This window comes from Pyrus communis, chromosome 17 (assembly GCF_963583255.1).
Source record: "Pyrus communis chromosome 17, drPyrComm1.1, whole genome shotgun sequence".
NCBI classification, from domain to species: Eukaryota; Viridiplantae; Streptophyta; class Magnoliopsida; order Rosales; family Rosaceae; genus Pyrus; species Pyrus communis.
The window spans coordinates 12,968,815-13,038,558 of record NC_084819.1 but is presented as its reverse complement, the minus strand read 5'-3'; the positions used below and the strand labels follow the sequence as shown (position 1 = coordinate 13,038,558).

The following is a 69,744-nucleotide window of genomic DNA, read 5'->3' as shown; positions in this document are numbered from 1 at the left end:
TTTGACCTTGTCAGTTAATCTAGTATTGTCTCTTCCCTTTAATAAAATATCTGCGCATGAAACTTCCCAACACTCAATTATGTTACTGAAATGGAAACACAATGAAGAGGCCCATTTCCCTTTAAATTTGAAATTCTATTACAGTGACATTTTAATGCAAAGAAGTTATTGTTTAGAACATATTATCATGTATTGGCATGAAAAAGGCAATGAAGAATATATATGTATCTAATATCCAACGTACTTTCATACTACATATACTTCATATCAAATATTATATGAGCAAAAGTGCTCTTATTCTATCATTCAAATTGAAAAACCTCTCTCTTGCATAATCATGTATTAATATTTTGCTTATCACTTTGCCATTTTCCACTACTACACTGAAATTTTTGTAACATTAGAATTGTAATACATCATCATTTGAAATTATCCCTATTATCATATTGGGTATAAGCCATATTATAATAAAATTTTCTGAGTTGATTTTCGGGTTGCCCCCACTAGAAGAAATTTCTAGCTCCGTCCTTGTGTATTTGTGTTCGAGTTTTGGTCTTTCATGTAAATCGTGATCTGATTTTAGTGATTTTCTTTATGGAATGGTTTCAGCCAACTGAATCTTTCTTCCATGACAAGGGCATCACACTGGGGAGCCTCATCGGCGTTTCCGGCATCCTAGATCTCTCCGGAAGATCTACACGGAGAAGGGCAACAGAAACCTCCAAAAACAAAAAGAACCGTAAAACCAAACCTTGGTTATTTTCCTTCTGCTCCAAGCTAACCAATGACTCTGTGAACGTGAGCAATGATACTCCATCACTAGGTCACTTTCTTGAGGCAGAAAGGAGAGCAAGTACCCACAACACCAACAGAAGAAATCACGTCGCTCCAATCGAATATGGCCCCGAAGATTTCTCACCGGCAGTGCCGGTTTCCGGCCCCAACGGGCTGTTTGTGGACGGTGCAGTTGCCGCTGCTCAGCCAAGTCCTTCAGAGAGTGGAGATGGTGGATCAAGATCCAACAGAGAGTTACTAGAATATGGCAATGGACTTGGAACTCCATTACTGCTTTCATGTTTGCGTGGAAAACTCATTAAATGATCACTTAAATTAAAATTTCAGATTCCATGTTGTTTAAAAGACAGGACTTTCATTAATGGAGGGATCTTTTATTATTAATACAGGTCTTTTGAGATTTAATTATAATTAAACTCTGAAATTGCTCTCTAATTAAAAGGGTGTCAACCAAATGATTCTTGATTACTAAATGCTAAACAATTCCACTGCTTAGTTTCACACTTCCACATGATTTTTTTTACAAGCCAATATTCTAAATTAATCTAATCTACGAAAAGAGGCAAAGAACTCAAGTGAGAGAGGACGGACACACTCCCCTGACCTAACTCATATATGCTTGCTCAAATGATCTTATTTTGCATGGTTATTGCAGCCTAAACCCATGGAAACGTCGTGTAATAAGAACTCTTTGTAGATGCTAAAGGGGCTTTGGTGATCCGTCGCCATAGACGGCTCATACCAAAAATTAATTAGCTTTTGTGTTTCGTGACAATTGTAAGTTGAGAAATTTTATTTGAACTCATTTAACCTTCCTTTCTCCACACTAAACTTAAACTTTAAATGTGAATTGTCCTTCTTACCTTATTGCATAATTATCATCAAGTATAATATGAAATTAACACTAAAACTAAAATTTACCATTAAACCCATACCAATAATCAAACCCTACCATCACAAAATCTTTATCCTATGTTCATTCTAACTATAACTTTAAGACGCACCCATAGAGAAAAACAAGCTTTTGTTTACTAATAGATATTTGAAGTTTTCAATCCTCCAACTGAGGTCATGCAAGTTTTTTTCATTTGGTTTCAATTTTTCAAGGGTTTAGGAACAAAACCAACGCCTTGTCCAAAACATAATTACTAGCAGAAACATATGGGATTTAAAATTTTTATTTATTTTAATCATCCAGTAAGCAAAATCAACAAAAGAAGGACCAAGCACACGACAAAATGTTAGACATACTACTGCTCTTTTTACGCTTTGAATGAGTTAAAGAACAATGATTTTGAGTTTTATTTTCTAAATAGGTGCAACAATAAATTTCTATATTGAATTGGGTTTATGATGGTAGCGTAGTAGCAAATTTAGGTTTAAAGAGATTGATAGTTTACTTAAAATTAATATGAATGTAAAAAGTAAGTTGAGCGTAGAAATAAATTATACAGGTTCAAATAAAATTTCCCTTTCATATTAAGTTTCTAGATATCGTAGGAGCCGGACTTAGAACAAACATAGTTTGATTGAATGAGTCAAAAAGTACTAGGTTTCTACCTCTGTTTCCTTCCATGAAAAGGGCAAGGTAATTGAACTTTTATTTATTTAATGAAGAATTATATATTTATAATTGGGTGAGAAACCCTTCAAAGTTTTGCTGCTTCTTTAATTTAAAGAAAAACAGACAAAAATGCTCAAAGAAACAAGGCTTGGAGATCCAGCTTACTGAAGGACATCTATATTCTCATTTTCTCTTAGCATTTAAGACCCTCCAAACAAATTGGAAAACATACCGCTGAGGAAGATCCCTCTCCGTCTTCCCGAGCAAAACCGAGACAACTTATCTCAAAGAGAACAAGTCCACAACTTCACTTGTCAAGGCTTATGGATCTCCTCATTGCATTCAGCAGCTACCTTTCCTGAACTGCGATTGCCCATCCTTCCAAACGAGCTCATAGGCGACAACACCTTGAAGCTACTGCTGCCTTCGCTGACATTAGACTTTCTTGATCTCCTTGGCTTTGCGGGACTCATTTCCGGCTCCATGTCATCGCTGGCCTTAATGTTGGCAACAACTAGTTGGGTAATGGTGGTTCGGCAAAAGGGGCAAACTGGGACTGTAGGACAAGTAGATGAGGGATCGGGCTTCTTGTGGCAGCATAGGGCTAGGGTGCAATGAGCACACATTTGATGACCACATGGTACGACCTCAATTGTGCATAACTGGTCAAAGCATATGCAGCATAGGTCCACATCACTAGCCTGTATAAATGATTTGACCGGTGAATAACTAAAGGCACATGCATTGTCCATTTCTATAAATTCATTGCATCGGTGCACAATAACACGTTTACAAGGTTTACTCATTCAAAAATGATATTTCAACTCTAGAAAAATTCTAAATCCTTTCTACTGAGCCAATCATATAGATAAAAAAAATATATATATATATACTAAATGCAAGGAAGAAGAGAAGGCGCATCTACCTCAGAGGCATTATCATCAGCCTCAGTATCTGAATGCAGAGGAGATGGGAGTGAGGCTACTGTCTCCTTCAAGATTGCTTTCTCCCTCTCCATGTTTGCTTCCGTTAATGCCTTTTCTAACAAAGCTTTAGCCTCTGGATTGAGCTCACTGATGAACTTCAAAGGTGATGGCCAGACCAGAGGCTCTGCTGATGAAGGGTTCAGTACGGCAGCACATGCTTGATGCTTGTGCTTCAGAGCAACTGTATATGGTATTCTCCTGTAGAGATCAGGTTTCAGATGTCATGGCAACATATTTACAGAACTTTTACCTAAAGTAGAAAACTCACTACTTGAAGATGGAACACTTGTGGGATTAGAAGCTCCAATGATGCCAATGATTTTGCAGTACATATACAAAAACTACCGTGAGGGGATGTGGTTTTATGCGTTGTACACATGGAATTTATAAAGCCACATCCCCGTGCAGTAATTTTTGCTGATGTGCTCATATGGACAATGCTCAGAAAGAATTCCAATGTAGAAAAATGTGGAGTAAAAGAGGCTTTTCTGAGGTTTACTTTATTATATTAATACAAAAATTAAGATTTTCCAAGATACAATTCAAAAATAGGTAAGCAACTAGCTGGCAGCGATAAGGAATTCAGGAATAGAATAAAGATGTAAATTCCTAATTGGGAATCTATTTGTTCTTTGGAATGTAATGGTCCGTAAAGGTTCATGACAAGCAAACAATCCACTTAATTGACTAATAGATCTACGTAGTGTTTCTAATATGGAAAGACACATAATTTAGTACAGATGCAGATATTTACACCACCCAATAAAATGAAATTTACCCAGAAGAGTCTAAGTGAAGCCGATCCGCTCCCCAAGCAAGCAACTCTCGGACACAATCTAAAGATCCACCACGAGCAGCTAAATGAAGTGGTGTGCTTCCAGGGTAGCTGCATGCATATGGTACTTCTATCAATCCAATTGGCAAACTATTACAGTGCAGCTATAACATGAGTAAGACAATATATAAATAATTACCCATATCCACCAGTTGAAGCACAAACAAGAGCTCCATTGTTTAAAAGAACATGAACGCACTCTGGCCGTCTTTGGCGGGCTGCTAAATGCAATGGGGTTGCACCACCTGCATCTCTTATGTTCACAAATCTCGCAAATCCCCTGCAATGCCATTTTATGTAAGATTAAACTTCAATCATCATAGAGAGAGGCATAGAGAGACAGGGTGAAGAAAGACCAACCAAGAATTTGCAACAGGGGTGGAATGTGCAGCGGAAAGAATGGCTTGAAGGCAGTCTGAATGGCCATAGTATGCAGCGTAATGCAGACAAGTTCTTCCATTCAGGGAATCAAACATCAAAATCTAACAATTACAACAAAAAAAACCAAATATCAGGATCTGATCAGTATAACTTAAGTACAAAAACTGTATACAAAAAAGAAAAAAGTAATCTGAACATACATTCGCTCCTGCTTGGATAAGCTTTTGGACACAGGTGATATTCCCATTCATCGCAGCCAACATTAACGGAGTCTACACCACATAAGAAAATGGGAAGAACAAATTCAAAACAAAGCAATCCAATCCAAAGCATGCAGAAAGAAGTAATCTTTGTTCACAAAAACCATCAATAACAAAATCCCATTACCTGTTTGTATCGATTCACCACATCCGGATTGATAACAGACCGATCCAACAGCATAGACAGAACCTAAACTTAATCCCATCAAAAACATTAATGAACAGAAATTAAAATTAAAATCCATTGAAAACCCATCAATGAAATCCAAAACCCACCTCGATCCGGCCATTTGCGGCGGCGACATGCAGAGCAGACAGCCGGCGGCGGCCTTTGCTCAGCTCCAAAACACTTGGGTCAGCTTCCACCATGGCTCCGACAAGCCCCAAGTCCCCATTCTCCACAGCTCCAAAGACTCCATTCTCACGAGGCTCTCCGCAGCTCAGGCCCTGACCCATCTCCCCCAACTCTCTTATCGTTATCGCATTTGAAAGGTGGCCTGAGAGCTAAGTTTCTCACGCGCCACCTTCCAAGGGCGACGTGCTGCCACCGGATGGGTGGTGGTGGGGCAGCTCTGGCGTTAGCAGTGCTGCAGTGGCTTAGGCTTCAACGAATGTTGATGTGAATGGGCAATCTAAGTAGTAGGCGACGAGTACATGTGGCACTAATTGGCCTCGGCATTCGGACCTGACCGCCGATATTTCGGGCAGCTTGACCGCGCGGTCCTTTCTTCTTTCTAATGAACAATTTTATTGTCAGAGCTCGGGCAGCTGTCAGATATTTTTATCGGGCAATTTTTTAGATTTTATATTCCTTATCTTCGATGGGAAGCCTTTGACATAAGTCTTTGTTTCACACATGGATTAGTGAAAAATTACATTAATCTAATTTTAATTCTACTTGAATTTTGATTTTCATATTCTTGCTTTTTATCTATCTATTTTACTAGAAAAAATTAGGATCAAATCACTTAATTAGTGGGCTGATAAGACCATTTAGGTTTGATTACTACATCTACGTAATCAAATATTAACATTTACATTATGGATTTATCAATGCTTCGATTATATAGATGTCAATATGACCCATATCGATTAGTAAGGAACAATAACAAATGAGGTTTATAATTGATGATCGGACCATTTAGGCAATCATGTGGCTGTGAATGTAATTTTTTGGAACATATTTCAAAAATTGCATCTGGCAATTACTGAACCAAATACAAGAGTGACTATAATTGTAATCTAAAGTCATTTGCCATCGTATAAACTTGTCGAAAAACATGATTAAACATATATGATTAAGCCATATGCCACTTCTTTCTTATTAATTAATTTATTTTTGGTTATATGGTCCTCTTCCTCGGCCTACGCGTTCTGGAAAAGCAAGTTTGGTACAAAATCGACAGCAGGAAAATATAAGTAACAATATTGGTGAAGATCCGAAAGCAACCACAAATATAAAACAAATATAAGAACTACTTGGGAAAATAATACATTATTTTTTAAGAGAATTTGAATGATGAAGGTACTTTTTTTTGTAATTTAGTTTTTGTAATTTAGGAGGACAATTGCTTTTCCCACTTTTCGACCTCCTCACCCTACTTCTTGTTCCCATTCTGGTTGCCAACCCTAGCTAAAGTTATTGTCTGCTTTTCTCCTTTTTATTTTTTTTTACAGCTTTTGGTCAATTATATACTGCTCTGAAAACACCAACCATGAAATACGACGACATCTTTGAACATTTACACACAAACAAAACAAAAAAGAGGGAGGGAAAATGGAAACTATTTCTCTGAAAATGTTTTCATATTATCATGTATTTTAGCCGAAAGCTAGAAAGTTGCTTAGGTCTTCCTCAATTGCAAGGGTTAAACATAACTCCAATCTATAGTCTTGAAATTATTTTTAAATGAACATTGTCAAACCATACTCATATACTATTTCCAACCGAAATAGTTAAATAGCCCTCAATAATTTATTAATTTTAAGTTTATATTTTAAATTTATTAGTTAATGTAGCTAAACTATCGTTGAATGTTTTCAAATCTAGCAGTGAAATTTGAATCAATTATTACAATGAGGAATCGGCTTCCAAAAAAAGGTTAAGAGAAAGATTACATTTGATCAGTCTGACGCCTATTCAGCCATTAATTAGAGATAGCTTTTTGAACAAATCAAACATTTTTTTTTTTAAAGTTTTTTGAACATTTAGCTCTCCCCTCGTAAATGGGACAAGAGATGTTGGTCCACCGCGTTTGTTCGTTTGGTTGAAGAGAAAGTAAAAGGCATTTTTGTTGATTTTGGGGATTGAGGAGGCGGACGATTGTATTGGAAGGTGAGAAATAGGCATATTCCAAGGAAGGATTTGAATAGGGTGTAGCTATCTTGTACGGTCAGATGACCAAATATTTGAGCTCATGTCATGTGATGTCGAGTTTTTCACCAATGACAACAACAACTAATAATGCAACAAATGTCTTTTTGTTGTAAACGTTTTTAGTTTAAGTGTGATTGTGTAAATCTTAAATTAGATTTGATTATAGTTATTATTTCCTATATAGACTTGTATTCCTTGGGAATGAAGGATTTCTTCTCTCTCTTATATAAATAAAGGCACTGCGTATGAGGGAATAACACACACATTCCTCCATACAATTCTACAAACACATCTCTCTCTTTTCTCTCTTTGCCGCCAACCCCCTTCCCCTTGTCAAATAAAATAGGCTACAACACATTATTAGCACGCTCCTACCGCTACGCGTAGGAATTTGACGTGGAAGCTTTTTCTGCATCAAGCCAGTTCATCCATATCATTACACAATCAAGTTCTTCCAAAACAACGATTTTTGTCTCAATGTTTTTGTAGCCCTAATAACATGAACATTCACCATAATGACCCAACTGTTACGTTTTTCGAATTTTAGATTCTAAATAAATTGTGTAGGCATGATATTCATAATTGTTGAATTATGTGAATTTGATATTGCCATGAATTGCATCAAATATATGTTCATTCATTCAAATTATAAATGCCATTGAATTGGAAAAAAAAAAAAAAAATCCTTTTTTGGATTCATTTGAACCCAAACCCGAGAGCAAAGCCAAGACCATGAAGCCCCATAAGTCTCCAAACCCAGAACCCGACGCCATCACTGGCCTCACCATTGATTTCTGACACAAGCATGGCCTGCAGCCATGCCCAGCCACCACAGTTGCTTTCCCAACGACCTGAAGTCGTCCCCATCAAAATCGTGGCTGAGATTTTTGAATTCTCGTCGGACTTTGAAACCCTAACTCGAACCCGAGGGTTTCTTGGTTCGTCGACGTCGAGTTTTGACTCCCCATCACTTAGGAAGAGGTTCTACGGTGAACTATACCCCTCTAATCGTCGCCAGAAGTGACGGGTCCGGCGTTTTTCCTCGGCAAGCACACCCAGCACACGACTGGTTGGTCTTCTGATCCAAAAACCAAGCTATTTGGGCTTTGGCTCTTCTCGGCCCAAATCTAAACCCAAATTTGGCTTTTAGATTTGTTGTCTCAAGCCTTATCCCTCGACCCATTTGTGACGCCAGCCCAATTGGGCTTTGGTGTCCCCGTGTCCCCACCGCAGCAAAACTAAGCCCCTGCAGGGCTTTCCTAGTTCCTTGCACCCAACCGTACTTGATCTCAGCCTATAGCTTGTGATCCAGTACCCTGGCCTGCGACACACTTGATCACGCCCCCTTCATAGGAACACATACACTGTGAAGTAGCGGATCCGTGCCTATCTGTCTTAGGCCTGCAGCCCAACCCAGCCCAATTTTTGGGCCTGGGCCGTACATTTCACATTACTCAGCCTACCCGTGGGATTTGCCTTATTTTGGGCCTCGAGTTTAATTGTTTATTATTTTTAGACAATTTGGGTTTTATAATTTTTCATCCACACTTAAAATTTGGCCCGAAGTCCAAATAATTAATTCAATTATAATTATAGACTTGAAGTTCTATTTGCATATTTTCTTGTTGCATATTTTTGTATATATATTTGCGTTTGTCTATAGGAACATATGAACCTGAAGTTCATAATTACTTCGAAACCTGAAGTTTCTAAAAACATGCCTTGTTTGAAAACCTGAAGTTTTCCTTAAAAACATCACTCATGAAAACCCGAAGTTTTTTTCATGTGAATTTTAACAAATACTTGTTTATTAGAACTTGAATGTTCTATTCCTATGTGAATGAATTGATATTTTTCTCCATTACACTAATCACATCTTGTCTATCTATTTTGTGATAGGAACATGTCGAATTTGAACAAACTTGACTTCACCGCTTTAAAGGTCTTTGGAAGTAATTACCTCAAGTGGGTCCAAGATGTGAAGCTCCACCTCACTGCAAAGAATTTGCATCCTGCCATTGAAGATGAGTCGGACAACCCCGTTGGTGAAGCTGAGAAAGACACTGCCATGATCTTCATCCGAAGACATATTCACGACGCACTGCAAACCGAGTACCTTGTTGAGGAGGATCCACAAGCACCCTGGGTTGCTTTAGCTAATCATTTTGATAACCAAAATAACATTTTCTTGCCTGAAGCAAGACATGACTGGCAGCATTTGCGCTTTCAAGACTTTAAGTATGTGAATGAATATAATTCTGATGTTTGTCGAATTTGATCACTTCTCAAGTTTTGTAATGAGACTTTGACAAAAGAGGATCTTCTGGAGAAGACCTATTTAACCTTCTCTGCTACTAATATTGTTCTGCCGCAATAATATAGAGTTCAGAAGTTCACTAAGTTTTCATATTTGATCTCTGTTTTACTTCTTACTGAAAAGCAAAATCAGCTGTTGATGAATAATCATCAAGCTCGACTTATTGGGGGCAATTGTTGTGCCTGAAGCACACTATAGCACGAATCAACACCAAAACACGAAAATAGGTGTGGTAGAGGCGGCCAGAAGCCACCCTGTCAAGGTCAATATAGAGCCAAGGCCCATCTAAGGGAGGAAACAAAGCCCAGAAGTGCCCTAACCACGTTCCCAAGGCCCCAAACTTCAAGAATAAGGGCAAAACACCTAACACCATGGATATGGATATGTGTTATCGCTATGATTCAAAGGACCATTGGTCCCGTGTTTGCCGAGCTCCCTATAAGGTTTTAGATGAATATCATTCTCGTCGTAAGAATTTTGAATTAAACTTTGTGCAAGTGGACGAACCTGAGAGCACCAAGATGGAGGTTTCTGACTTTCAAGAGGCCGTTACCCCTATGAAAGATTAGAATCTTAGACATAAACTATTTTCTAGTTGAAATTTAGACATTGGGGCCGAATTCTACCTAGTGGCCGAACCCCCTCTTGTTTTTGGTTAATTTTGAACAATTTTCCCATATGTTTGGATTTTTTTTTTTTTTGGATATTAAGTTTTTAATTAATTACCGTCCTTGAATACTTAAAAATTATTTTGAATGGATATTTGTTTTAAGAACTTTTATGCATGTGATCGATTCAAATTAACTATTCATTCTAGGTATGACTAGTGGGAAAGTTAGTTGTTTGACAGATAGTGCAACCACACACATCGCTTTGCGTGAATGCGTCTATTTCACTAACTTCATACCCAAGAATACACCTCTGACAACCCTCTCAAGCCCATCTAATTTTGATCGAAGGATACAGTATGACACGTATAATGTTGTCCAATGGTACAATTTTGACCATTGATAAGACATTTTATTCTCCGTGTTTCAGAAGAATGTTATTGAGTTTTAAGGACATTAGAGATAATAATTGCCACGCTGAAACCCATGTAGAAAACGAAGTTGAATTTCTGTGCATAACTTCATACGAATATGGCCATAAGCTTATTCCAAAGAAGATGGAGCGTCTCCTGGGTGGTTTGTATACTACGACCATACATCTCATAGAAAGCCACTATGTGGCCGGCCTTACCTCTAGGACCGTGCACGAAATTACACTTTGGCATGATCGTTTGGGACATCCTGGACGGATAAAAATGTGTTGTATCCTCAAATCATCGCACGGGCATCCACTAACTTGAAGTTTAGGTTTGATTCAAGGAATCACATGTCAAACATGTTCTATGGGAAAGCTTATTACTAAGCCTTCTCATGACAAGATTCGTTCGAATCCTCCTATTTTTCTATAAAGAATTCAGGGGGACATTTATGGACCGATTCACCTTCCATGCAGACCATTTAGATATTTTATGGTTTTGGTTGACGCCTCCACACGTTGGTCATACGTGTGCTTGTTGTCCACAAGGAACGCTGCATTTTCCAACCTAGTGGCTTAGGTTATCAAGCTCAGGGCTCATCTCCCTGATTATCTAATCAAATTTATTCAATTGGATAATGTTGGAGAATTCACATCTAAAACTTTTGATGACTATTGCATGTCGGTTAGGGTTGAAGTTGAACATCTAGCACCCCATGTTCACATCCAGAACGACCTGGTAGAGGCATTTACTAAACGCTTACGAATGATTGCTTGATCGTTGGTTATACGTACCAAGCTCTCGATCACTGCTTAGGGCCATGCAATATTACATGCAGCCATGTTGGTCTGCCTGAGGCCTGTTACGACCCAACCATATAGCGCCCTTCAGTTGGTTACCGGATACGAACCTGACATATTGCATTTGCGAGTTTTTGGTTGTGCGGTCTATGTGTCGATTTTGTCGCCCTTACGTACAAAAATGGGGCCTCGGCGAAGAATGAGGAAACAACCACATCTTCATGGTGCCAAGAAAACAACCACAATGGTATTGCTATTCATAGGAATATGGAACACCCTTTGTACAATATATGAACTGTTAAGGATTGATTCGGTCATTTTTGAAGCAAAAGAAAAAACCTTTGTACAAATAAGCATTATTAATACCTTGTGAAATCACAATGTGATTTTGACACTGTAAAACCCTAAAACGTTGAGCGAATGAATGAATGTGCACTTCCGTATCCCAATCCTTCATCATGAATCTGCAAGATAGGAAAGGATAATTACCCATTGTAGGAGCGATTAGGAGAACCAAAACAAAAATCAAAAGGAGTTATTAACTTATGAATTCAGAAGTAAACTTAAAATAAAAAAATCCAAAACCGTTCTGCTTTGTTTGCAAAGCTAGAGACGTAGAGGAAATACTAATGTGGGAGTGGGAAGTTAGGGGAAAAAGCAATGCTATGCGTGAGAGGAAGAAACGTGGAGGTTTGAATCCCACGTTCAATTTTTCCTTTTTTGTTCTCTTGCATTTATTATATATTTTACCTTTTGTGTTTTATTTTACAAAAGTACCCATAGGAATTATGATCCTGATTTCTTTGTCTCTTGCGGATTTTTTTTTGTTTCAAGGGCTTTTGTGTCCAATTATTTTTGATGAAGCCTTGAGACACCAAAACTTACTTCTCGCATTCTAATATTAGAGATTGTTTTTAAGAAATGATTTTCAAAACATGTGAAATTTTTTTAGTAAGATACTAAACGAGCCCTTAAAATTTTGTAAAAAGAGAAAATGCATGGTAATGAACTAATGATCAAATTGTTGGGAGCATTAGCCTTCAAAAATTGAAACCCATGAATTCTCTTGGACCGAGTCACCAACATTTAGTGGGCTCAAGAGCATAGCCCAAAAGCCCAACGAACGGTTCAACCCGTGACGCAAAACCTAAAATATGTGGGCCGGCGCCGTTTCCGAATCCACGTACGTCGTACTGAATAAAAAACAGCGAGACCACGCAGTATTTAAAGGACTGAATCGCTAGGGTTTTAGTTTCTGCAAGGACACTAGAGTCGCCGCGTCTTCTCTCCACCGTATCTAGGGTTTTCTCTGAGCAGCGCCAAGGTACCAATCCAGGTCAAATTTCCCTACCCTAATTACCATTCTTCCTTTAATCTGTTCGTATTCGAACAATTTCGTTGAATATTGCATCTGTTCTTGCAGGAAATGGCTCCCGCCGCCCCAAAGAGTGGGATCTTCGTCGGCCTCAACAAGGGCCACATCGTCACCAAGCGTGAATTGCCTCCTCGCCCATCTGACCGCAAGGGGGTAATTTCTCCTTCCATTTCTTAATTCCATCGATTGTTCATATGATTTCTGTGGAATTTTTTGTTTTGGGTTTTGGGGTTTTGGATTTAAGGGTTTTTTATTTGTGTGAATAATGTCCTGATTTGTGTGTTTTGGGGTTGTGGGGATGTAGAAAACTAGCAAGAGGGTGCATTTTGTGAGGAATTTGATCAGGGAAGTTGCCGGGTTTGCTCCCTATGAGAAGAGGATTACCGAGCTTTTGAAGGTCGGGAAGGACAAGCGTGCTCTTAAGGTGGCCAAGCGAAAGTTGGGTACCCACAAAAGGGCCAAGAAGAAGAGAGAGGAGATGTCCAACGTTCTCCGCAAGATGAGGTGAGATATTCGTTGGTTTTTGCCGTTGTGGATTCGCGTGTACATTTCAATGTCTTGGAACTAGTTCCATTTTTGTGAATATTGTTGCTTTGAAGCTGTTTGTTTCTTGTATTTGCATTTATACTTATGCATATGTTGTGCAAGTTTGTGGAAATATACGAAAACAACGATGATTTGAGAATTTATTAGTTAAATTGGTATATATAAGTGTACCAAAGCTATGAAAACTGACTAGTTTGAATATTAATCATGGCATCTCTACAATTGCTTATGAAATTTGTTTGCAGTAAACATAATCGTTAAGTGTTCTTAAGATTGTCTCAAGCCCCATATGCTGACATTTATAGTAGTCTTCTCCATCGGTGGATGGTGATAGCTTGCTTATGCTTTCAACTTGATCTGTTATAGCTTGTTTGTGATATCATTTGCTGGCTTTTTAATTAGACTACTGGATTGTGTTGTGTCATTCAAAGCGTCGTTGGATGCAATATGATGCCTACTATACAGTGTTGCCTAATTGTAGACTTCTTCCTGAAATTTGCTGATCTCTAAGTAAATAGTTTGTTCAATGCTCATGGTTTTTTATACCGTGTGTTGGTGAGGAATCATAATGTTGTACAATCTCTTAGCCTTATGTATGTTTTGTTATATGTGCAGGTCTGGTGGTGATAAGAAGTGAGCACTTGAAGGGTTGTCTTTATGAATGTAGTTCAGTATCTCTAATAGTTTTGGTCATGCATTTTATTAAGGGATTTTTAGACATGGTATGAACTATGTAATTTTGAATGTTTTGAGACGTTCGATATTTTCTGTGCATCGGATATTTACCCTTCAGTTCTCAAGGTATGTCGTTCAAGTTTGTGATTTACTTAGATTTACTAATAGTTGACGTGGTATATTATGGATGAAAGTGTGGCAGCATTTCTCTTAGTGTAGGGAGAGCTGTGGTTACTAGTGATGGGCAAAGTCTTGATGTGCCCTCTTTACTCGAGAAATCGCTACAATACGTTATGCTTGTGCAAACTTTTGTCTTCAGACGCTAAAACTCGTTAGAAGTTTGATTTTTCCGGTCATCACTTCTTAGTATGTGCTTTTCCCTATGTTCACTTGATGTGATTTCATGGAGAAGTTTACCCCATCACTCGGAGACGGAGAAGCACCTCTGCTGTTTCCAAAAATCGATAGTAACTACGCTTTACCCTTCTACACATCTTTGTTAATTTTGGTTCATTGGTTTTCTTGTATTCATTCAAACTAACGAACGACTCAAAATTGAGAGGGTTGAAAATTTAAAAGGATGTGTGAGAAGTGAAAATGAGTATTTGGATATAGTATTGTATTATTCTTATACATATTTTTATCACAAACACTAGTTAATTTTTGTACCATCGGTTTTTTTTAATTCATTCGATTTGACAGCCGAAAATTAAGAGAAGAGTGAGAAGAGGGGTGTGATGGCACTTCCGCATTATAATTTACATGCTTGGTAAATTATAGAAAAAGTGCGTTTAGCCTTCTGCTAGTTGGAGCGACCAAAGTGGGTGAATGTTAGTTTTTTGTGCATTGATGAATATGGACATCTTCCATCATTGCTGTTCCTTTTTTTTATTTTTATTTTTATTATTTTTTGTTTTTTTGAACAAGAAAAATATATTAAAGGGAAACCCTCGAGCACAACTGTTCTCTATAGAATCAAATAGAAAAGCAAATGAAGAAATACAATGATCTCAAATATGACAATTAGTAATAAGAAGGCTTTGGTGAGCGAAGACATTCTTCACAAAGTTAGCCTCTCTAAATACACGTTTCCAGTCGATGCAAGCAAATTTGGTTGCAGTCCACTTGATATCTTCAATAATAGGAATCAAATTCCATGGCCTTGCATCCCGGTCCAACATTGACTGAATAACCAACTTAGAGTCACTTTCAACCATAATCTTTGTATAGCCCTTTCTTTGAGCAAAAAGAAGGCCCTCTCTAAAAGCCTTAGCCTCCAATTCTGAAATAATGGCATCGTCAAGATTTAAAACTCCACTTCCAATAAGCTGCCCATTATGATTCCTTAAGACAAATTTCACCGTTGCCTTGTCCCTAGCCAACGAACCGTCAAAATTTAGCTTAACATAACTCTGATCCGAATGATGCCATTTGATAATCATGGAACTATCATCAATATTCCTTCTCAAACATTTACAATTGGCTCTAAGATATCGTTCACACATAGATATAGACAATAATTTAGATCTCGCTGGGATGAGCATAACATTTATGAACACCAAATTTGCCAACAAAGGAGCAAACACAAGCTTAAATCATTAGGAACTTCCTTATCAACATGCTTTAAAGAATTTAGCCAGTATACTACCGAGTCGAAGTTAGCATTAGTGAAATTGCCCGCCTTAATTAATTGAAAAAAGGTCCTAAATCGATTTAGCGACATCGCAATTAAAGAATAAATGCATTTGGTGCTCGTCTACGGAATTACAAAAATGACATCTTATCACTATTAATCACAACCACACAAACATCTAAACTTTAACAGGAATATTAAGTTTCCGCATCTTATTAATTAACTTATGCTTTATAGATTGAGTCAGCGTCTTTTTCTGAATCCAAGTAGCTAATTTAATAGAGAACTTACCATTTGTATTTGGACCTCAAACTAGCACATCTTTGAAATCCTGCAAAGAAGTTGTAATATTACATATTATACTTACAATTTCATTACTAACCACTTGCGAAAGCTTTCTCTTATCCCCTTGTTGTTCTTCTATGGTGCTGTGTTAGAACCCTTATTATTGGTTTCGGCCAAACATTGAACCACTTCTATTTTGGAAGTTTATAATGGCTAAATTATAAAAATATATTTGGACCAATTCGCACTAAGTGTTTTTAGAACTCAAAAATATTTTCTTTAAAAGCTACTTTAGTTATTTTAAAAACATTTTCAAACGAGTCCAAAAATACTTAGGAAGCACTTTAAATTTTAGAAGCACTTTTTCCGCTGTCCACATACATTTGCATGTGCATTTGGTAGTCCATAAACTCCTTCCCTTTCTAGTACATTAACAAATAGGCTTTGAATGCGATTTCGAATTACAACTTGCTACTGATCTAGTGCTTCTATTATTCCCAATATCGAAAGAGATTCCAAGTTCTAACTCCCTAGTTCTCGATAACGAAAGGTGATCAAAGGGTAATAATATAACAATAATGGTAATCAACATCAAGTAGAAAGAGATTTTGGCACTACAGCGACGGAGGCGTCTGTGGTCTGTGGGGCGCTCAATCATCGGATCACTCCAACATCTTTTCATCTATCGTCCCTCCGACCTAATTCGGAAGCTTGCAAGCTTGAAGTTCTCGAGTCGCCACCATCGTCTCCCAATTGGTTTAAACTACCTTTAAAACGTCAAGTGCTTGTTTCGCTTTGCAAGCGCACCCACACTCACCAAAACTACGGATAAGTCATACAATCAAAAGAAATGATTTTCAAGACGACGCGGGGAAAAAGGTCCTTTGTGCTACATGTTTTTCGATAATAATATCAATACCATGCCAATTGTCATTTACGTTTTGTTGACTACAATAATATCGATGTATTGCTTTAATAAAGAACGCACATCCAATTCATAGTAGACGGCCTCATCTGGCAATTGTGATGTGTGACATCTTCTTTTCATTTGTGGTTTGGTATCTTTTTTTTCAAATATGGGCTTAAAAGAAGGGGATGTGGCCATGACAACGTTTTCCATATATTTTTTCAGTCTCCATCTTCCCTTTTGGGTCGGGCTTAAAACAACGATGTGGCATAATCATGTAAAAGGTACGGGCCCTAGTAGAAAGGAACAAAACAAGCTAGCTAAAGACATGATAATATTTTGCACTCAGTTACAGTACAACGATATAATGATATTCATCTTTACTTCAGTTAGAGTACAATGATATAGTGATATTCATCTTTACTTGTTAATAAAATGTGTTAGGTTTGACTCACGTTGATGGAGAGTTCAAGACCAATTAAAATGGCTGACTCATTGTGTGACTAGCTTAGTCCCTTAGTGTAAATATTATTGTATGAAAAAAAAAAAGTCAGAAGAATATCTCTCCACTTGTAAAATGATGTGTTAGGTCCGATTTACGGTGATGGAAAGTACGATACTTAATAATTACATCAGGCTTATTGTATGGTTCAACACAAATTTTTTGGTTACAAACCGTAATAATTGCAACACATAAAAAAGAAAAACAAACAAAACATGTCCAAATGTGGAGAAAAATATTTATCGTTGAGCTTTCTGGCTGTGTGTTATTTGCTCGTTGAGGGATTTAACCCAACACCTTATGGCATGAGCTGACGACAACTATGCACTACCTGTGTCGAGTTCTCGAAGGTACTCCTCTCTTCAAGGGGATTTGCAGTATGTCAAGTCCCGGTAAGGTTCTTTGTTTTGCATTGAATTAAACCACATACTCAATGAATGAAGGAAGACGTGTTGCAGTCCCAGAAAGTTGAAACATAATAAAAGAAAAGGAAAACTAATGAAAAGGGTTTGAAAATTTTGAATTTTAATGATAAGGACAAAATAAAGGGTAAAGCAGATAGTACCAATATTGACTTTTTAATATAAAAATATGATTTTTCGTTAAAATAAACAATATCAGAAGTTTTTCGTTAAAGTTCCCAAAAAGAAAATGAAGGGAGAGCCGTTGATATGGACAGATGGGATGTATATTTGACAGGGTCCACGTTGTCACTTGACACGTAGCGTTTTCTCCGTGCCATTGGACCAACATTGGGTATAAGAACTCCCCTTTTTGCTTTTACTTGTATTACGTTATTTTTGTTGCATGTGATCTAAGATTTTAGTAGATAGATTATTGAAATTTTTTCATCTTGGACTTGAAACTTACTCATTTTTTAAATTATAATAATAGTTTCAAACTCTTCTTAAATAAATCAAAAAGCATATTTGAGAGGAATACTAATTTTTAATTAACCTAACAAATGCATATTGTCAAAAACCTATTTTAGGTACCCAGTTTAATTAACCTTTCATCTTCAATATCATTCTTTATTTCGCAAACTTAAAATATTTTATTATTAACAATTCAAACTCAACCACTCATTTTCTAAAATAATTTTCTCTCTTTTTTCTTTTCTCCTTCAAGGGTAGACTCTTGAGTTTATGTTTTTTAATATTTAGTAAGTAAATAGTTGCGCTCTAAATTTAAAGAGTGATTTTTAATTTTTCTATAACAGAGAGTGTTTAACAACATTTCTTTGAGATAAATTTTTTGAATTTCTCTTTAAAATAGAATTTTGGTTATTTTGCAGCATTTCTTGGAGATGCTCTTATAATTTGTATTGCTTTCCAATCAAATAAACTAACGTAACCAATTGCTACTCATTAGTTTAATTATCTTTTTTTAATAAATTTTTTTTAACTGTTAGAGTAATTCACCACTTACAATTATTTTTGTTGTTTGTATATCGTATAATAGGGTATAAATAAATGTAGTCTCTTAAGCAATTTTCAAATCGTAAAAATGGTCTTGTTTTTGATAAATTTTGGATGTAATCCTTTGTTGTTTTGATTACAAATGATATTTTACAATAATTTACACTAAGTACAAGGTGAATAGTTTGAACTTAGAATGCAATGCATTGCAAAAAATAAATTTTAACTATCAGGACAATCTTCCACTTGCTTGATGGGATCCCACTTAATCCTGTAATTCGTATAATTGTTCTATATATATGCAGCATGCAATGTATGGGATGGCAATTGGCAAAGTAAATTATAATTTGGTATCTTTTTACTTACGTACCCTATTCCATTAATATGATACTCAGACGACGAAATTGTTAGGCAACGTACGACAGCGAACTTTGCAAAAGGTTAAGCCTATACAAAATTCAGTTTTATATATTATATACCTAGTTTATTATTTCCATTACCTCTTATTTTAATCAATAAGAATATAGTCGTCTATTAATTTAATTGCACCTCTTGTCTAGAGGAATTAAGTAAATCTTGATCCAATCTGACCATCAGCTAGACAACATATTCTATAGCAAAGCTAAAATGCACGCGTTATTTTCACATATTATGTATGAATTCTCCTGACATCTGATTTAGAGTGGCATAAAACCGACCGACCCGATCAAACCGAAGGATCCAAACTATATTGGTCAATTTAGTTTGATTTTGATCAAGAAAAAAGTCAAACAATTTAAAAATCGAACCGACTCGATTTACTTTTGGTTTAATTCGGTTTTGATATTTTTAAAACTGATTAAAACCAAATCGAAGCGACCATGTATCTTTTAATTATTAAATTTTTTTTTACACATTTAAAGGCCTTATTATATACATATTATAAATCTCAACATATATTATAGGAAATTGTTATTAGCACTCCAAAAATCTAATTCTACACTCCTCACAAGTGTATTTTTCTTTCTAATTATAGAAAATTTGGAGTGCAAAATAAACCATTCCCATATTTTAACTTGTAAAGATTATTAACAATTAGGAGATTTATATACTTGTATCTTATGTGTGACATCCCGTCCCGGAAATGCCGAAACGTACGTATGAAATTACAATTTTACCCCTAGTGTACTTTCGTCACGTTTTGGTTGTTTGGTGTGTCGTGGCATGTGTTTGGAACCTCACACACTCCCACACACACACACAGACACTATCCTTCTCTCTCTCCTTCTGTCTTCTCTCTCTCCCGAGCCCTCTATTCTTCTTCTTCCTAAAAACGTACGGACCAACTCACATACCCCTCAAACTGTGGTAGATCGAGGAAACCAAGGACATATTTGAGCTCGTGAGGTCGAGGGGAACACAACCGTAGCATTTTCAGGTGAGAAACACATCGTTTTCACGTCGATTCGACGATGTCCGTTTTGAGTACTGTTCATGCAAAATTTATACATTGAGTTTTTGAACTTTTGAAGCTTGTAGATGTGTTGGTGAAGTCCCAAGGAGTGTCGGAGTAGCTCGTTGGACGAATTTGGACGTCGGGAAGGCCTGGTTCGAAGTTGGCCGGTTTTTGAGTTTTGAGACAGGTATGATCGCGTGGCTTTTAGCGTTTAAAAGTTGTATAGCGTGATTCTACTAGTTTAGGGCGTTCTTTTGGTCCAAGAATCATAGAAATTGGTTAAGAAACGAAGGAGAATAGTGAGTTTAAAGTTTTCCCCAGTTTCCGGCGACCGGAGTCCGGCGAGGGTAGGCCGGAGAAGAAAGGGGAATATTCCGTTAGGTTTAACGGAATATTCCTAACGGCAGTGACGGCATCCGGTTAGATTTGACGGAATATTCCGTCAGTTTAACGGAATATTCCGTCAGTTTAACGGAATATTCCTGACGGCGTCTGTTGACACCGTCGGTGTGCCTGGCACGTGGCCGCGCGTGGGGGGCGCGTAGGTCCGTGCCTGTGCTGGCGCGTGGGGGCGCGTGCGGGGTCCAAAAATTATTTTAAAAATATGGTTGTGATCCTGAGGTTGTGTAGAGCACGTGGGTATATTCATTTGTCCATTTTGAGCAATGTATGAGAAGTTATTACGAGAAACGGGTTATGTGCTTTAAAGTTAACGTTTTTATAGTTGTTTCGCATCTAGGTGACACGTACCCAGAGGACGAGCGTGCACACGCGAGACAGGGGGGCTACGACCCTTCTACATACCAGTGAGTGGGCTTTTGTTTTCCGTATATACCTATATACCTTTAGATTCCCAGAATTTGATTAAAAAGGGTTATTTACATTATGCCATGCACTTTATTATTATCGTTTATGCATCATTGCATGCATTATTTGTGGCATACATATACATATGCATATGTCATATATATTTATATGTGGGTGCTGTGGAGGCATAGGTAAGTGCCAAGTAAGCGTTAATTAACGATTGCATTACATAGTGGTTAGAGATGCTTAGAGAGCTCATAACCTGCACCCCCGGTGTTAGTGCTCCCGCCCAGAGTAGGGCACAGTCCTTCACGTGTTGTTCACCTCCCGCACCATACGCTCAGCTTGGATCCAAGCTAGGTGCATAGGCCTGTCGTACAGACCACAGTAGGTGGTTCCGACTCGTAGGTGACCCGCGATTATTCGCACAGCCTTCACGTGATCGTAGCACTAGAGCGTATATACATGTTACACCCAGGCCTGTCGTACAGACCCCTTTAGGTGGTTCCGACTCGTGGGCAGGTTTAGTTATTGAGATTGAGATTTGAGCTCTATATACAGCCGTACAGGTCACGTTAGGTGACTCCGGCTGCCAGAGGATTATGTGATTGATACGACTCATACCTGAGCACTTGCATATCATTATGAGATTTTGACATGGCATATATTGAGCATGATTGGCATACCCTTGAGCATGCTTGGGCATATCTATACACACATACATATGTTATTTTCTGGGAAGTATACAGGTTTTACGGCGAGGGGTTAGATTGTATTTTGCTAAATGGTTTTCAAAGAGCTTTGTTTTTGCCCACTCACGCTTTTGTTTTGCGCCCCTCCAGGTTCTAGTTGCTTAGCCGTTGCGGTGGTTTCCCTTGAGAGCTTTTCGGCGTTCTGACAGACACTCCACATTGTAGGGTCGCCTTCGGGCGTACTACTGTTGTCGTTTTATTTGGACTGCTATAGACCTGCTCTGAATTTGTATCGCACTAACTAGCGCTTATTCTAGTACTTGTATGCTAGTTTTTTTAATTATTCGTACCTTTATATTACTACTTACTAGCTTCCGCACGTGCACATGGCTACGTCACCTTTGTGTGACGGCCAGCACGCTCCGATCTCGGTCGGGGTGTGTCATTATGCTTATGTGAGGTTGTAATAAATAAATTGTTTGCTAGAATTAGATTTTATTTAATTGAAACTTAATTAGTTATATTTAACATGATGAACTTTTTATGTTGAGAAAGGTTTAGTTAATCTTTCAATCCAATTAGAATGCATGAGATGTCTGGAGGTTTAGAAGATAAAATTCTTGAAATGTTAAAACGTTTCTTTATGTATGTGTTGAATAGGCTTAAATTGACCGAATCAAACTAAATCAAACCAATTAACAATAATTTGGTTTGGTTTAGTTCGGTTTCAATGATGGTATTGCTCAAAATCGAACCAAACCAAACAGTTAAGTATTAGTTGCTTCGGTTATATTTTTGGTGTCAAACCTAATCAAATAGATCTCATTGATCAAACCTAAATTGTACCCTTGCCCTTGGTATGAACTGTCCCCAAAAAAAATCCAGAAATAAAAAATAAAAAAAAATTGCACTAAATCATATTCTTGTAAAGATGTTTTTTTTACAAACGACTAGTGTCAGCGGATTAAATTGTTAGTTGTCAAAGAGAAAAGAGATCGGTCAGGACTATAAATTATTCAATTAACTGTCCCAGGTTGGGAATAATTTACTTTACCAAATGCATGCATCTGGTTGTGCTGACCTGAAATTAATAGTCAATTTACATATTGCATGGCTAAGTTCTTTGGAATTGTTGGGAAAATGACTTCGTAGGATGCTATTCTTACCTAAATAAAGACGCTGTGTATGTAGGGGACCTTGGTAATTATATATCTCATTGACTATTGATACCTAGACACAGGTAATCTTTAGTGTTGTATAGGGCTGCTCCTAATAACGACGCCAGGATTTATTTTATTCTTTTACAACCATATTTGAGGAATGGAATTTTGGCTCATTACAAAATAATCACCTATAATTAGGTGTTGAACTAGTATGAGAGACGAAGCTAAGACTTCTCAATTGTTACAAGTAGAGAAGAATATAATTGACCCGTAGCAGTAGTTAATGATATTAAATTTTAATTTCGTAACATGAGTTGTTGATTGAGCATCTAATTATATGAGGATATTTATGGATATACGTACCCATATAATTGAAGAAAAAATGCATGTGGGAGAATGTGAGGTCTATATCCCAGAAGAGCTTGGAATCTTAGTCTCTTTCTTTGCTTCTGCACCTGTTCATGTGGATTATATCCACATACACAGACATTTTTGTTATAACAGGGACATCATGCTAAAAGTGAAAGCTGCTGCCACTATCTCTTTGTGTGGAGAGAGAGAGAGGGAGAGAGAGAGAGAGAGAGAGAGAGAGAGAGAGAGAGAGAGAGAGAGAGAGAGAGAGAGAGAGAGAGAGAAGCTGCTGCCACTATCTCTTTGTGTGGAGAGAGAGAGAGGGAGAGAGAGAGAGAGAGAGAGAGAGAGAGAGAGAGAGAGAGAGAGAGAGCATGTCACTGATATATCACACAAACCCATGTGTCTGGCTCACAGTCACAGCAACATGAGGATCAATGAGAGAGTGAGTTAGAATATATTTGGTTTGGAATTCCGAGCCCCTGAAAATTCCTTCTACTGCTCTCTATTGTTCGTACATATGATGATGATGATGATGATATCAGAAGAAGAAGCCCACATTTCAGTAAATATATATCTTCACTTTCGGGATCATTCAACTCTATTTCTGAATTTTACACTCACTCAATTCAGTTAACCGACCATGACCATATATGTGTTGAGAGTTGTCTCACATTGGTGAGGGACAATGTTTGCTACGTGCTTATATGATCTTGGGCTATTCCTCACATTGCCAATTGGTTTTATGGTGGAACCCCAATTTCATCATGGTATCAGAGCAAGGTTGTCCATGTGTGAAGTCCAACGGCCACACGCGCTTCACGTCACCCAGTTGTTGTCCACGTGTAGGCTTGAAAATCCGCTACACGTGCGGGGGCATGTTGAGAGTTGTCCTATATTGGTGAGGGACAATGTTTGCTATGTGCTTATATGATCTTGGGCTACTCCCCGTATTGCCAATTGGTTTTATGGTGGAACCCCAATTTCATCAATATGAGGCTTATTTTTCTGTTAGAGCATTTTGAATATGCTTTATTCCTTCTTGGCAAGAGCAGCCAGCCTTGGTTCTTGCAAAAGCAAATCCAAACAACCCAGCAGCTACATAGATTCCTTTCTTCAACATGACTACTCTTCCAACTTGGAAAATATATAAATTTTGATTAATTTCTAGCTACCCACATAGTAATAACATTACTTTGTATGTCGAGTCCCTTCTTAGCAAAACCTCTCTCTGTCCATTGTAACAAAAACGGGATGATGGGATCCCGTAAGAACCATGTAGTTACTGATTAAAATAGGGGGGAAACCCTGATACACACACACACACACACACAATGTTCTATATATATATATTGTGATTACATGGTTTTAAAACTGTCTTATACGTATCTTGTTTTTCTTACAGTCAAATGAAAGTCTAGGGAAGTTACTCGACTATGGTGAAATGGAAATTTTTATGGATTTGAGGTCTGGTGCAACTATAATATGATACATTACAAGCCTTGCAATCTTTTCTGTAACCGATTTTGTACCAAAACAATATATAATATGACCGAATTTTGGTTGCTAGACATATTATCCTACTTTCGGCAAACATCTTGCCAAGTCCTTTAAGAAAAGTATAGAAAAGAACTAGCAATAAGTAAAAAAGACAACTAGGGCGCGCACATCAAATACTTAGCCAGCAAGGCAGTACTGTTTATTTTTTGGGTCCATGATCGATCGAAATTTGGACCATTGTTTGGAGCAGACTACAGTTCAACGCAAATTTGCTTTGCTATATGTTCTTTAATTCTATTTTGTACTGTGAGGGATTAGTATATTTTATGGTGGGAGAGAGTTTGATTTAGGGCACTGATTTTCAAATACTATTATCACTTTACATGCACATTTTGTTCATTAATTTTCTTTTGATTTGTTGAATCAAAAGATCATAAAAAAAAAGATCTGCAAGAAGAAATTATGTGCGAAAATCACTTTTCTTGATTTATACTAATAAGATTAGCAAATGTAGCTCGCACTGAAAGTGTGGTAGGAAAGAGTAACTATATATGAATCTAGCTAGGTTCAATCTCTCGCTGTAAAAACAAAAGTTGGATTATATGATAGTGTTCAAAAGTCTGTTCATGTCAAGTTGCGAGGCAATCTTCTCAAACAGACATTTCTAGGTTAAAAGGGGACAACAAAACAATGTTGATGGAACTATATCTAACTATTCTAATAGTTTTCCCATTGATTTAGGTTTCGTGCTTGGTTTTCAATACTTGAAATAAGAGAGAGATGGCAAATAATAACCAGAGGGGTCAAATATTTTTGAGCTTCGAGGATAAACCTTCATCGATAGAATCAACTTGGAAACATTTTTTAATAAATAATTTAGTTTGTATATGCGTAGTACTATCACGTTTGTTGACCACCTTTTAATTGAAGATAAACTTTAATTATAACTTTGAAGTCAATATATATTAAAGATGTTGTTAGCAATATAATCAGTAAATTAGTGACAATAGAAGATTAGTTACGATTACTCCAAATTAAATTGAATTGGATTGAAAAATTTATCAGTCGAATCCAAGACCTAACCCTAATTCAAATGAAATGACCAACGTAGTATAGTTTTAGGGTATGAACAAAACCCTAGTATTGCATTGGATTTGATCGTATTGATATGAACAGTCGGACCAGTGAGTGTCAGAAATGAAACTAGCAAGCTTGGTCTACGAAAAACTGACTGCACAGAGAGATACATGAAAGGAAGTAGCACGAAGCTCTGAAGCGCGTGCCAACGTTATATCGAATCACTGGGAGTCCGGGAGGGCCCCCTGTCATGTCATATTGTCCGGTCTACGAAACTGACAAAACAGAAGTTTGTCTCCTAGCGTGAACCAACCACACACTCACGCGCGTCAAAGCTGCGAAATGGTCAGACATGCATATATTCTGAATGATGCTAATCTTTCATTCCGTTCATTGACAGCATGAGTAGTGCCGTTGCCAAAGAAAGCCTAACGTTATTCTTCAGCACACAAAACTCGAGAATTTTATGAGAATTGAAAACACATAAATTTATGTAGATGAAATAGTCGATGCGTTCTCCTTTCAGAGTATATTAACAAAAATAGTTTTACTTGTTATGATTTAAATAGAAAAAAAATGATATGTGACTGTGTTTTAGATTAAAAAAAAAAGTTGAAGTTTCGATTATAAAAACAATTGGTAACATGAAAAGTAACTATGCTACTTATAAGTATATTCAAAGTCTTTTATTTTTCCGAAATGAGATTTATACTCTTAGCTCTAACCCAAAAATTGTCCTTGAAACTCAAGAAAAACATAGCAAAACAAATTCTTTTTTTTTTTTTTTTTTAACAAACAATATTATTTACATTAAGAGTAAGTTGAGTTTAACCTCACAATGAGTTAGCAATAATGTGATTCAAATTTGAACCTAAGACAGTGAAAAAAAAAATCAATAAACCGTAGTACTAAGTGACTCTTTTTCATTATTTTTTAAATATTATATTTTTTTGGGTCATAACAGAAAGTCGAAGACCAATCTATATCCATGTCTCATTGTCTGTGCAGTGGCATGGCCTATGATTTTGGAATTGGAATTTTTATGTTTGTGGAATTGAGTGACGATTTTGGCTTCTTTTGAGAGAATTGTCCTAAAGTAGTACACAAAACCAAATTAACGTAATTAACGCAGCCTCATGATCATCATCATGAATCATCTGATCTCATCAGGGTCATCAGGGGCCAGGACACAACAATAGTACATTCACATATTATTACAGAATCATTTTTTCTCGTCGGTCCAAATCTTAGTGCCTCACGCAAACCCAATTATTGGGATTTCAATCATAGAATAAGATGATTCTTCATGCGCATAATAATAATAATAATTAATAAATAATAAAACAAGATTTGGACATGCATGTTTTGTAAACAAATGGTTTTGTTGGAGAGTTGGATGTCACTCAACTCTGCCGGTGGACGTATTTATATGTCTGCATTATGTTATGTTTAGACAAAAACAAAGTGGGAAACTGATTTCTCTCTATCTTCCATGGGTTCCATGCATATATATAATGAAGCAATAGGACCGGAACTAATATATTTGACGACGCAAGTTTATGACGCGTTGTCCCACAAATGAAAAAGGCCATGGTTTTACCAAAATCTATGGCTTTAAGATAATTTTCCAACTAATTAGCTAGGGTTTTTTTTTTTTTTTTTTTTTAACTTTGTCGCCAGCCAGGATAATGGGAGGATAAAAATATACCAAAACACACTCACACACACATATTGAAACTTTGCACCTCTAAATTTGTAGTTTACAAGATATGTTTGTACATATTTGATTAAGCATCTACACCAAGGAAAATAAAAACCCTTTTATGTTTGTATTTAAGCATTGACACCAAGGAAGAAAAATTTTCAAGTAGTTTTAAGTCGCATCGTTTGGTCCAAGGGCTTAAACCCTGGCCAAAACAATGTAATTTTGGTCTAGCCACTTAAAACTACTTTAAGTTTTCTTAAGGGAAAATCTCTCATTCTTTACACGACGCAGCAGTCTTCCTCCCCCATTACAAACACCATTTTATACACCTCACTCCTCCAAAAAAAAAAAAAAAAAATCTTGGATCCACCATTGATGTTGGTTGTGAAATGGGATTATCATGTTCTTGAAAAAAAAGACGACGTAGATGAATGAATAAAAGAGGCCATTTGAAGAAACTGAGTTAGGATACATCTTGTTTTGGCCAACCTTATATAATACCGCACAACGACCATATACAATTAGAACGCATGGTATATAAGAAGATGAATATCTAGCAGACAGGAATTAGCATATATATTAAGTGATAAGCTTCCTTAGACTGGAAGCTTAGTCCTTTTAGTGATTAATAATAATGGTCGAATTTTGACTTTAATACAAAATATGTGTCAATATTATAATACGCTCTCGCAAGCTAAATCAAAACAAGTGAACTTTCCAAGTATTAAACGGGGGAATGGTATCAACTAAAGTCAAGAACAGAGAGCCTCCAGAATTAACACGAAACTGTTGAATCTTGATCGGCTATGAAGTAGGAGTAGGCTTATTTCTTATAAGCACATGCAAAGTCCAACGACTAAATTAAGCTACATATCTTCTCATAAACTGCAAATTCACTATTCTATCATAACTATATGAAACAGTTGCTGCATAGCAAAAAAATAAAAATAAAAACAGTTTTATATAGATAAGTTCAATTCCAGAAGAGAAAAACTAACATTCAGCGCAGACAGTGCTATTTTGTTAACTGATTGAAGTACAAAGACGTTTGATTTTCATTCAAAGCTCCATGAAGTACTCATACAATCACTTTAATAGTATTGCAAGCATGCTAGCTAGCTCATACATCATATATATAATGCCTTCCTAAAACTAAATCCAAAATAAAACAGTCCCTAAGCTCACAGATGAAGCAGGAAAAAAAAGTAAACAAGAACATAAAACAAAAACCTACCATTTCTAGGGTTTCTACTAGACCATCACGAAGAACAAAGCTCATCATCCTTAATTTCCTCACATTTTATCATCCAATGATAGGAAGGAGCTCTTGATTTCTTCCGAGTTAATTTTCTATAAAATTAAGTAAAACTTGAAGCTAGCAGCTTCGCAGTGAAGTATTCGATCTGATCACCAAAGTACAAATTGGAACTGAAGTTTATAGGGGATTGTTAATATTATTGCTAGTAGTGGAAGTAGAATTAAACCCCGAAAGATCAGTCCATGCAGTAGTAGTACTAGCACCACCACCGCCGCGGCCGCCATTGCTCCAGAACTGATCATTTCCTGAATTATTATTCATCCCCAACAACTGCCTCGACAAATTCAACTCCTGATTCTGTTGTTGTTGTTGCTGACTTTCTAATTCCGTCTTCACCGAAGCCATTTGAGGTATACTCATCCCCGCAGACGGTGCTCTTGGCCGCACCTGATTATACCCCGTTAGCTCAACTCCGCTGCTCTCGAACATCAGCCCCGCTGACGTAGGATCCAACCCCGCCATGAAAGGAAACGACGGCGTCTGCTGCTGGAAATTAAAGAGCGATCCACCGCTAGCTCCTGGACCACTCCCCATCTGATGAAAACCATTCAAGTCTCCAATTCCATAATTATTGTTCATCATGCCGAAATTTAAAGCCATGTCGGTGGCGAAAGGCGACATAAAACGGAGCGGTGGGATTTGCGGGCTCATCATCATGTTATCATTATCCGCCGAGCCGGCCGTACTGTTGTTGTTTAACCCTAAATTTGCGTGGCCTGACGAACTGGCCGAGCCGGTTGGCGGGTCCGAGCTGCTGGCTGGGGACTTGGAGGCGCTGCTGCTGGTTCCCTTGCTCCTTTTGTTTCTCCTGCAGCCACCGCCAACTGGAACGTTACGCAGGGCCCCACCGCGTGTCCAGTACCTTCTGCAGGTCTTGCAAAAGTGGCGGGGCTGCGTGAGGCTGTAGTTGTTGAAGTAGCAGAACTTGGTGTTGGTGGACTCGCACCGCGGGCATTTTAGTGCCTGCTCTGGGAGGGGGATGTTGGCCATGCGGGCTCGATCTGCCATGGAGCCTGGCCTGATCGAGCCTGCGCCACCTACCCCACTGCCTCCATGAGGGTTTGAAGGCGGCGGCTGCGGAGGAGGTGGAAGGAAGTGAGAGTTGTTGTTGTCGATGTTGTTGTTGCTAATGTTGTTGGTGTTGCTTCCTGTTAAGTGGTGGTGCTGATTTGGTTGCTGCAAATGAAAGAAGAGAGAAAAATCAAATTAAAAAGCAAAAATCAAATATCTGGTATATTCAAGAAGATCATGAAATAAAACAAAAGCAATAAGAATATTTGGCTTTTGAATTTTTGTTTTTTTCACTTTTTTGGGGGAAAGAAATTCCCTGAGAAAAACCAAGTTGCTGAAGAAGGTGGATAGAGAGGTTACCTGCTGCCAGTTGGCTGGATCAAGATAAGCTGGAATGGAAGAGAAAACCATGCTTCTCTCTTGTGGTGGTCTTTAATTCTTTCTCTCTTTTGTAAAAGGTTGATGGGTTTTTGAAGATAATAGTGGAGAGAATCACATCAACAACAAAGAGAGAGAAGCTAGAGAGTTGCAGAGAGAGAGAGAAAGGAAGATAGAAAGAAAGAATGGGAGGGTGGGAGTGATGAGGAACAAAAATAAAGGAGGAGCCTTTTATGTATTTATATACTAATAATTTTACTTCTTCTTGTTGTTTTGTTTTAGTTGAACATTGTTCCTTCACACTCTCACTATGCTAAGACTGCTCTTTTTGTTTTATTACTTTTTAGGGTTTTGAGAAGGATGTTCTCTCCCTCTATCAGTTTCTTAATCCATAAGCTTCTCTCTCTTACTGTGGGTGCTGTGCTGTACTGTGCTGGGGAAAAAGAGATGAGTGGCTCTCATCCTGAATGGAAAAAGTTGATGATGTTGTTCATAAATTATTATGTATGTGTGGAGAGCAGCTTAAGTATTATATCATATTATGTATGTGTTAGTGTTAGTTTAATTTGGTGCAGATCCTCTACATGGCCAACTCTCATGTTGATACACTTATCAACACCGTTTTCAATACAGATGAATTCTATCATTGTATTTAGTTTTATTGTGTTAGAGATTATGTTAATAACTATTAAGTGTGTCAAATTTATATATCTAACTATCATAGTCTGATGCAAACTAAATTTTAATGAAGTGCTTCACACTCTATCAAAACTCTAATTTTCTTCCCACAATTAAATAAATTTAATGTAAATTGAAAAATAAAAAGACTACATGACCCAATATCTTATGATTAAAATATGAAATAATGCATGATTAAATTATGAAAAAAGATATTGTTATGGGAGCATTAGTTTAATTAAAAAGAAAAGGTGGTTCTTGTGCTTTGGTGGAGTGGCCTCACAGGGTCACAGTCCAAGTGTCCGACCGAGTGAACCCTTTTACCCCGGTCCACTCTGTTCCCTTCCCCCTACCCCACTCTCTTGCTTTATTTTTGCATGGGAATATTATATTAATATTACTCCCTCCCTTCTGCCCACGCGCCCTTCGTTGCCGTTCTCACTTCTCACACTCCATGTGATACTTCTTTTTTCCTCCTCTAATAAAATAATCTTAACGAAATATCATTGTTACTGTTTATTTTTAAAATTAAAGATATTTTTACTTTAAAAAATTATTTCTAATATTATTCATTTACGACAAATTTTTATTATTTTTGTTAAAACTCAAAATTTTCAATCTATTTTTTTAGTTTTTCTAATAAAATATCATTTGTGAACCAGATAATGACTTGGATCCAATCTCCATACGATATGGCGATGGCCATGCAGACGACTTTGAGGGAATATTTTGCTTAACCCTGTCAAATAATAGTGACGTTTACAACTTTATATATTATTATTAGATGTGTTTAAATTTTGACATTTGTATAATGGATGAATACAATTCTAAAATTTAAATTCATTTAATGATAATAAGTAAAGCGGTTAATATTACTACCACTTGAAAATCGTGAGCAAAAATACATCCAATTTTGACTACATAAAGTTTAAGTTCAAATCACAATTTTCCTGTAATTGTTTCCTAGCAATCTTTTGACAAGGGGATATTTTCTAGGGTGTTAGTGCCACTTTAAAATATCACGCTGAACTATTCTCAATGCAAAGTTTTTAATTTTTCTTCAATGGCATGCAACATTATGCGATAGGAAAGTGAGTGATTAAGACTGAAAATTAAAACATATAATTGCTATGACAGTTAAATCTAACGACTAAAACACACGTTAAACTGAGTGTTACGTAGCATTGAAGTCGGACTCCAAATTTTTCTCATGCTTCTGTAAATTTGGAGTGCACGATGACTTGTCAATAATGGCTTCTCATTTAGATTCTAAAATACTCAAATTTAAGAAGGGGACTCAAGTTCGAATGTAAGAGAGAGAATTTTGATCAACTAGTCTAACTCATATTTGCTAAAATTGACCAATTTTAATCATTTAGTTTTGTTAGTTAACAATCAAGTCTTAAAGAGTTTTAACATTACAAAGAAGAGTAGAAGAATGCTTAGGGCCGTTTGGTATTCAACTCAGATACAATTTTTAATAACTCAAACCCAAATTTCTTTTTTTTTTTTTTTTTTTAAGCCGAAGTATGAGGTATCCCACGCCCAAAAGTGTAGGAATAATCTCCACTGAGGCTTGGAAGGGTTAACATATTTAAGCACACTCCTAATTACAATCAAATGACACATATCTTCCCAAAATTTTTAGTCTGAAAATCACCCGTGTTTATGTTAGCTTCGTGCCTCGAAACAAAGATTGGGGAGCAAATCCGATTGAAAATTCTACTACGTTTCCACTAGACCACTTGCCATGGTTAAACTCAAATTCTAGTTTTGTAGGCTTGTTTTCATAAGTTAACTAAAAATTAACTGAAACAAAACTTATTTGATGAAACCACAGAAAGTACGTATTTAGAGTTTTTGTACACCAAACAACCTTCAAACACAAATCAACTTTGGATACAGCCTAATCCTCAATCTTTTCCACATCCTCTCTCTCGCCGAGAAGATCGTAGCGTCTCTCTCTTCTAAAAAAAGAGACTATTTTTGCTCACCCCTTAACCCAAGATGACCACTTACCCAATTCCTCCGTTAGATTAGTATAGATGCCATCGTCAATTAAAAAAAAACACACACACAAAGTTAGTCCCCCTACCAAAAATCTACACGTGTCACACATTCACTAACCATGATTATGTTGTGTATTTGATTAAATATTTATGGAAAAAAAAATAAACGAATTAAAAATAAAACTTACCATTTATTCCTATTCTCTCACCTTAAATAATAAATGATTGCAATCTTTAATTTCACACTCCCCCTTCCTCCTATCATCATAAAATAAGGGAAACTTTAACGAAAAACTCATGGTACTATTTATTTTAACGAAAAATGATATTTTTACATTAAAAATTCAATCCTGATACTATTTACTTTACCCTTTATTTTGTTCTTATCGTTAAAACTCAAAGTTTTCAAATCATTTTTATTATTTTTCCTTAAAATAAAAGTTCATGCCCGCACCATAACAGAAAACAATAACAATGTAAAGCAAATATGGCAATTTCATGAGCCACCAAGTTGTCATCTCGCCGTTGCCAATTACATGATATTATTTCGATTCTCGAAAGCTAGCTCATAAACATACCCTTGGTTCATATCAACTTCAAAACAATCACTAGGGTGGGCGCGGGTTGGTTTGGATCGGTTTTGGGCTAAAACTAAAATCAAATCAACCTGATCGATTTGGCCAAAATTGCAAACCGAAACCAATCCAGCTAGGTTTAAAATTGATCAAGTCGGTTAACCGAATGTGACGGGTTGATATGTATTGGTTCTCGATTTGTGTGAACACAAAAATACATAATAAATTTCTCTTCCAAAAGCTACAAAACATCGCGTCAATATGAGTGATTGCTTAAAGGAAAGCACAAATGAAGCAATCCAAGAATAGCACCAAAGCGACAACTGCTGCGTTCTCCAAATGGTGCTCCTATTCTTCTCGAAGGGGACTCTTAAACTAATCAGGTTTTGTTTTCATATGGTGGAAATGCGATAATTCGTAAATAACTAACTATTTATATAACTACACGTATTAATTATAATTAAAAAAATTAAATTAAATATATGCGGGTTGGTTCGGTTAACCACACCTTAAGAATTTTGGGAACCGATCGCCAAACCAATTAAGGTTGGTGTGCTGCGGTTTAACCATCAAAAAAAAAAAAAAAAAAACCAAACCGTCGGTGCAGTTCCGGTGGTTCAAACGGTTTTTTTTTTTTTTTTCTTTAAATGTCCAGCCCTCACTCTCTCTGCCACACAAGCCTACCAGCACCAACACAAGTTCAGTTGCACCAACGCTTATATGCACCTGCACTGCACACCCAGCCACGAATTCACCTGTATCATTTCGAATCGCAACATCAATCCAATAATTTAATTGGTGGGAGATTGATGAAAGAATAAATATTAAGTTTTTAAATTTCACGAAATTATTTTTCTTTTAAGTGGAGATTTAATTAAATACATTGCTTAACCATGGCTAGTAAAAGAGACACGTGGCGCAATTTTGAAGAGAAATAACGGTCCCTTTGGGTTAGGGGGTGTGGGGAATAAAAAAAAAAAAAAAGTCACTCTCCATGAAGATCTCTGCCAGCAAATTCCTCAGAGTATGAAGCTTGTTAAAGTATCAGCAAATTCCTTAAACCAAAAAATTGAAACAAAGTGCACATTTGATAACACAGGCTCAAGTTGTCGAAGAGACTTACTTGAAGCCATATAATTCAGAGGTAATTGTTGAGACCTTCAAAACATTCAGAACGATTTATACAAAGTTCCGGTAATAGGTGTGTCTCTGTTTGGTACCATCTCAACATTTGTTCATTTTGAATTAGGAATATCTGTTTCGGAGTTCCAACGGAAAGGTCTGGTCAGAGCGCCGGAGCGTGGAGACGAGTGAACTGAAGCACTTTGAGAAGCATTTGTTCTTTCTGGCCGCTGGTGACGCTGCAATAGCTTCACAATGGTTGCATCATCGTGCAAGGAGAAGGGTGTACTGCCAAAAAGACAATTTAACTGTAAGTGAACGATTATTCAGAACAACTTTAAAGTGTCTCCAAAGCAACACAAAGTATGGATACCTATTGAAATCGAAGTACACCATGCGCATGTCTTCGGAAATCTCAACCTCAACACTAGCATGAGAGCTTGTCTAGAGAAGGAAAAGAATTGAAAACTGTAATTATGGTCATACACATACACGAGCTGTTGAATACATTGCTTATAATTGTGAACCCTATGTATTTATACAAGTTAGAACCCATGATTCTAATCCTTGTAAAACCAATACTTCTCGCACTTGATTTGAATGTGTTAAAGAAAGTTAGAGACGTTACACAAAATTGAACTATGGATACGGATGGTTGATTGATGGTACAAACATTAGGAACAGGGTATGCCTTCCTTTCAACATACTATCCTTTCCTACACATTCAACTCAAAAGGAATGAGAACCGCATGCTTCAGTTGTGCGATCATTAGGACTCGGAACAGATTTTTTTTAAACTTTAGACAAGTCATAGTCATGCAAAACAGACAGAGGACAACAAAGTCATATACCTGAACCAGTATAAATGGCAACGAAAATCCTTCAGGAAGGGTGTTCCCATTCTTGAGCAACTGCTTATTGTGCAACATTAAATCTTTGAGATCTGCAATCTTTAACATATTTCCACAAAAATAAAAAAGACGATTAGAACATAAGCCGGTAGAGCAATTTCTTTGGGACAAATTAAACAATGCTAAATTCTATATTTTCCAGTCTTTATAGATTTTTTTACGAGAAATCACGCCAACTGGTTATTGCAACTAATGTTCCAACACAAGTCATACTAGCTAAACCATTCCTACAATGACTGAATAAGAGTCTAAAAACACAAAAGACTGCAAAATCAGGAACGAAGAAAACCAGACGTAAAGTATGTAAAACTTCGTTACTTGCTCCTCTAATTCTTTCAAGTGTGCCGTCTTCCTTCCAATCGTATTCACCAATTTGACACACTCTTCCTGAAAGGATCAAAAACCAAATCAACATTGTCAAATTATTCCATCCCATTATTGTATAGTATGTTGATGTATCACATGATCAAGATAATGACATTCACTAACATTCATCCCTTCCAGATTCATTATACTTCTGTCTGGAGGACGCCCCTTCCACTTGATTTCCTATTTAGCTGTTGTGACGATATCCAGTGCCTCAAGAACATTGAACACAGTATATACTCGACGTCGTACATTTTCAAACTGAGAAGTTGAAAAATCATTTTCACAACATACTTGAGTAATTTTCATGACAGAAAAATCGTGGTAAAAGTAATGATTATTGTAACTCAAAAATCAGTTCCATGTATTGTTCTGAATCGAACCTGTTTCGAACACTTTGCTGTTTCACAGTCATTTCCAGAAAACTCAGAAATTATCTCATCTGCAACCTGAACATCATCACCGTAAATACTGATACTCAACCACTCACTGGTCAAATAAGCCAAAATAAATTACAAAACTCTGAAGATTGGGCGGCACTGGAAAACTTTCCTTCACATAACCATGACGAACTCCAAAATTTAATTCAATGAGAAGCCATACCCATTATCGCAATGAAAAACCATAGATACACGATCCTATAAACAGTTACTAGCTACTACGTAAGGGATCTCTTAATTTTTTTCCCCAACGCTCCTTCACCAAACAAACTTCATAGTTACTCTAGAAAAATAAAGAAAACATACCTTAGATAAGGTTGTTGGTCCCTTGCTCTCCAATATGTTGCAAACTGAAAAAGAAGAAGAGAATAAGATGTTGACTAGCCCCATCTCCTACAAAGTAGTAATCTATTACAACGAATACGATAGTCTTCTTTCATTTCACACACACATACACACAAATCTGAATCGTTCGTATGAATTACTGACCTCTTGAACTGAACTCTCGCAGACCTCCCGCCATTATTGCCGATGCCCTTTTCTTCTTTGGTGCATTTCTGCAGGAACAAAAAGAAAAGGAAAAGAAAAACAAAACGTTTTTGAGAAACAAATGCCACTTGATGCAGCCATCAAGCAGCTGCATTTCAGAACTCAAAAATTTTCAAATGATAACATATGGATACGAAGAGCGAATAAACGCATAAGCCACTTGACTCACATCTCAACAGAACTTCGGGCACCCTCGGAAGCAGCTGCATTGTTCATCACTGAAGCTGAAACAGAACTTGCTGCACTAGAATCTTTCTGAGAGAATCCACTAGAAGGATCCCCTGAGTAATTATCATCCATATTGTTCTAGTATCTACACTTGGCAGTGATCCTCAAATTCCTAAGTTCCTGCAAATTCAACATAAAAATTAAAAAAAAAAAAAAAAAAACTAGGTGTTTGCAGTTTGAATTTGTTTTCTTGCATCATGAAAGGAAAGAGACCAAATTGATGAGTTTCCAAAAACAAAAAAAACAAAAAAATCAATTCAGAATGACCAAAAAGTAATTGAATAAAAAAATAGAGAGTGAGCAAATTGATGAAGTTCTAAATTTACTAGAACAATGAGAATCCAGATATTGTTCATCAATAAAAAAAGTAGAGAAAATAATTTAAAAAATAATTTCAATGATCATGTATTTGTGGGGTTAAATTTCAACAGATAATGAAAAAAATGGAGGCATTCAACTGGAAAAATAGTGAACTATGTAACCTGAAGAAGGCAGGTGAAGCTTTTCGAAGGAGGAACGCGAAACCCTAAAACTAGAGGGATTTTTGCAACATATTTGGAGTTCCCGCTTTCCGCGAATACGAAGTAGGAACAGTCCCAGATGAACCCAGGTCCCAAAGGGAAGCCCTGAGACCAATTGACGAAATTGCCCATCCAAATGGGCCAGCCTGTGTTTGATTTTTATTCGTAGTATTATAATGTGTAGTGCTGGATTAGAACATCAAGGTTTCGTGGTGTAGTTGGTTATCACGTCAGTCTAACACACTGAAGGTCTCCGGTTCGAACCCGGGCGAAGCCACTAGTCATTTTAAATTTTTTAGCTGTGAGATGAAGTTCTGATTAACCTACGACTCTCCGATCAGTCTGTTTTGTTTTCATTTCTTCTCTTTTTGTGATGAAAAAACTTTCGTCTTTGAATCCTTAGTTGTTACTGTTGAATTCAGCAGTCTGGAGCTTGAAGACTAACAATAGTATGATAGTCCGTAATACAGATACATTACGTCCTATCGTGGCAGAAACGATTCGCCCTTCAAATAGAGAAGAAATAAAAAGATACATTACGTCCTTCAAATGTACTGGTAGAAGGAGCTCCGCTTTGGACCATGTCGTTGTAATGTTCCAACGTTAGATTGATTGGATTTGCCTTCGGTGGGCTATCCCACCTTATATAATGCAGGTTATGATTCACGCTAGTCCTTATGGCTGCAGGCAACAGTGTGGAAGTAGCCCTCTGGGGATGACAAGAAACTGGTGTAGTACATGAGGAAAGTACCGGGAAGATTGTCCCACCCCAAACACAGAATTCGAGAAATGACTTCGTCAGCACCACCCACGTCGATCCTGAAAGTAGAAAGTTTTAGGTTCAAGGTGTGCAAAATCAAATGGTACAACAAACCATCAGCCACAGAGAGTGCAACTGACAAAGATAGATTACAGTTCCACAACCCACTACAAGTTCCCAACAAGTACAATAAGTTAGCTTGCACCAAGTAAATGGCACATTCAGATTCCCAATCAAGGTAACAAAAACCAAATATATAAAAACGCAAGGTTACAACTTAAGTGTTAAACATGACTATTGCGACAGCACACTTGTTAAAAATCTAAAGGAACACTGATGGTACGTTTTCCAATATCATACTGATGTTGGAGATAATCGAATGCCTCCAGTCTTGCGAAACACAGAAATTATCTAATTTCATTAGAAATGGTACTCGGCGCTAAAGCTGCATTGGTTATTTGAAGAAAGCACATTGAACACATAGTTCTAAGAAATACCAGATACCTTATGCTTTTTCTTCTCAAGGTAAATGATGTAATGCAAAATTACAGTAAGGAGGCTGTACAGAAAGCTTAAAACTAAAGAACCGAATTTGTTTTGGCCTTTTTGAAGCAGTATTAATAGGGTTTAGGGTATGAACATTGTGAAACCATTTCCATGTCATAACTTCCGATTCACCTAACAAACCCTACCACTAGTATAACAAGTGTTGATGCATACATTGTATTAGCACACACAAGCATCCATTAGCAGTACTAGTAGAATCCACTCGGTCCTACCTTTCATAGACTCAACTGGAAAATAGGAAATCATACATTTCTATCCTAGCCAGCACAAGATAATCAACGTATGCTATGCTTAAGTGTAAAGGAGTAGTACCCATGTATAACTTGAACGAAACGAAGCCGGAATTGATCTTCCCTCTTTCGCCCAAAACACACCGGATTTCATAGAGTGGTACAAAACAGGATCAATAATAACAGGCCTTGCTCTTTGATTTCTGCAACATTTGCACAATGTGAGAAACTATAAAAACCACGTCCAACGCTCGAACTCGAAACAAACATGTTAAAATTTAAAAAGCATTATGCTTTACTCACTCTTTCCAACCAATATTGCTTGTGTGCTCCAAGAAATTGAGCTCCCTTGGCAAGAACGAAAATATATGCAACAGATCTAGATAACCCAAATAATAATTAGCAAACATAATTAACCCTTAATCAAAAAAATTAACTAGATTTACCACAAATAGTAAAGCTACCGTCTTGGCACATGAGAGGATAATCCGAGGCGCCGAGATTAATAAACCAATCCCAATGCCCGCTTCAGCAAAATCGCAATGACGTAGAGCGTGGAGGCAGTCATGGTGGGGCCTTGGCGGTGACCAAATTGGCGTTCCCGATCACCATCGCGTTCCGAAACTCCCGAATCGCGCCCTCCGATTACACGTACTTCGCCAGCTCGAGCCGCTCAACATCAGAAGCTTCGAGATAGGTGGAGTAAATAGTAATTCCTTGGGTGGTAAACCGCCGCAGCTGGGGGCCATCGCCCTTGGAGCCCGATATGAGGTAGGTGAATCTCGGGAGTTTCGGAAGCCCCAACCTGTGGTTGTTTTCGTCGTCGGTGTTCTCCGTCACGTCTTCGAAATTCCGGTCGAGGGTAGTGAATTCGCGTTGCTCGAAGTAAAAATCGGCGGCGGCGGAGGAGGAGTATTAACCGTGTCCGGCGAGAGTTAGGGTGAGGAGGAAGAGGAAGAGGAAGAGGAGGGAAGTGGCGGTCAAAATCATGAGCCATTGAGAGCGAGCTCTTTTCATGGCGGTGAGGTGGGTTTTTGGGAGTGTATTTATCAAAAATTAATTCTTAATTTCAAAAATATCGTTTTTTATAAAATCTTTTAAATATATCTAAAATTTCATCTAAATAGACACAAATACTTTCAAATTTAACAATCAAATACATTAAAGTATTTTTAGCCAAAATGATTCGTGACATTGACATAACTCCTTAATCTGGTCCTTAACAATTAATGATATTCAATAGTAGTGTTCTTGAATTTATCTATCGTGAATCCATTTAGTCTTTCTTTGAATTTGTCCATCGTAATCATTTTAGTTTTTTTTTGCGAAAAATTTGTTAATTGCTCTATTAGTGTGATGATGTGGTGCCACGTGGGTCTCACAAATACAATCATATAATGACATGTGGATTAACTTTAAAAACTATTTTTATATTTAAAACTAAGAATGATATTAGTAAGAAAAAAGACGTTGAAGGCATGATTGAAATTCTGTTGCTCCCACTTGCAGTAATTGCGGCAGCGCTCAATGTCGGTGATGACAGGGTCGAAGGGGATAGGGTTGTGGTGGTGGAGTGTAGAAGCGAAGGTGAAGTTGAACTGGAGCTTGAGGCGATAGTAGCTAAAAAGCCTTTAATTTATTTAATTGTTAAATTTGAAGGTATTTGTGTCTATTTAAGTAAAATTTTGGATATATTTGAAAGTTTTTATAAAAAATGACATTTTTGAAATTAAGAGTTAATTTTTGGTTATATTCAATAAATACTATTTTTGGGAAAATTGGTAAAAAAAAGATGAGAGATTTGTGGATTATTTGGGCGGATGTTTGGAGGGAGGAGTCTTGAGCTAAGACCCAATTGTGACTCTATAATCTTGGCAGTGGGGCAAATTTGGAGATTAAAATTCGAATATTTTTCGGATATAGAAAAAAAAAATCGTGAATATCATTAAATCAGAGAGTTGATTTTTCGTGTTTCTGATGTGCAAGAGACAAACTAAAGAAGGAAATAGAGATAACGAGAGAGAGAGGAAGCGAGAGTGAGCGTGTCATTGGCCCCAACTATTACACCGAGCTTTTTAGAGGGATATCCAAGTGAGTGTGAATTGAACTTCAAAAGTGAGACCGGATAAATTCTATGAGTACTATTAAATACATAAGTGCACCTAACAACTAGATCTATATTATTAATCTTATTCGATCACTTATACGAATAACCAAACGAAACCTATCTAATATAACGTCTCTTGAATAATTATAGCTTCTGTAACATCTCACTTCGCCCAGGGGAGTGATCCTTAAATGTATATTCCAATCCCTACCTAGCACGAGGTCTTTTGGAAGCTCACTGGCTTCGGGTTCTGTAGGAACTCCGAAGTTAAGCGAGAAGGGGGCTAGAGCAATCCCATGATGGGTGATCCACTGGGAAGTTGCTCGTGAGTTACCAAAAACAAAACCGTGAGGGAATAGTAAGCCCAAAGCGGACAATATCGTGCTACGGTGGTGGAGCGGGCCCGGGAAGTGATATGCCCCGGGCGGAGATGTGACAAATTGGTATCAGAGCCTAACTCTGGCCGCGTGTGTGTCGACGAGGACGTTGGGCCTCTAAGGGGGGTGGATTGTAACATCCCACATCGCCCAGGGGAGTGATCCTTAAATGTATATTCTCATCCCTACCTAGCACGAGGCCTTTTGGGAGCTCATTGGCTTCGGGTTCCGTAGGAACTCCGAAGTTAAGCGAGAAGGGGGCTAGAGCAATCCCATGATGGGTGATCCACTGGGAAGTTGCTCGTGAGTTCCCAAAAACAAAACCGTGAGGGAATGGTAAGCCCAAAGCGGACAATATCGTGCTACAGTGGTGGAGCGGGCTCGGGAAATGATCCGTCCCAGGGTAGGATGTGACAGCTTCAGCTTGCAACACAAAAAAAAAAAGACCAATAGAAAAAGATACGTATGTGACAATTAGAATTTTTTTATTAAGAAACCCAAAGTAGCCTCAAGATCAGATTTAACACTACGATTAAAGTTAATTCTAACTTAATTATTAGTACGAGGAATTCAACCATACTCCTTAAAGTTTTTAATTTATCATCGTTTTTAAATTACAGAGATGCTCTCTTAAGGTTATTATTTTGAGGACCTCACATGTTTTTTTTTCATATCAACTTAAATAATCTCTATTACGCGAAAACAAAATAAATACTAACTAATAAAAAAAATGAGAAAAAGGTTTCACGTCATGTCGAATCCCTTTCATTTGCAAAACCTAATCTTTTTGTTGAATATCTAAATCCAACAAATCCAATTGTATAAAACCCTAATAACTTTACACATCCAATTTTATTTAATATAATCATTTTGCGGGATTATTGTGTTTCGGTATAACGGGGTTTATTCAAGTTGATAGCTTAATCCACCTTAAAATTAATCTGAGAGCTCATATAACAAAAAGCAATGCTTGGCAATATTCTCCTAAGATTGGGTGTAGTATCCCACATCGCACGTGAGGGCGTGGTCTTTGGGCCTTATATATCCATGCCCAGAGCTTTAACTTCAGAGAGGCCTTTTGTGGACTACGGTCCACAAGAACAAAACCGTGCGGTAGCTGGGTGACTGCGACATAGTCCAGGCCCAGAATGCCAAAGCGGACAATATCCGAGAGGTTGGAGTCTGGGATGTGACATTGGGAGAGAAAAAAAAACAATGTTTGGCTACTCAAGAATGATTAGGAATTCTTACTCAAAATTCTTCATGTTCAATTCAAAAAACTTAGTGCTTATAATCGAAACCATTTATATAATGAAAAGTACTCTATAAAGACCATCTCTGCAAAAAAAAAAAAGAATTAAAACTAAGATTATTTAATCAATCAACTATAACAAACTGAAATAGATTGTAATGCTTTTACCATTTATGTCTCTCAATTTTCATATAGTTCAATGTCTAAAAGACCTTAGTTTTAATTTATTCTTTTTTTCTCAGAGATGATCTTTATATAGTAATTTATTACATGAATGATTCTGATCATAAATACGAAGTTCTATAAATCAGAAACATAAAGTTTTGAGTAGAAGCTCTTACTTATCTTTTGAATAGCCCAGTATGCTCCAAAATAAATATAACTAAGGACTGTATGAATCAATCTTGGGGAAAAGTCTTTGTGTTTCAAGACACAAATAGGATTAGAATGATGTTATCCATACATTTATTTTTAGGCCTATTTGTCGATATCCCCCCTTAACTTGTAACCTAATGTTAATTTACCCCCTGAACTTTAATTTTAGCCAATTACTCCCCTATATTTATGGCCAAATTCCCATCTTTCGTTAAGTCTCACACATTTCGTCCATGGTTCCGTTAGTTTGGAGGTCAAAATAGTCATTTGGATCCAAACATTTTGTTTCCTTTTTGAATTAGCATATGAGATTCAACCAAAGAGAAAGGATTAGCATCTGGGACTTGCCGGAGGTTGTGGGTGGGCTTCCAAAATAGTCAGGGGCGGGGGGGGGGGGGGGGTGGGGAGAGAGGGTGAGAGAGAGAGAGAGAGAGAGAGAGAGAGAGAGAGAGAGAGAGAGCAACAATGAGCTATTGGTGTGGCGGTAGGTGGGCTGCAAGAAGGTGGATTCGCATAGAGAAGGGGAAGGGGGATCACAATCAGGAATCTGGACCTGCCGTTTGAGGTTGTGGGTTGGGTGGGGAATGGGTAGGGGGATGAGTTTCATCTGGAATTAGGGGTGGCTGGTGGTTTGAGGTTTGGGGTGGGTGGGAAGGGTGGTTTCTTTATCTTTTCTTTTTTTTTTCTTTTTTTTTTTTTAGTATAAATCATGGATAAAATGTGAGAAATTTAATCGGCAGGGGGAATTTAGCCATAAACAAAAATTTAGGGGGGTAATTGACAGAAATTAAAGTTGAGAGGGTAAATTGGCAATCAGTTACAAGTTTAGAGGGGAATTTCGACAAATACCTCTTTATTTTTACTTTCTACACAGCCGTTAATTTTGTTATTTGACCTTCTTCAATTCATTTAAGGGTGTGTTATCCACATACTCCAAATTACTTCTCACACACCCCTTGTTAATTTATATTCGTTGATCTTCTTCAATTCATCCGATCTGAAGGCCGAAAATTAGAAGGATGTGTGAGAAGTAAAATACGATATATGAATATCATACCTCTTTATTTAATCCGATGATAAAAAATTAAGAAAATATGTAAAAAATAAAAATAAGTATGAATTTCACCAACTATAAGATTATAGGACATTGGGAATGGGTACAGGTTTTGGTACGAAGTGTGCCTCGTTATACGAGGACTCAATTTATTGGTGTGACATTGAAAATTTTGCCTACATTTAACCATGCATCAATTTATTGGTGTGACATTGAAAATTTTGCCTACATTTAACCATGCATTTGGAATCCCCATAAAGGTGACCTTTTTTTCCTTTGTCCAAATAAGCACAAAACAAATATTGTACACAACATTGATCATGTGATGAGCGGAATATATCTCCAGTTGCATGTAAAAATATCTCTGCTTTTAAGATAAGATTAGAAGTTCTGCATGATCATCCACCTTCCTTTTGAAGGATAAGTCCTTGTTAAAAACATTACCGAAAGAATATGTATATTTGAAGGGATGTGACAACTTATTTACGAAGAATAATGCTAGAAAGATTAATTTTTTTTTAATAAAAAAGCTACTCTTATTATCTAGATGTACCATCATTTGTATGATCTCTCTAATAAAGATGGAATCCACATACGTTGACGAATCCTACCTCTATTAAAATAATGATACAAATAATGGTACAACTAGATGTAAGTGTAGCATTATCTCATTTTAAACCAAATTGCAAATCAAATGTGTGTCAACTATAAAAAACAAGCACGTTAACCAACATTTAATTAAATTTAATCATCTATAATCACATCATTTGATTTGCAAATTTAGTTTAAAAAATTTATCACTCACCCATTTATGAAACATCAAATGGGTTGTTGACAACTCTCCAAAGGTAGATTCTTGGCAACTTCTTGCTATATAATATTGTAATTTATCAATGTAAGCAATATGGTCCAATAAAACGTTTGTTAATTTGGTTGTTTTTGACCAAAAAAAAATTGGTTGTTTATAATTTTTAATTAAATTTCGAAGAACAATAACACCATTATGTGTAGTATGAACTCATACTGGTTTAAAGAAAACTTTTATGACTCAACCACTCCACTACACTCTTTGTCAATACTCACCAAGCAAATAAATAAATAAATAAACTTTGGTTAAATCTTAAAAATCTCTTAAAAGTCATACTTTTTTTTAACCTACACTAAAGAAGTTCAAAACAGTAGCAAAATGCCAAAATGTTCTCCATCAATAAGCAAAAATCCTCTTCAGTGTTTTAATTTTCTTTCAGTGATTTTAATCAATTATATTTGTATGTGTTAGACTCTGATTACATTAAAAAAAACTAAATGAGAATTAAAATTTAAATGCAACATCATCTGGTGTGTAATACAGATCAAAAACACGAACAGTATGAGTTTCAAGTTTCAATCTTTAACCCCCAAATATTATATATATATATATATATATATATATATATGTGATATCCACCAGCTACCCAGAAATATATCAAAATTCAAATTTCAGATGGTCTTCAAATTATAGAAATCATAGATTAACTACTAGTTCCTGGCATTTATCTCAAACCCTAATTCTCACTACAGATACAAGTTTACAACTTCTGTCGGCGAGTTTTTGAAAAACTTCGGAAAAGAAAAAGAGAAAAAGAATTAAGCCACCAAAATCCCAGAAAGAATTAATTGTCAAACCATGGCAGAAGCATCAGGCAAACCTTGTTGCAGATCATCACTGCCTCTTACTCCAGCAGCCGCCGTCCGATTATCACCATTACTCCGATCAACGGCGACTGAAGCTCGACAAATGGGGCAGTTGGAGTGATCCTTAAGCCACATGTTTATGCACAGAGAGTGGAAAGAGTGTTTGCAGACGCAGAGCTGCCGGAGCTCTTCGCCGTCGGCAAACAGAGACAGGCACACAGGGCACTCTGTTCCGATTTCCTTAACGTGGGCTTCCTTCTGGTACTTGAGCTCCGAAATTACGTCGGTTTTGTTTTGGGTGTTGGGTTCAGTTTGGGTGGGGCCGGGGGCGGTGGTGGAGGTCCGGTGGGGTCGCCGGCGAAAAGGGTTTGGAGGGAACTTGATGGCGAAGAAGAAGGCGTAGACGAGAGCAGGGATGGTGATGATCGCGATGAGGCCGAGGATAAATTCAAGGGCGGAGAAGTCAACGCTCCGAGGCGGTGCTGGGAAAGGTGGCGGTGGTTTGTTTAGAAAGGTGGGTGCGCTGTCCATGAGGAAAGGTGGCGGTGGCGGTGGTTTGTTTAGAAAGGTGGGTGCGCTGTCCATGAGGAAAGGTGGCGGTGGTTTGTTTAAAACGGGGGGTGCGCTGTCCATGATGAGAGAGAGAGAGAGAGAGGTGAGGTTTTGGGGTTCTATTTGTGTTTTTGTTTGTTTGAGGTGTTGTGGTGGAGTTTTCTTTGGGTTTGTGAAGAGCAATTATTGATGGGAACGTGTGTGGGGTTTGAGGACAAGTTTCAAGTAATTTTGATGATGAATCCATATTTTACCACAGTTAGTATGATCATGGTAAGATATGACTTATTAGTCATTCTATCGTGTCACTAATTATTTATTACGTAACAATGTATATTAGATAGTTTACTTTTTAAAAAGTTGAAATGAACATCTCACATTCAAGATACATATAATTTTGTTATATTTATGTGGTAGAGAACTATTGTTGGCAACCTAAAGTCGTAGTCATGCATTCCTCTCATTCCAACTTTTCTTTTGTAAAACAGTAATTGAGGCATGTGTTATCACTATTTTTGGGTGTCAAAAATAATTCAAATGCAGTGATATGTCATACGGGCTAATATGGATAAATTAGAAGCATCCATAGCAGAGTTACAACTACACTAAAAAATTTATGGATAGATATTCAACAAGTTGGTATATCTTTTCTTTAGGAAGAATGAGGAATTCAACTCAAATAGCAAACTATAAAATATCAGCATACACAAACTGAGCCCAAGGGACTCTAGCAGCATCATCTATGCGAGCTGGTCTAATCCAAACATGAGGCTCATCAAATTCAAGAACACTAACATCCATATTAAAACTTCAGTTAGCCAAATGATCCGTCACAACATTCTTCTCTCTCTGTAAATGTGTTTCAACTCACATATCCTCAATTGTCTTATCATTAATATATAGCTTTTGTCCAAAGGATGGAAATTATCAACGTTTGCTTCAACAACATAACAATAACCTGAGGAACCATCTCAATACCAAGATTAGTATCACCCTTATCAAAAGCAAGCTGTAAACCAAAGTATAAACTCAACAACATCACAAACCTTGAAGTTGGTATTTTTTTACACCAGCTTTTTCTTGGTCCTATTAATATGGGATCTTGTCTGTACTTGGGTCCTCTGTGATGGATACAGAGCAGACTGGATTAAACAAGCCCATACAAAATTGGGCCACAGCTCCACTAAGTATGGTACGGATGAACAAGAAACAAAACTTGAAGTTGACTACCTATAGAACAACTGGTAATTGCCTTTCGCTGTGCAACTTTGGCAGGTTGGTTTGATTGAGAGAGCAACTAGAATTCGTCGTGCAACTGGCAGGACGACTTTTACAACAATCCTATAGTCCATCGCGATAAGAGAAGAAAATGACTCCCATTTTTAGGTTTCGTCATTACGAGTGTACAATAATTATAAGATACTCAAGTTAGAGCGTCAGAAGCTAAATTGGAGTGGCAAAATCATCACACTAATATGAAACCTCCTCCATTTTTCTTCATTCACCAAAACACCCGCTAATTTGAGCAAGTCTAACTAGATACACTCTTTTAAACAAAAGTAGTTTAAGCAACTCAAAAATAAAAGCCATCAATCCATGACTCCAAAGATCAAGTACTCATATTATGAACCGCGCCGAAATTTGGCATCAATATCACAACATGTTGTGGTGAAGGCAAAGTATTCTGCAGAGGAGTCGCAACATCTTGCGGAGGAGGAACAACATGCTGCGGTGCTCGTCTAGGAATAATATCAGTTCGACAAAGAGGGCAGTTAGAGTGGGAGCTGAGCCACATGTCAATGCACCCCACATGAAACAAGTGCACACATTCCGGCAGTACACGGATGTTCTCACCGTCGGTAAATTCACACAAACAAACGGCGCAGGTTCCTTCTCTGCATTCCTTGGTGTACTTGAAAACTGGGATCAACTGATCGTAGGAGGGCGAGTTAACGCTGCGTGCAGTTGTTGATCTGAGGTTTTGGTTGATGTGATGCCCTTGAAGACGCTGTTCATGTTCATTTTGTGTTTGTTCTTGTTGTATGTTGTTTTCTACGCGCATTTGGCTGCAACAAATGTGGTTGACAAGGCATTGGTACGTCGTGACGATTATGGCTCCGGCTGCAACGCCAATTAGGCCGATGATTTCAGGGCTGAGTTTGAATCCATGGTGCTGCCCGCTGTCGTCCATGGTGGGAAGATGAGAGGTAGAGATGGTGGGAGATGGAGGGGAGGATTTGGGCATGTTAAAATTGGCTTCGTGTTATAGGTGATCTGGAGAGGTTTGAGATTTTGTCTTGTGACATTGTGACAAAATAATGGCTTTAAAATATGCTTTGTTTAAACGTAGGTGTTACGGATAAAAAGAAAACGACTTTGTTACAAGCTGTATTTAGGAATAAGATAATAGGATTAATTTACGTAAGGATGGATAATAGAATTTAGTCAAATATCATCAAGTTAGCAGTCCAAACACTGCGGAAATTAAGTCAACATTGTTGCTCAATAGCATATGGGTCTTATTGTGAAGAAGCCCAATCAAGTTAACTTGGCCCATCACAAACATTTGGTGACTTGATCCAGTCCAAACTCTAAAAGTGTAGTTTAGAAATAGGGGTGCAACACAGACAGATTGGATCAAAACTTGAGATATAAGTTATGCATGGATGATAGGTTGGAAAGTAGAAAAACTTCTCTCTCATTGTTCGTATATAATCATGTATATATTTCTCTCATTACATGCACCGGCGGAGCAATGAAAGGACTACAATGGTTGCAGGCCTATCTTGACCTTTTTATTTTTTTTTTCAAGTTCAAAAAATTAATACCATGATGTGCTTTGAGTTTTTTTTCGTAGGCTCAAGGCTCTGGTGGAGTTCAGGAGGCTGGCAACCATGGAGCTTTGAGGAGGATAGCGAGAAAGAGGAGGTTGAGAGACTTGGGGTTCATTTTTTTACCCTTGTTTTATTCCTTGAAGCTTTCTCTATGGTTTTACACAATTTTTTTTTATTATATTATTTAGGAAAATGATTTTTACACATATTTTTTTTCTCATTCTTACACATATTCAATTTAATAGTTAGAATGAATATAGTGTAGAAGGAGAAAAAGAAGTATGGAAATCACATTCCAAAATTTATGACTCCCTCACTTATTCTGTGGGCGTAATATCGCAAGTTTAGGTCCTAGATTTGTGGATACTCATCATTCAAAACCTAAACGAAAGTTAGTCGAAGCAAGATATGCTTAAATTTTTAAAAATAAGAAAAGCGTGTTGGCCCCCTCCTGGACCACAATTCTTGCTCCTCCATTGATCACATAATTTCAGTAATGAGAAAGATAGGTAGATGATTGTATACACCTGTTACACCTGAAAAGATAAGTAAATGATTGTGTACACATGTTACACTCGAAATTTTCTTTGTTAAGAGGAGTATAAGCTGAACTTGATTGACGAAAGGAAAAACTAATGAAAAAGACTTGAAAACTTTGAGTTTTAACCAAAAGGACAAAAAGTTGTTGTAAGTGAATAGTATCGGAAGTGATTTTTTAGAGTAAAAATATCATTAACGTTAAAAATGAACAGTACCAGAAATTGTTCGTTAAGACTTCCAATGACTAATTACCCTAACCCAACCGCGTTCTAAGCCCGGTGGCAAGTTTGGTCAATCCGAACATACAGTCCCATCAACTAATCCCAGAGCTAGGTGTTGGAAATTATATATTATAATATGAAATATTTAATAATTGAATGAAAAATATTGTTAACCAATTTCTTAGAAAGGTTATGTTGTTTAGGTGTATTCCCTTGATAAGTGATGTATACTTATAGATGAAAAGTTACATCTCTTTAATAAGTAGAAATTGGATTCTATTTAAACCCATGAAACCATTGGTATTAGATATAGAAAATTAGAGTTAATTTTTACTCTTGAGAAATAGGGTTTCCCCGCTTTGTTTCTCTCATGCTTTGTAGTCAAATTCCGAGTCGTGTCTTGAGAGTACAGATATACAAAATTCACCAGAGTTCGAATATTGAAGTTCTTTGACTTCGGATTATAGATTGTTGAATCCTGGGAGATGGACGCCTACCGAACTACAAGCACAAGAGTAGGGGCGAAATTCTATCTTTAGGACATTGCATTTATGCAAGCCTCAATCTTCAAGTTTGTTAGTTTTTCTAACTTTATCTCTAGTTGTTTATATTAATCTTGTATACTATTGATGTTGTTATTTTCTTTATGATTATTATCATTGGAATTTTTATGTTATTTTCATATTTTCTAATATTGCTCCAACATTAGGTCGGTTGAACAATTCCAACGATGTTTATATTTTCTATTATGTTAGATGGGCCCATAGGGATTCCTTTTGATCAAGGGATATTCTTCCCGTAATTGCATATTCATTGACACCAGATGGTAGATACTAGAATTTGTGATGAGTATAACATAGGGAACCGTTATTAGCACTCCAAAAATTTCAGTATACATTCTTCACAAGTATATTTTTCCTTTCTAATTATAGAAAGTTTGAAATGCTAAATGAGATTTCTGAAGTGCTAATAACAATTCTCAAAACATATAGTTGAAATAGAATCAACCCTAACTAGGCATAGGGCATACTCAAGGTCAAGGCACTGCTAATATTGCTCTCTCACATTCTCTTCATGTCACAACACCTTTCTAGCCTCCTACTTTGACCTAAAATACGTTCATAACTTAAGTTGTATCAAACCAATTTGTAGTCGCATCAACATAATTACCGACTTCCGTTGCTTATTCGTTGTTTGAAAAGCACCTCTTGTTCCCTCACATGTAATTCTTCCGAAAACAGTTCAAAAAGTAAAAATAACAAATAAATAGAATAATTTGTCGTGTTTCATCTTTATTTTTTTTAATACAATAACATATTCACATTAAATAGTGGGGGATTTGGACACATAATATATCAATCATAATAATTTAGTTTAAACTCTTTGTTCATGAGAGTGAACATAAGCCATCCTACTAACGAATAAGGATAAATACCACTAATCGTGATACTTAGTGATGTAAACAACAAAATTAACATTAAAATTAAGTATAAAATTAAGATGACAAGTTGGCAGATTGCTATTAGTCCAACTAAGCGCTTTGTTTCTAATCCAATACATCATGGATGATGATACCTATAAAGATTTGATTCCAACAAACTCTCAAAAACCAAAAGATGGTTTCAACTTGTTAGTAAGATGTTGCTTTTCCATGTAAAAAGCTCTGCACTTTTCGTATGTGTGGAGTCGAGTAGGATCCCAAATGCCACCAATCCTCCCTCCAGAAATCTTCACACCTCGTTTTCAACGTCTTATTATAGCCCGTACGAGTTGCCTCAATTATTGTGGTTTTTTAATTATTACACAGAAATATTTTATAAATATTTCTTTTTCCTAAGTTTTTTTTATTAATTTTTTTTTGTTTGTTTTATGTATTTTTTTCGTTTGGATCTGCAACACGTGTCGGAATATCATGGGAACGGCCTTGATCTGCATATGCCTCTTCCTTTTCAGGTTTCCACTTCACGTGTTACTTGTCGTTGCCGACGACACATATAGGCCGCCGACGTTGCTGATGTTGCATCTTAAATGCTCCACAACTCCTCCAGTCATCCCATTGCAAGAACAAATGGGTTGAGTTGCCTTTCACGCCAAAAATCTCCTTCATTAGTCTACAAAATGAGAGCCAATTGGGTTGAAGGCAGCTGCAAGGGCTTGCGCCCTATTTGAAGCCCAGATAGACAGTGAGGGCCCCCTATTAGAGATGGGCAAAATACCCATGTATTTTGGTAACCGCGATTACCTGTCCATTTAAAGTTCACGATTACGGTTATGGGTAACCGTTTAGATGAACAAACGGTTATGGGTATAACCGTTTATCCGTGAAATTTAAATGAACGGTTATGGGCATTACCCGCGGTTATAACGGATATCCATCGGTTATGAGTATTACACGTGGTTATAACAGGTATTCATTTACCCATTTAATTTAATATATGTAAAATTTAATAAAAAATAAATATAAAAACCCTAAATTTTCAATCTCTCCGCTGGACTAAGAGTCTCAAACGGCCCGTCCCTTGCTCATCTCTCCCTCATCGCTGCCCTCTCTCTCATCTCCACCAATCTTTCAGCTACCTGCTATAGTTCCTCAATTTATGTCACAGAAGCTCATCCAATCTTTATTTTTCAGGATTGTATTCTTGATGTGCTTCGAGTGAACTTGATTCGGCTTCTATTCCTATTTTTTGGTCACATATCAATAGCATTGGCCGCATATCACAGTTGAAGGAAGCTGGAACTATAGTTGTTACATCCAGACCAGCTGAGGATGCATGAGACAACAAGTGTGATTCGTCATTCGTAGACATGCTGCTAAGTCGCAAACTTGCCTTTACTCGATTCTGAGACCTCTGTAAGCCCATTGAAAACATCAAACTGGAATCTACTCAGTTATTATGTCTTTGTTGACCCATACATATTACGTGTTTTGTATCCAATACTTTTCTATGTATCCCATACATGTTACATGTTTATTATGTCTAATCGTCTAAAATAGGGAAATGCATGCTAATGTACCTATAACGGTGTTTAATTGCCAGAAAACGAAAATTATGACAATTTTTCTTTTGTAATTTTCAAGTTGTTTAAAAAAACATGTTGACGGGTGAAAAAATGGGTAAATGGGTAATAAAAAAAATAAAAAATAAAAAGATAAACGGGTAAATGGGTTAATGGTTATAGTTAAATGGGTAAACGGTTATGGTTAAATGGGTACACGGTTATGGGTATGGTTAACCGTTTATAAACGGTTATGGGTATGAGTATAACCGTTTATGCAATTACCCAACGGGTAAACGGTTATGCGGGTATGAATATAAATGGTTATGGGTAAATAACTGTGATTACCCGCCCGTCATAACTGTTGCCCATCCCTACCCCCCACGTGAGGCCTAGAGTTGCTGTTGTCTATTACACTCCATGAAATGTTCACCAGCTCTCCCACTTCCCCACCCACATGGCTCTTTGTGAGCCTTTTGATATGGATTTTTACCACTGCAAAAGTAAGGATAAAAACACTTTAAATACTTGCAAGAGTACAAGGTAATTGTAGTATAACAACTCAAGTAAGGTCGTTCTCCACAGGGATTGAATGAGTAATTTGTATCAAACCAAATCTTAATTAATTACTTAAAACAAAGTTTTGGAAAAAATTGATTTTGTGATTTTAAATAATAAAAACGAATTTAATAGAAAATAATTAAATAAAGTGACAAAATAAAATAAACTAAAAGAAAACAATTTTTGAAAATTAAATTGTAAAAGCATAGGGTTCCGCTGTCACCTTAACAATCCTATATAATTCTTCCAATTACTTATGAATTACACATGCATATTTTGAAGGTTAGGTTTTCTTAAAGTATGCCTACTTGGACCCCCAACATAAAGCGTATATTAAATATGCAACCCATCTGTGGTATTCAAATCAAATCTAAACATGTATGACTCATTAAGCTTTGTGAAACCTTTTGTGAAACCATACAACTCTTAAGACGTGATATTCATCTTAAGTGAACTTGCACATATTAACCACAAGAAGCCTTCGTGAATTTCAGGGACCGACCTCCTTCCAAAATTGCATCAAATTACTTTTCTAAAGATCCTAATGGTAGCTAAGTATTAAGATAATTAGATAGTTTAAACCGGTGATTAATAATTCAAATCTGCATGCATAATATCATAAGTAAATTAAAAAGAAACTACATATTCTTGCTAAGACTCGTGGCCTCGCCCTAGCAGATGGAAATTAGTTAAGAACAATCATAAAACAAAATATTATTAAAAATAAGGATAGAAAACACCTTGAAATACAAATCGTCAAAGCCTAGCAAAGTTCTCCAAAATATTATGCATTCTTCTCCTCTCTCTCCCCCCTAAAAAACCCTAATAGCTAAAAAGTCTTATTTATATTACTACATAATTAAAATCCTTGAGAAAATATCTTCTAAAAACTAGGAAACATAATAAAATAAGATAACTAGGAAATGCATTCCTATTCTGACTTTGGGAAATTTGCTCTGCCACAAATCAGGCACGTTTTGGACTTCCAGGACTCCAAAACAGGCCCAAAATGACTTGAATTAAAGCTTGAGATCTCCCGAACATAATTACAGAAGGCCTCGAACCCAAAAGATGTCAAAAAGCCCAAATAAACCCAAAACGTCACTTTGACAGTATTGTGTGCCACTCCTTTATTTCATTGCCATAAATGAACCGTTGGGTAGAAAATTATGAAATTTGACATGAATAAGTTGAGAGACACATGAACGTCCACCAATTTGAATCACTCCAAAATTCATCTGTTTCATCATGTTTTGCTCCAGAGAAAATCGAATGTCCTACATTGGAAATATAATTCAAAGTATCAAACTTCTCACAAAATAACCAATAAAATAATACTAAGAATAGGGTAAAATATATAGTATAAAATCGACTCATCACCTTTAATTTCAAAAAATTGTTCAGTTCAACAGTTAGGATTAATTAACTATAAAAAATTATGTAAAAAATTTAAAACTTACAAATTCACACTTTAAAAATCTTACATAGTTCAACACTTACAAATTACACGTATAAAATTACGACAATAATGATATGTGGAGATATGACGAAGAAAACATTAAAAAAAAAAAAAAAATATGTTTGTGAATAGTAATCACCTTTGCCCTTGTCCTTCCTCCTTTCAAACGAATGGACTCACACAAAAATATTTACTGTTTAGAGTGAATAGTGAGGCAACTTTATTGTCGTTGCTCTCCAATTGCTATTGCCCTCCACCAACTGGTGGAGATGCTCACAAGGTTTCTACCAACAAACATCATGATATTCCACTTCAACTTCCTTCGTACTCTTGTTAAGAAATCGTTTGATAATTATGGTGTTGTATTAAGTTTTTTCTTCTTCGTTTATTTTAGAAACTAAATCTAAAAACTGTTTGCTAATCATGTTGAAGAAATGAAATGATATAGTTTCAAAATCATATCATTTTATAAAGATTTGACTTGATCTGTATTGATTCCAAATCGAAGTCAAATTTTGAAAACTCAGAAATTCAAACATACAAGTGAAATGAACCTACTTTTTTTTTTTTTTTTTTTTTTTTTTTTTTAAACAAACGATGTTATCTATAATAAAAGGGTGGAGGGAATGGACTAATCTTTATAATAAGCTAGCAATAATGTGGTTCAAATTTGCCTTTAGCAAAAATCGAATCTAAGACTTCTTACTTACAAGTAAAGATGATTAACACTAGATTGTAATGTTAAGTAGCAAGAACATGCTTGCTTTTAAAAATAATTAAATTAATCACTAAAAGAGCCAGGCGGTCCCATGTTCCACATTTTCCTCGTACGTGCCTGGAAGAAGGAACTCGACTCTTGCCAGGTAAGTTCCACTGTTCCACGCACACTTCCACTGTACTCTCACAAACAGAAGGCACCTGAATTATACAGTAGGTGATATCTGAGGCTGGCTTTTATACAGAGTCACAGACATATGTGGCCATTATTCTGCATTTTCATGATTAAATAAAAGAAACCATTTAATTTTTTAATTTAAAGTGGAAATTATTGAAGATCCAGTTTCATTCCCCTTTGTTTGTGCCCTCAACAATTTTTCAAGGGTTTTTATGGTCTGTGTCGTGTGTTCCCATTAAACTTTGGACAAGGATTGTCTGCCCTCCTACTTTAGGTGTCATTTCGTGTCCTTCTGTTTGTGTGGTCACGGTTAAGCCACGTCAATATTTTATATTACTATTCATTTTTTGTCGTATTATCTTTATAAAAAAAACAATATAAAATGTTGACGTGGTTTAACCGTGACCACCCAAAACAGGAGGGCACAAAAGGGCACCGAAAGTGGGAGGGTAGACAATCCTTGTCCTTAAACTTTTGAGTCGGTGCCTGCCTATAAAGTGTTTGTCCTGATGAGACTGCACTTATACTTTTCCATATTTTCCAGGAATCTGCTCATACTCATAGATCATGTAAAACTATGTGCTCTTATCATATGTCCATGTTACGTTTTGTGAATCATAAGTTCTACTCAGGGCTGTTCGTTACGTGAAAATATTGAATCACTTATATTTGAGATATTTTAAGTTCGAATCAATTGAATCACAATTTCGATACTAATTTATTCTTTCACCCTTTAGTTTAAATATATCGTTATGTAAACAAAAAGTTTTGATTCATAATTTGATAAGTTATAACGCACAAAAATGTTTGGTACAAGGACATTTAATTATACAAATAACATAAGACAAATCTTGGGGACATGAGTGGTCAGTTGATCGATTGTATTGTGCCAGCCAACTAGTTACTCGCATCCCACAATCATTGGTGAAGCCAGAAATTGACGAGAGAAGGTACATAATTTTAAAGGGTGCAAGGTTCAAAAAAAATGTAGACAACTAAATCTTTTTAGACAGTAGACAATATTATTGTCGTTTATAATTTATCAATACAAACAAGTTACAACTGTTGCTGGAGAGATTTCACATCATAAAAATGTCGCATAATAGGCTCATTATCAATAAATGCAAAAACATCTCTCTTGAAGTAAACAATCAAACTGTCACTCAACTATTGATCTCCTATTTCGTTACACAGTGGTGTTTTGATAGTATTCATAGCAAAAAATGCTCAATCCACCGAAGTGGTTGCAATTGGTAACACCAAATTCAATATAAGAAGCTTATACACTAATTTGTAGCTTCCACGCCTCCCGATCTTCACCAATTCCTTTGGAAGATTCATGGGTGTGTGAAAACATATGTTTCCAACTAATCAATCAAAAATGACAAATTGAGGAAACTGAATTGAACAATTGGAAGGAGATAGAACGGTGATGGGAGCGGGGAATTGCCGTTTCATTTTGTTTCCAAGGTTCAAAATGACGTTGTTTTGATCCGGGTGTTAAAAAAAAAGGGCAACACGCAGAACCGCCGCAGCAGAGAAGCAGAATGTAGCGGTGCCGCAGCAGAGAAGCAATAGCCTAACAGAAGGGCGAAAATGTGGGTCTTAGGAGCAAATATAAGGGATTTGGATCCTCTCCGGATCCCCTCCTTGGGGATCTCGGAGATCAAGGCACAAAGACCATTCATCAAAGATCGTGCCGTCACAATTAAATTCTTTTTATATTTTTAAAAGTAAAGCAATCTCGTTTTACGTAAAAAACATTTAATTGTGACCTCACGATCTTTGATGAACGGTTTTTGTGCCTTGATTCCCGGAATCCCCAGGAAGGGGATCCGGAGAGGATCCAAATCCGAATATAAATATGTATCTCTCAAAAATCTATACATCTATACAATAGAATATTTTTTATTGTATTCGCTTCTATTGACAGGAGTTGATTGAAACTTTAGCATGAGCCTATAAACGCACACCTTTGACTAATTTGATTTGATAACTGAAGGTGCAGTCGTACGTCCTTGCACCTCTATGCTTCGCCACGGGCCACAACTATCTTGTCAAGCGACTCGATGTAATAGTGCCCATTCTACTTTATTCATATTGAAAATATTAGCAATATTAGAATTTATTTTTACGAATTTTAACGAAAAGTTTACGGTACTGTTCATTTTAACAAAAAAATCATATTTTTATACTAAAAAGTCAATCCTGGTACTATTTATTTTACCCTTTATTTTGTCCTTATCGTTAAAATTCATAGTTTTCAAACCATTTTTCATTAGTTTTTCTTTTATTTTTCTTGATAAACTTGTACTACGTAAGTCCTTCTCAGACTAGGTGGGATGTACTTAATATGAACCTTACATTATTGCATGTATTCTATTTGCTTGCGTCTTTGAATTTGACTCCAAAAAAAAAAAGGCTGAGAAAAAGCCAAGGGAAAAACAAATAAATAAAAAAGTAAAGGTGTAGATGAGCTGTGTGATAATTGGATTGGAGTAACAAAACTTTGCACCCTAGATTAAAAAAAGTGTAGATGATTCTGTACTTAATAACACTATAAAATTGAAATATAGTTTTATGTGGTAAGCATATGAGGAAACTGTGTTTGCTTGTGACTATTTGCTTTTTGCAGTTAATGGACCATGAAGCCATTATCGCACATTATTGCATATGTGGGACAAATGCAATTATACAATATTTGTTTCATCAAATGTGATCCCATTAGGAAGATGGACTTGGATGGCATCTGTACACAATTATTATGACGTTTTGTGTCAATGATACGACGTTATGTAGTGTAAAATTTACACATGTCGTTGTATTGTTGGTATGAGACGCTGCAATAATAATGTACATGTATTATTTATTTTGCCCACTAAAGCTATCTATGATAGCGATATTGTATTGCTTCATAGGATCAATCACAAGATGAGCAAGATGTGAATTATACACATACCGACCACGTGAGAATAACTGAAACAAGCCTCAATAAAATGGGCTTAATTAGTCACTAGTTTTGTGAGAATGTAAAGACAAAGTCCCACATTAGTGAGGGAGCAAACCATGCAAGAGCTTATAAATAAGTTGGAGTATTCCTCATATTATCCATTTGTTTTATGATGGAATCCCAATTTTATTCATGGTATCAAAACATATTAGTCCACATATAAAGCTCAACAATCATACCTGCTCTATGTCACCCTATCCATTTTAAAATGCAACAGAGATACGAGAGAGCCTTATCTTTTGTTACGTGAACCATAACAAAAGTTGAAAAAAATATTGAATGTGCACCACAACGTTGAACATTATATATAAAAAAAAGCAATGCCACTTTTTTCGTTGGGTGGGATGATAGATTTATGGGTGTTTGGGGGGAGTGGCCGGGAGGTCCCTCAAACAAAGACTGTTAGCCACGCCCACCACTAAATTCTAAAAGGGGAGATGGACTGGTAAGACAACACTTTCTTCTTTGAGTTGAGAGCCACACATAGTAAATTAATGATCATATCGATTCCTTAACAAACATATGTAGTGTTTGGAATGAAGGAACTCGATCGATTAGGAATCTTTAAGAGTTCATTCAATCAATCAAACGATGTATTTCTTTTGTTTTCTTTTCTTATATCCTACAGTGATTATGTGAGAACAAAAAAACTCTTAAATCATGTTGAGACGTGCAGTATGATATACCATGGATCGAACATCACTTAATCACCACTATGGTTCCAGAACACCAATTTAAGTAAACTCAGCAAATCAAGCATCTTCACCATTTCACACATAGATGTGAAAGAGATCCAGCACACCAAGAAAAAACTAAAATGAAAGAACTCTCGTAAGCAGGAAAACCAAAACCATCAAACTCCCAGTGAGTTTTCTGAAAACTATTAAACAAAATCAAACTAAGGGGACGAAACAGTACTACCAGTATGTATCCCGAAGATAGCCATATTTTCGTACCAACTAAAACCATAGTACCTTACTGACTAAACCAAAACCTGGCACAACGTAAGAGCTTTCATGCGCTTCAAACCCATATCGAAGTGACAAGTGGAGCCAAAACCTTTGTGTTTGGCTATGGACGTGAGACCAAAAAACAGTGATTATCCCAACGACTACTTTGATGGCGACAATTTTTGCATAAAAACATGAGTAATAAGAGAGGAGAGAGAGAGAGGAGACAAATAAAGACCAAATATGGGTGCCGAAGACAAAAGATTTTTCTTTGTTTTTCGTTCTAGATGGTTAGAATTTTTTTTTTATTTTTTATTTCCCACAATGTCGAAAATGAATGTTAACATATCAAGGATTTTACATCATTCTTTGTATTAAGTTGCGAGTTCATGGTTTCCCAATACCAGATTCTTGATTTAGGGTTTAAAGATCGTGTTTTGGGACAGAAGATGCAATTATCTAATATGTTGTTCTTTCTTTAATTATAGTAAAAATAAAATACTATCAAATCAAGAATTTAATCATAACACCCGCATCCAAAACTAAAAGGTATGCCTATATTTCAATATTGTTTGGTTATAGACTATTTTTATTTTTTTTTAATCATAGTTTTTGGTTTTGGATGTCGATGTTTTATGCTTAGGTTGATAATATTTTACTTTCATTCATAATTTTTTGTTAATGTTGCTTGACATCATGTAATCAAACATTTGTTTCATTAATTATAAGAAAAAAATATTATTTATTGATGAAATAGATAACTCGTTAATTAATGAGACTTTGTTACTTAGTTGTATTGTTATGGGCAATACCCGATGATTAATTTAGTAATTACTAGCATTTGCCTGCACATTTTGTGTGTATGAACACATTTTTTTAGAAAATGGGAAGGAGAGAGGGGGAGAGAGAGAGAGAGAGAGAGAGAGAGAGAGAACGTGGGGGGAGTGAGAGATTTTTATTTTTGTTTTTTTTAATATTGGAAGTATTCTAACATTACCTGTGAGGCTTCGATAAAAAACAACAAAATTTGGACTTGTGAAATTACATTATTGCTCATCATTTTTTTTTGTGTGATAGAAGACTAAGTAGTTTTTTCACCCTTTTTTTGTTGACAAAGAAGGTTTCATTAATTAATAGAGATAAATATAACTCATTTTTACGGTTATGACCTTTATGGGAACGGATATGATACATTTCTATTTGATATGAACAATAGTAATTGGTAGTTATTAATCTAAACTACTATTAAGAAAAGAATAATGCTAGAGGCATCAAATTTTTTTAATTAAATTTGCAAATCAAATGATGCGGTTGTTGATGATTGTTATTTAAACATTGATTAACGTGCTTATTTCTAAATAGTGACATATCATTTGGTTTGCAAATTTAGTTTAAAATTTTAGTCTCTCTAGCATTACTTATTAATAAAACTCCATTTGTCAACCAAAAGAGGGTGAATGACTATTTAGTCTTCTATCACAATTTTTTTTTTTATGGCCAGTAATCTAATTCCACTCCCGCTCCCACTTTCCCTCTCACCCTCTCTCTTTCCCATTTTAAAAATATTCACACATACAAAATATATAGGCATATGCTAGTAAAATATAAATGAAAAACAAATAACGTTTTACCGTAGTGGTGGAAAACAATTATGCTGAAAGCAATTATGCCTATATGCCTTGACGTGAGTTCAATTCTCATAGACTACCTTCTCTTTTTTTTCTGAGTTAATCCACTAAGGGGCGTTTGTTTGCCCTCACTAAGTCGGACTGGACTAGCTATTAGTCAATACTGTGTTTGTTCCATGCTGGGACTAACATTAATGAGACTAAAGGGGACTAGCATGGACAAAACCCTTCACTAAGAGGTCTTAGTGAGACCCTCCAATAACCATGGGACTAGCTAAGACTATCCTCTATTTCTCGTCTTTGTCATGCTCAACGACCACTTCCGACAGACTCCTCGTCATCGCCGGTCACCTAGATCAATCATTAACTTCCCGACTCTCTTTCAGATCCATTTCACAACCAACTTTCATATAAAATATACCAAATTGAAGCTGGGAGTGACAAGATTACGATTTTACTTGAATCGAGGCCAAAATGTGGTTGAATGTAGCCGGAAAATGGCCTGGAAGTCTCGGCCTGTTTGGGCTTCTTCAAATCCATGACAAATTCGAGCATGCAAAGCTAAGATCTCGGTCCAGGGATGGTGATGAATTTTTTGGCGGTGCTAACTTCATCCAATTTAATGAGGGTTGGCCAAAAAACACATCGGGAAACTTGCAACTCGTCGGGAAAATTAGAGCCGTGAGGTTCCGTTCGAACAACGCATAGCTAGAGAGGGAGGGAGGACAGAGAAATAGAGACTGGAATCAATAAGGAGTTTGACCAGGAATGAGAAAGAGACATGAATTGAGAGGTCTGAGAGGAAAAAAAGAGGGAGAGGGTGGGACGATGAGAGAAGAGGAAAAGAGTGGGACGGAAATGGTAGGAAAAGATGGAGAAAAAGATAAGATCATAATAAAATATTAATAATTTATATATTAAATAAAATAATATTAGAATTTGTTATTATCCAGCTTCTTAGTCCAATACTGCACCAAACGCTTCACTAAGTTAGTCCAATTTAGTCTAGTCTAAGCCAGTCCAGCTTAGTCCTTGAAGCTAATCCAGTCCGAGATAGTCCGGCGCAACAAACGCTAACGATCTATCCAAAACATTTTTTTTCTGAGTTAATCCACTAACGGTCTATCCAAAACAAAAACAAAATGCATGAAAAGAATTTTCAAAATAAAATGGTAACTATTGTAGATATATTAGGAGAGAGAGGGAGAGAGAGAGAGAGAAGAGTTAGAATGATAAGACCAAGGTAAAATAGAAGTCAACACTTCATTATTGTGACATTTAAGTGTTTCTAATTAAGATAACACATGCTGAATTATCTTAATAAAGTGAAACAGTTTAAGCATGTGAATTGTCTATTTCTTCCAACAAGATCCTCTTTGGATTCTTTTGATGAAGATTTTAGGGATTCATGAATCGTGTCCGTTTATCGTACATTGTATGTCAGTTTTTGTCAAGTACTGTTTGTGCTTAATTTTAAATAAAAATATTTAAAATAATTTATGATCGCATAATATATGATGAACGAACACGATTCACAAATCTTTGGAATTCTCAGAAAGAGAATCCGAATTCCTAGTTCTTAAAGTTGTCTTTTTTTTTTCTTTTTGGGTAAATTGGAAATACACCAGGGCACAACCAAAGTACAACAGGAAAGCCCACACAGAGGACTAACACAACCTACAATAAAAAAGCCACCTAACTACCAAGTGATACAGGGTCACGACCGACATCGGTAAATAACCTCATGTCACCCCGAATCCCTCAAAGAAAACAAAACTTAGCGTGGACATGGTAGGCCATCCTTGTTCAGAATATGTACAATCGAAGATGGAGATCTTTCGACCCAAGTATAATTGCTCAGAGTTCTTCACAGAAGCTAATCTATCTGCCACCAAATTGGCGGAGCGGGGGACCCAGGACCATCTACACTATTGGAAAGACGCCTTCAACTGCATTGCTTTCCATAGTACTGGAAACGCTTCCCACCTACCGTTATAAATGGAAGTACATAAGCTAGAAACCACTTCTTTCGAATCTGACTCAACAATAATATTGCTTAACTCCAAATGATTAGCAAGCTTGCACCCCTCTAAAACCGCCTTTGCCTCAGCCTCATGCACTCCCGAAGCCGTAACACTTTGTCTTGTGGCAGCGATAAATCTTCCATTGGAGCCTCTGATTACGATGGCAATATATCCCTTTTTCGTTATCGAATTCCAACTAGCATCAACATTTACATTTCTTCAAGTTGTTTGGTTTATCCAATTGACATGGGTGTAGCCAAATTTTGCTAAAGACCAATGTGCTCATTTTCTACACCTAAGTTTAGATTCTTCTTTTTATAGTTTAACTTGTAAATTAAATACAAATTTTATTTACAAATAACTTTTTTTTAAATTGATCTAACATACAAAAAAAGCATTTAAATATGGATGCAGAAACACACTACTTTATCTAACTTGACTACCCTCAAAATACTGAATAAATAATAGTAAAAGATACTTGAGTTAACTCATATCATTACAATAAAACATAATAAATAAAGTTATATTCGTTCGCAAATAATATAAATAATATTATCTTGAATTTGTCAATGAAAAGAAAATGGTTGTATGTACGATTAATTCTTTATAAATGGACGAAGCTATCCACATACACATTTTTAACTCTCACATATTCTTTCTAATTTCTATCATTTGATGTTCTTTAATTCATTTAATCCAATGGTCAAAAATTAAGAATGATGTGGAATAGTAAAAATAAGTGCGTGAATAACAGAACTCTTACAAATTCTAAATTAAATTCAGTGAATTAACACTTCAAAAAGTTAAAATATATATAAAACCAAAGAAAGTGCACAATTTGGAAAAAAAAAAAATAAATAAATAAATAAAGCCAAAAGTGCAAGCACCTTCACGGCGGTAACGGAAGCCCAAATGGGGGCGTTAACCCACCACCTCTTAATCTATAAGTAGATGCTCCCACGTCTCTGGTTTCCCTTCCTACTCCCAATCCCATTCCCCTTCCCCAACCCACCCTCCCCCAACCAACAAACCCTAAATCCAATTTTTCTTTCACCCTCCCCCAAATGTCTCTGTATTTTCGGACGGCAAACTAACCCAAAAATTAAATTAAATTAACAATTAAAAATTACAGATAAATTAAAAATAATTAAAAGTGGAAGAAGAGCAAACATGGTAGTTGATGATATGCTGGAGATGAGCATCATGGTCGCCTCTGGAGTTCCCTCTTGCTTCCGCTTTCCCGATGCTTATCCCAAAAGGTAATCTCTTTCAGGATCCCTGCTTCGTTTTTCTGCTTCTGGGTCCTCTGGATTTTTAGCCCCTTTGTTTTTGTAAAATTTGTGCTTTAAAAAAAAAAAAAAAAATCATGGATTTGATGGGTATGATTCAGTGTCTTCCACCTGGGTTTGGTGGAATTCAGGAGATTCTTGGGCTAGGGTTAGATACATTTTTGGTATAGCGTTTTTATCTCTCTCCCTCTGTGATTGAATTTAAATTATGGACCATCAGTTCTTCTGAAATTCTATTTCTATTTATAATTTATTTATTGGGGGTATTGAATCTTGTTTTATATTGTTGAATATTTGATGTGGGTGTGTGAGGAAATTCTCATCTGGTTTGATAAATCTAGGGTTTTGATGGAGGGGAGATACAGTGGGGATTGATTGATATGATGTTGTTCCTTCTTTGAATTGTTTTTGGAAAAATGGCAATATTCAATCCACCAGCAACAATCCCCACCCAGGAGCTGTTCAGCTGAAACGGGAGATTCGATGCTCACGTCCCTGTCAATGGAGAATCACCACCCGTCCACGCTCTTGTCCATGGATTCCAGCGCTTCCTCTCACGACGAATTGGATTTGGAGATGAATCGACAGATCATACTTTCCGGCCCCCCTGATATAAATTTGCCCCTGTCAGCCGAGCGCAGCCCACCTCCACCTTCGTGGAATTCAGACGCTTGTGATATTCTAGATGTTGGCCTTGGCCCACAGGTGTATGAGACTGAGAGTTTGCTAACAATGCCCAAGGTTGGACGGAAATTCGCCAAGCGAGTAGACAGCATATGGGGCGCTTGGTTCTTCTTCAGTTTTTACTTCAAGCCCGCATTGAATGAGAAGTCAAAGGCCAAAATCGTCCGGGACAGTAATGGTGTTTCTGGGTTTGAGAAATCTGATCTCAAGCTTGATGTTTTCATGGTTCAGCATGACATGGAGAACATGTACATGTGGGTTTTCAAGGAGAGGCCTGAGAATGCTTTGGGGAAGATGCAGCTAAGGAGCTACATGAATGGGCATTCCCGCCAAGGGGAGCGTCTGTTTCCATTTAGTGTCGACAAGGGTTTTGTTCGATCTCACAGGATGCAGCGGAAGCATTATAGGGGTCTTTCAAACCCCCAGTGTGTGCATGGGGTTGAGCTTGTTCGGTCACCTAATCTCATTGGTCTTGATGAAGAAGACCGTAAAAGGTGGATGGAACTGACTGGGAGGGATGTGAACTTCACAATTCCTATGGAAGCAGGGGATTTTAGTTCTTGGAGAAACCTTCCGAATACAGATTTCGAGCTTGAGAGGCCACCTGCAGCAACAAAGAGTGCGCCCAATTCCCACTCAAGGAAACTTCTTAATGGGTCTGGGCTCAATTTGTCTACCCAGCCATCTAACAACAACAATCCTGATGGAATGGACCTATCTCCTGTCAGCAAGAGGAGGAAGGAGTTTTTCCCCCACGGGAATGATGACGATTGCTACCTGGCTGTTAATCCTCTGTCCGATCGAATCCCAGATATGGAAACCCACCCAAATGAGGTGCAATGGCCAAATCAATTTAGTGGTGTAATGAAGAACGTCTACGGGCCTGTTACAGCTGCAAAAACAATCTATGAGGATGATGCAGGTTATTTAATCATCATCAGCTTACCCTTTGTTGATCTTCAAAGGGTGAAAGTTTCTTGGAGGAATACTTTTACTCAAGGCATCATTAAAGTATCTTGTATAAGCACATCTCGCTTGCCATACATCAAGAGACATGATCGGACTTTCATGCTTACGGATCCAGCCTCTGAGCATTGTTCCCCAGGAGAGTTTGTCAGAGAAATCCCGCTTGCCACCCGCATTCCTGAAGACGCTAACATAGAAGCTTATTACGATGGGCCAGGCTCTGTGCTTGAGATTATGGTTCCAAAACTCCGCGCTGGGCCAGAAGAACATGAGGTTCGTGTTTGCCTACGCCCTCACCTCGGAGGCAATGATCTTATGTTGACTTAAAATTAGGCAATTTATAGAAGTCTATAAGGGTTTATTGTCATGGTTGGGGCATTGTTCTACTAACTGTTGTACCATCAAAGCGTATTGCATGAAGGAAACAGAAATGTGCTGCTCACCTTTGTCTTTTCAGTTTTTGCTACTAATTTATGCATCTGGTTATGAATTGACTCTCACTATTTTCTTTTTTTATATAGATTTGTCAAAAAATTCTTGATTTTTATTCCGTTAAGTCGTTAAACTGTAGACTAATCTGCCTTGTGGATCCATTGAACATGACTTTCTCACTTTCATAGCCTGTGTCAATGGCTTAGAAAACTGAGTGTGGTTGTATGAACTGGTTCTGTATTGAAGGGGCATGATGCCAATTAATCCATGATCACATATTTCAGTGTCTTTTGAAAAATTGATTGAAATGATCAATTTATTTCAAATATCGCTTGCGTAAATGATCAGTTATCAGTATCATTTTCGATATTTGATTCGATCAGTTCAATAATTAGGATATGATGTACGAATATTTTTTGTAATATTTCATTTAGGGTTTGATCAAGACTTAAAAATCCCTTGAAGCCGGACACGTGTCATAGTTACATATCTTGCATTCTTCTTCGTTCGGATGATATCTTATCAATTTTTCATTGCTGTCACCACCCACTTATTAGAAGAGGGACTTTTTGTTGGGGAAAAACGACTTAGAGTTACAAATCGTTTCTTATAAAGCCGGACAACGACTTAAGTTACAAACCGCTTATAATAAAGTTGGCATTCAAAATGGAAGGTCTTGTTGGAGTTTTTAACTCCTTCACACCAATGGATTTGCTTTCTGGTAAGAATAAAAATTGTGGCAGCCGCAGGGTAATTGAGGGAATTTCGAAGAGGAGATATTTTTTGGGAAGGCGACGTGACATTAGGGTTTTGTATTTGAATCATTGGATATTCCTAAAAGCTGTGGGTTGTGGGAATTCCACTTTATTCGCCAAAATCACAAGTGATTTGTGTTCATTTCGGTTCATGGTGGTGTTATTGTTACAGAAATGGGGTCAACAGTGATTAACTATGAACAAAAAAGTAGCTGTCAAATGAGTAGGTAACAAAGGTTGCAATTCACTTAAATGATGATGGTATTAAAGCACGAAACTCGTCAACTAGCTCCCAATCTAGTGTTGCATTTTTTTTTTAATGTTAGAAGAGATTTAAAGTTTAAAATTTAATCGCGTGACTTTATTTGATGTATAACGGAATGTTAGGTTTAGATGATCACATATTTCAATGGCTTAGAAAATTGAGTGTGGTTGTATGAACTGGTTCTGTATTGAAGAGGCATCGTGCCAATGAATCGATGATCACGTATTCCAATGTATTTTGAAAAATTGACTGAAATGATCAATTTATTTCAAATCTCACTTGCGTAAATGATCATTTATCAGTATCATTTTCGACATTTGATTTGATCAGTTCAATAATTAGGATATGATATCCGAATATTTTTTGTAATATTTCATGAGATATTATATTCATACATCCCAAATTATTTTTCCTACACTTTTTTAATTTTTTAATATTATTTACACACCACTAACATTTGATAAAAAAATATTAAAAAATTAAAAAGGTATGGAAGAAGTAATTTGAGGTGTGAATATAATCTTCCTATTTCATTTAGGGTTGTTTGACCAAGACTTCAAAATCCTTTGAAGCCGGACACGTGTCATAGTTACATATCATTGCATTCTTCTTCGTTTGGATAATATCTTATCAATTTTGCATTGCTGTCACTACCCACTTATTCGAAGAGGGACTTATTGTTCGGGAAAAGAAGGAAATACAAGACCTTGCTTGCTTTAATGTACACACTTAACGACTTGAGTTACAAATCAATTTTTATACAGCAGGACAATGACTTGAGTTACAAACCGTTTATAATGAAGTCGGCACTCGAAATGGAAGGTTCTTAATAGGGTTTTTAACTCCTTCACACCAATGGCTTTGCTTTCTGATGAGAATAAAAATTGTGGCAGCCGCAGGGTAATTGAGGGAATTTCAAAGAGAGGAGATATTTTTTGGGAAGGCGACGTGACATTAGGGTTTTGTATTTGAATCATTGGATATTCCTAAAAGCTATGGGTTGGGGGAATTCCACTTTATTCGCCAAAAGCACAAGTGATTTGTGTTATTTCGGTTCATGGTGGTGTTATTGTTACAGAAATGCGGTCAACAGTGATCAACCATGAACAAAAAGGTAGCTGTCAAATAAGTTGGTAACAAATGTAGCTATTCACTTCAATGATGATAGTATTAAAGAATCAAACTCGTCGACCAGCTCACAATCTAGTGTTGCATTTTTTTTTTCAATGTTAGAAGAGACTTAAAGTTAAAAATGTAATCGCGTGACTTTATTTAGCGTGTAACGGAATGTTGGGTTTATATGATATTTGACCACTTCTCTTTTTTAGTCTAGTACAAAGAAATGGAAAACTAAATAATTCAAGGACACCATTTTTAAGGGTTTGCTACATTAAGTCATGAAAAACTCGATTAGAGACTAACTTTGTACGAATATCAGCTAACTCTTCAAGGATCTGACTTTTCTTTTATAAAATGTAAATCACCAAATTAAATATCTCAAGTTCCGACTTTTCTTATACAAATAGAAAATTAAATATCACAAGTTTTGATTTTTCTTGTATAAAATGTGTATCACCAAATTAATCAAGATCTAAGTAGTTGTTGCTCGTTACAATGTAAATTCGTAAGTCCTTCTCTTTTTGAATTTGGAATTAGTAGGTGAAGGATTTATCCACAACTTGATTTGTATGACTTGATAGGGTTGCATTTGACAACCTTCGTCCGTCAGGGGAGTTGGCGGAGGCAAGTAAGGCTAAAAGGGCAAGG

At 36.6% G+C, this 69,744-nt stretch overlaps 9 protein-coding genes, 1 non-coding gene and 2 pseudogenes across 11 annotated transcripts; 5 read left to right on the top strand and 7 right to left on the bottom strand.

Annotated features, from left to right (window-relative positions):
* Nucleotides 1-607: 607 nt before the first annotated feature.
* LOC137721799 (uncharacterized protein At3g17950-like) lies at nucleotides 608-1,229 on the top strand (the record flags this gene model as incomplete). The annotated part of the gene is given in 1 exon segment (XM_068460812.1): nucleotides 608-1,229. A coding segment is annotated over 1 exon segment (494 nt), but the record flags the coding sequence as incomplete, so codon positions are not given.
* Nucleotides 1,230-2,358: 1,129 nt separating this feature from the next.
* On the bottom strand, nucleotides 2,359-5,462 carry LOC137722491 (putative E3 ubiquitin-protein ligase XBAT31). The gene is made up of 8 exons (XM_068461505.1): nucleotides 5,098-5,462; nucleotides 4,949-5,011; nucleotides 4,762-4,833; nucleotides 4,541-4,662; nucleotides 4,320-4,460; nucleotides 4,124-4,231; nucleotides 3,285-3,543; nucleotides 2,359-3,060 (listed from the first exon to the last, which is right to left on the bottom strand). The coding sequence occupies exons 1-8, from the start codon at nucleotides 5,275-5,277 to the stop codon at nucleotides 2,674-2,676; spliced, it is 1,332 nt and encodes a 443-aa protein (XP_068317606.1). The 5' UTR covers nucleotides 5,278-5,462; the 3' UTR covers nucleotides 2,359-2,673.
* Nucleotides 5,463-9,101: 3,639 nt separating this feature from the next.
* LOC137722032 (uncharacterized) lies at nucleotides 9,102-9,476 on the top strand. Its single transcript, XM_068461036.1, has one exon. The coding sequence runs from the start codon at nucleotides 9,102-9,104 to the stop codon at nucleotides 9,474-9,476; it is 375 nt and encodes a 124-aa protein (XP_068317137.1).
* Nucleotides 9,477-12,537: 3,061 nt separating this feature from the next.
* On the top strand, nucleotides 12,538-14,096 carry LOC137722243 (large ribosomal subunit protein eL36x-like). 2 transcript variants are annotated; one of them, XM_068461199.1, is made up of 4 exons: nucleotides 12,538-12,675; nucleotides 12,763-12,867; nucleotides 13,019-13,218; nucleotides 13,876-14,096. In XM_068461199.1, the coding sequence occupies exons 2-4, from the start codon at nucleotides 12,766-12,768 to the stop codon at nucleotides 13,895-13,897; spliced, it is 324 nt and encodes a 107-aa protein (XP_068317300.1). In that variant the 5' UTR covers nucleotides 12,538-12,675; nucleotides 12,763-12,765; the 3' UTR covers nucleotides 13,898-14,096. The 2 variants fall into 2 exon arrangements, with proteins under 2 accessions (XP_068317300.1, XP_068317301.1); XM_068461200.1 differs by having other exon boundaries at nucleotides 12,576-12,663.
* Nucleotides 14,097-14,945: 849 nt separating this feature from the next.
* Nucleotides 14,946-15,440, bottom strand: LOC137722031 (uncharacterized). The gene has a single exon (XM_068461035.1). The coding sequence runs from the start codon at nucleotides 15,438-15,440 to the stop codon at nucleotides 14,946-14,948; it is 495 nt and encodes a 164-aa protein (XP_068317136.1).
* Nucleotides 15,441-28,419: 12,979 nt separating this feature from the next.
* Nucleotides 28,420-30,303, bottom strand: LOC137723665 (dof zinc finger protein DOF2.4-like). The gene is made up of 2 exons (XM_068462864.1): nucleotides 30,100-30,303; nucleotides 28,420-29,904 (listed from the first exon to the last, which is right to left on the bottom strand). Exons 1-2 carry the CDS (start codon nucleotides 30,148-30,150, stop codon nucleotides 28,846-28,848), a joined length of 1,110 nt encoding a protein of 369 aa, XP_068318965.1. The 5' UTR covers nucleotides 30,151-30,303; the 3' UTR covers nucleotides 28,420-28,845.
* Nucleotides 30,304-34,467: 4,164 nt separating this feature from the next.
* Nucleotides 34,468-37,098, bottom strand: LOC137722238 (transcription factor-like protein DPB; annotated as a pseudogene).
* Nucleotides 37,099-37,719: 621 nt separating this feature from the next.
* Nucleotides 37,720-37,793, top strand: TRNAV-AAC (transfer RNA valine (anticodon AAC)). Its single transcript has one exon. It is a non-coding gene; the product is annotated as a tRNA-Val (tRNA).
* A 30-nt stretch (nucleotides 37,794-37,823) lies between these two features.
* On the bottom strand, nucleotides 37,824-40,090 carry LOC137723478 (beta-glucuronosyltransferase GlcAT14C-like; annotated as a pseudogene).
* A 5,609-nt stretch (nucleotides 40,091-45,699) lies between these two features.
* On the bottom strand, nucleotides 45,700-46,586 carry LOC137723513 (RING-H2 finger protein ATL33-like). The gene has a single exon (XM_068462712.1). It carries the CDS (start codon nucleotides 46,543-46,545, stop codon nucleotides 45,898-45,900), a length of 648 nt encoding a protein of 215 aa, XP_068318813.1. The 5' UTR covers nucleotides 46,546-46,586; the 3' UTR covers nucleotides 45,700-45,897.
* Nucleotides 46,587-48,073: 1,487 nt separating this feature from the next.
* LOC137722030 (RING-H2 finger protein ATL51-like) lies at nucleotides 48,074-48,655 on the bottom strand. Its single transcript, XM_068461034.1, has one exon. The coding sequence runs from the start codon at nucleotides 48,653-48,655 to the stop codon at nucleotides 48,074-48,076; it is 582 nt and encodes a 193-aa protein (XP_068317135.1).
* Nucleotides 48,656-64,595: 15,940 nt separating this feature from the next.
* LOC137722487 (uncharacterized) lies at nucleotides 64,596-67,039 on the top strand. Its single transcript, XM_068461495.1, has 2 exons — nucleotides 64,596-64,845; nucleotides 65,217-67,039. The coding sequence occupies exon 2, from the start codon at nucleotides 65,359-65,361 to the stop codon at nucleotides 66,850-66,852; it is 1,494 nt and encodes a 497-aa protein (XP_068317596.1). The 5' UTR covers nucleotides 64,596-64,845; nucleotides 65,217-65,358; the 3' UTR covers nucleotides 66,853-67,039.
* Nucleotides 67,040-69,744: the final 2,705 nt, after the last annotated feature.

Coding starts and splice junctions, on each gene's coding strand:
- LOC137722491 (XM_068461505.1), bottom strand. CDS start 5,277: ATGGGTCAGGGCCTGAGCTGCGGAGAGCCTCGTGAGAATGGAGTCTTT. Junction 4,461..4,540: donor ACCCCTGTTGCAAATTCTTG/GTTGGTCTTTCT, acceptor ATGGCATTGCAG/GGGATTTGCGAGATTTGTGA. Junction 3,544..4,123: donor CTTCACTTAGACTCTTCTGG/GTAAATTTCATT, acceptor TGATCTCTACAG/GAGAATACCATATACAGTTG.
- LOC137722032 (XM_068461036.1), top strand. CDS start 9,102: ATGTCGAATTTGAACAAACTTGACTTCACCGCTTTAAAGGTCTTTGGA.
- LOC137722243 (XM_068461199.1), top strand. CDS start 12,766: ATGGCTCCCGCCGCCCCAAAGAGTGGGATCTTCGTCGGCCTCAACAAG. Junction 12,868..13,018: donor GCCCATCTGACCGCAAGGGG/GTAATTTCTCCT, acceptor GTGGGGATGTAG/AAAACTAGCAAGAGGGTGCA. Junction 13,219..13,875: donor AACGTTCTCCGCAAGATGAG/GTGAGATATTCG, acceptor TTATATGTGCAG/GTCTGGTGGTGATAAGAAGT.
- LOC137722031 (XM_068461035.1), bottom strand. CDS start 15,440: ATGTGTGAACGATATCTTAGAGCCAATTGTAAATGTTTGAGAAGGAAT.
- LOC137723665 (XM_068462864.1), bottom strand. CDS start 30,150: ATGGTTTTCTCTTCCATTCCAGCTTATCTTGATCCAGCCAACTGGCAG. Junction 29,905..30,099: donor ATCCAGCCAACTGGCAGCAG/GTAACCTCTCTA, acceptor TTTCATTTGCAG/CAACCAAATCAGCACCACCA.
- LOC137723513 (XM_068462712.1), bottom strand. CDS start 46,545: ATGGACAGCGCACCCCCCGTTTTAAACAAACCACCGCCACCTTTCCTC.
- LOC137722030 (XM_068461034.1), bottom strand. CDS start 48,655: ATGGACGACAGCGGGCAGCACCATGGATTCAAACTCAGCCCTGAAATC.
- LOC137722487 (XM_068461495.1), top strand. CDS start 65,359: ATGCTCACGTCCCTGTCAATGGAGAATCACCACCCGTCCACGCTCTTG.